Raw genomic sequence first — 56259 nt, 5'->3', positions numbered from 1 at the left:
TCCCATTTGATCCTCAAAATAATCCTGGTGGAGTAGTTATTATCCCCATAGAGGTTAAGTGACTTACTTAGGGTCACACAGCTAGTAAGTGTTTGAGACAGAATTCAAGATCTGATCTCCCTGATTCCAGGTACAACATTCTATGTACTGCACCACTTGGGCACATATTTAATAATTATGACGTGAATCTAGAGCCCTCTAAATCTTGGGGCACTATATTACTCTGAATTGATATTCTGCAGACATTCCCCTCCACCCTCTTGACTTAACACCAAATCCAACTGTCCCTTGCTACTGTCCCTTTCAGTTTTAACACCCCCAGATTAGCCCTCTCCTTCAAGTTGGCTAAACACGATTCCAAAGGAACAATGACGAAGCATTCTACTCCCCTCCTAACTGAGAGGTGATGGACTCAAGGTGCCGAATAAGACATGCATTTTTAGCCATGGCCAATGTGAATATTTGTACTATTTAATTCTGCATATTTGTTTCAGGGGGTTTATTTTTCTTTTTTTTTTTTTCTCATGGGGTTTGGGTGAAAGGTAGGGAATAGAGATACCAAAAAAAGAAAAAGAGAAGAAAGAAAAAAAGTCACTCAAACTTTTTAAAATATACAGAAAAGAATAGAAATCTAGAAGGAAATACAGACATGCGGGACAGCTTTGAAAGCTACAAGTTTGAATTGTTCCAGTTCTCCTGGAAAGCATTTTGGAACTATTCTCCAAAGATTACTCAACTGTGTATTCCCTTTGATGCAGGAATACTCCTGCTAGGCCTATACTCCCAAGAGATCAAAGAAAGAGGAAAGGGGCCCATATGGACAAAACTTTTGTAGGATGCTAGCCACCTCATGGCAGGGAAGTGATGGACCCAGGGTACAGAAGGAGACACATATTTGGATATGGCTAAATGGAAATTTGTTTTGCTTGACAATGCATATTTTTTATGAGTTGCATTTTTTTTCCCTCAAGGAGTAAGGAAAAGAGAGGTGGAAGGGAGAGAAAATAGATTTTTGTTAACTGAACAAAATAAATTTAAATTTAAAAAAGAAAGTTACACGTCTAATTCATTATATGCTTAAAAGGAAAAGCAAACTACATGCGATTTGACATGTGTAGTTTCATTTACAATTCTTTTTCTGTTTTCCTTTGCATATAGGAATGCTCATATTATTCGGTGTTTATCACGTTCAGAATGAAAATAAATAAAAATCTTGAAAGCTGATGTCCCCTTAAGTTTACCTACCTATAGTTCACCACATCACTCTTCCTACTCTTTGACCTCCACTGATTTTCAACATTGCATCCAATAAAAATGTTTCAGTTCCTGCCTGTCTGATTCTGTCTTTCCCTCTCCCAGACTAAAATCTCTTTTTCCACATCTTTTCTTATCTCTCTCTCTCTCTGTCTCTCTCTCTCTTTCTCTCTGTCTCTGTCTGTCTGACTGTCTCTCTGTGTCTCTCTGTGTCTCTCTCTGTTTCTGTCTGCCTGCCTGTCTGTCTCTCTTTATCTCTCTCTCTCTCTCATCTATCAACTGAAACCACATGCTCAAAGAACAAAATAGACTCTGCCCTCTAAATCTCACTTGCACAAATCTGTTCTCCAACTCCAAGGACTAAGATGACCCCAGAACTACAAGTCCCTGCATGCTGTGTTACCTGGGAAGCATCAAGATATCTCCTATGGGCCACTATGTATTCTGGGAAGTATAGTCTAACCATATCATCATGTTTCCACCACTATTAAAGGGATTTTAGGTCTTCCCCAATGGGCAGTTTCCAACTCATCCCACTCTTGCCTCTATCTGCTGACCTTCTGCTCCCTTGAGACCACATGCGTCACAGGCTGACGGGGTGGTGGTGTAGAGGAAGCTTCCTGCTTCTTTGTATCCCCACCTTGATTCACAGGAGGTAAAAGGGGGGAGTGCCAGGAAATTGGGGCTGGGAAGGGAAGGTCGGGTTTCCAATTCAAGGGGCAATATCCTTGAATGATTCTATGGCCCCAGACTGAGTCAAGGACCCTTGAGCTTCCATAATGCTACAGCCCCAGGTTCCTGAAGCCCATAAAATCGTAAGTTTGAGCAAGGCAGTAAAGATAATGATCCCTGATCTCGAGTCCTTACCATCACCCTCATTCTATTTTACTTGCTGCTGACTCTCATGCTCAGACAACATCTTTGACCCTCTGTTTCATCAGGGCTTAAACAAAAAAAGTAAGATACACATGAAGGGACAAATATAGGGTAGTGAACCAAATCTTGGCTCTGGAGTTCAGTCCTCATACTGCTTCTACATGTATGATTTTGGCTATATTACTTAACCATTCTGGGTTTCAGTAAATTCAGGGTGTTAGATTAGACTATCTTCAAGTTTCCTCCTGAATTTTTCAACCCTATGTTCCTAAGCTTATGTCAAAACTTGATTTCCATGTTCAAGGTCAGGAACTTGGCTATCTGATTCCTATTCTGGAACTAAGTCTATCTTTACGTCCCTGGATCCTAGAATTGACCCCCCACTGTGCTCGACACCATCCCCCACCAGCACCACCGCAACACATCACCAGAGTCCTTGTTCCAGTTCCCAAGGCCAGGACACCTGGTCCCACTTATCAGCCACCAAGGCTTACAGGCTCCAAACGGAACCTCAGTGTCCGGGTCCCCCACCCCTCGCAGAGGGTGTGGGGCCTGTGGCTTTTACTGCCTCCCAGCTGAGCTGTTCCTGTCCCATTGTGTATGGGGGCAGGGGGTGGGGCAAGGGCCCAGCTGCCAACCTCCAGTTCCCCCCCAGGCCAGTCCCCTCCCCTCCCTGTTTCCTAAGGAAAAGGCCGGTCCTTAGTTCAGAGCTGCCTAGTCGCCGAGCAGCCAACATGGGCAATTTGAAGAGTGTGGGTCAGGAGCCTGGCCCGCCCTGCGGACTGGGCCTGGGCCTGGGGCTGGGACTGTGCAGCAAACAGAGTGGGACGCCAGGACCAGAGAATGGGGGTCCACCGGTGGCTGACATCAGGTGAGGGCCATGTGCAATATGGTTTTGGGGAGCTGTACGAGGGTTACAAGGGACCACTATTGGGCTGGAGGTGCCAGGAATATGGGAGCTACTCTGGCAGGGACATACTCTGGCTCAAGGACAAGAGAAGCTAATATGCTCATGAATGGGAAGGCCAGGAAGGCTGGAAAACAGGTGAGGGAAAGAGTAAGGGTTTTATAATATCCAAAGGGATGAATACTACAAAAAGAGAGTACCAAGTGCTGAGGAGAGATTAGGAAGTCAGCAGAGAGGCTAGGAAGGAGTCGAGGGATTTCCAAAATCTGTTAAGGAGAGAAGGAGAGAGGTCAGGGAGCTAAGTTAGTACAGACGGTAAATTGATGGGGGTTGGAGCACACTTCTCTTCCACTCTCTCCATCAGCAAGCAAGACCCTGTCCACTTACCCAGCTGTCCTCCTCCCCAGAAAATATACTTGACAATTACTTTCTCTAGTCTCTTCTAAGGTGATTGTTCTAGGGCAGGAAACCCTGATTTGGCCACGGGAGACTTCCAGACCCAATTCTCTAATCTAAGGGTTCTTAACCATTCTTGTAGCATGGACCTCTTTAGCAGTCTGGTAAAACCTGTAGACCCTATCTTAGAATAACGCTTTTAAATAATTGAAGGAAATGTTCAATTTTAACCTAGAGGTTGGTGAAAATACAGATAATTTTTTTTCCCATCCAGGTTCACAGACCCACCTGGAATCTATCCTCAGACCCCAGATTAGTCCTATCTGTATTAGCAGCCCTTAGTTCCATCACTGGAAAATAAATCAGTGATAGTGGGGAGGAGGAGCAAAAATGGGGAGTTGGAGGCAAAGGAGCAATGGGACTGAGACACAGGGGTACAGGTCATCCCTGATCCGAAGGTGCAGCCCAGCACTGCCTGGGCCCCCTCCCTTCCTCCCCCACCGTGGCAGCTCTGGGAGGAAATGATAACGCTCTAGAGGCTTCCCTTCACACGATCTCCAGTCCTAAACGAGCCCTTAGCAGCCCCTGATGAGGAAGGGGTCCAAGCAGGAATCTGGCAAATCTGGGCTGAAGAATCCTAACTGAAGATAGCACAACAAGGAGCTCCATCCAGTCCCCACTGAAGTTTTTGTTCATCCCTGGGCACTGGGACTAGTTCCTAGTGAGAAGTAATAGGATTGTAGGGCCATGCAAACAAAACTCTGCAGAGGATATTGTGGGTGAGGCAGAACTCAGAATTTTCAGCTTCAGATCTGTCCAAGACTTGACCTTAAATTGAGAGGGTCCTAGGCAAAGCTATAATTAGGATTTCTGGTACCTAGGGTAAAATGAGGTCAGAGGGAGGCAGGAAGAGACAGTTCTCCCCATTTGGGATGCAATTAAGCAGAGAAAAGGAGAAGCCTTTTACCCAGAAAGTCCAGCTTGAGTCCCTGGGACACAGCCAAAGATAACTCCAGAGGTGCCAGTTGGGAGTATGACCAGGGGGGAAGGCAGACATTGAGAAAGGGGCAACACGGAACAGGAACCTTGAGGGTAATGGACCAGGGCTCATTGAAACATTCAGACAATTTCAAGCACCTCTTCAGGAGGATTCATGTCCCTTGTCAGCTATCCTCAGTGCCCTGGGACAAAGCTCCAGTTGCCCCACTCTAGTTATAGCTCTAGTCCTAGGGAGAGATCTTTGAGAAAGTTGAGAGAAGTCCACGATACCCATGACTCCATCCTTGACTCCTTAACAGCCCTCCGGTAGCCCGGCCACCCGAGGGACCCAAATTCTCAAGGATAAAGAACTGGGAAGTAGGAAGCATCACGTATGACACCCTGAGTGCCCAAGCACAGCAGGTAAGCTCCTCAGAACTTCCCCCTCTTCCTGCCTTGCTCTTTTCCTCCTGAAAGTAGAAAACCATTTACTAGGAGGCCTTTCATATTTTACAAAGGGGACCATTTAGAAAGTAGCCCCCGGTACCTCCCAACCTTTCTTCCCTCACATAGGACTCAGATTCCCAAACCCAACACTAATCCCAAACACCCCACTCACCACTCCCTGTCAATACCTCAACCCTTCAAACTACATAAGGGAGAGAATGCTGGACTATGAGTCATAAGATGTGAGACTTCTAGATCCAGTTCTGCAAAGTGACTGGCTGGTTCAAATTGCCTGTCAAATAGAGATAATAATTATTGTCCCCACCTAACTCATGTGGGCATGGATAGATGAACAGACAGACAGATGGATAGATGGATGGATAGAGAGAGAGAGACAGACAGACAGACAGACAGATAGATGGATAGATAGATAGATAGATAGATAGATAGATAGATAGATAGATAGATAGATAGATAGATGGTAGACAGACAGGGCATTCATTAAGCATTTACTATGTGCCAGACACAGTGCTAAGGCTGGGGATACAAGTACAGGTAAGCAAAATCATCGTTGTCCTTGAGGAGCTTATATTTTAATGGAAGAAGACAAAAATTGAGACTAAAGTAGGAAAGTGAGGACAGGCATGAAAAGAAGGGGGTGACAAGGCGTGGACATGGCCAGAAAGTGGAATACAGGCACAATTCTGGCCAAGATGAGGTAAAAGTTCAACTATCACAGCCTGGCAGCACAGAATAAGAGTCCAAGGTTCTGGTGGGAAGAGGATGTGGATAATGTCCAGCAGGACATGCAACAAGTTCTGTAGATGGCTGGGAAGAAACAACAAAGAAAATCAATAGATGCAAAAGTACCTAGGAAAAAGATGTGTTTTAGAAACACAAGAGACTGAATAGAGAGCGCTCAAACCTTAACTTTAGCCTCAGCGGTGTTTTAGCCCTAACTTGACTCCTCCCTCTGACTCCAATCCTGACACCAAATGCTCTAACTAATTCCCACAGCCCCATCAAACCTCCCATATCCACCTCAAACTCTTGAACCCAACTCTCCTCCCTGCACAATCCCGCCAGACCCACCACCTTTCTCTTACTTAGTTTCTGACTCATCATGTTCTCACCACCAGGATGGGCCCTGTACCCCAAGACGCTGCCTGGGCTCCCTTGTGTTTCCAAGGCAACTTCAAAGCCGCCCCACAGAGGGGCCCCTGTCCCCTGGCCAGCTACTCATCCAGGCCCGAGATTTCATTAACCAATATTACAGCTCTATCAAAAGGTGAGAACCAGAATCCCCCCCAACCTATCCCCTTTGCGCCCTCTCTTCTGAAACCCCTAGATGCCAAGCTGCTTCAAATTCTATCCACCAGAATGACCTCATTATAAAAAAAATAGCGCAGTGTAATAGAAAGGAAGGAAACAAGTATTTATTAAGTGACTGCTCATTGTGTTAAGTGATTTACAAACACTATCCCATTTTCTCCTTACAACAACCCTGGGAGATAGATCCAATCATTATTCCCATTTTACAGTTGAGGAAACTGAGGCAAACAGAAGTTAAGTGACTTGCCCAGGGTCACACAAGTGGCCAAATTTGAACTCAAGTCTTCCTTACCCCAAGCCCAGTACTCTATCCACCACTGTACCAGCTAGCTGTCTTTCTAGAAAGAGCATGGATTCAGAATCTCAGACCCAGGCTTCAAACTTGTCTTTGTTCTTACCTATTTATGTAATCTTGGACTCCAGCTTCTTCATCTCCAAAATGAGGGAGCTGTTGTCTATGATCTCTGAGGGGCTAGCCTGCTCGAGATCCTATGAAACCAGCCCACTAAGATTCCTCAGGTGGGGGCTTTGATTTCTTCCTGTTCCCACCCCCCACCTCTCAGACCCTTTAGGGACTCTCTTTCTTTAATCCCTCCAATCAGCATGACCTCCCAATCATAAGGCCAGAAATTCCGACCACACATACACACAGCTCCCCTCCAGCACTGTCTCCCCAGCTTCCAACAGTGAAATCAAGCAGCCTTGGGGCCCCTTCCTTCAACCTTTCTCCCCACCACGGTTTTCCCTACCTTCTTTCTACAGGAGTGGCTCCCCAGCCCACGGACAACGGCTTCGGGAAGTGGAGGCCGAGGTGGCAGCCACAGGCACCTACCAACTCCGGGAGAGTGAGCTTGTGTTTGGGGCTAAGCAGGCCTGGAGAAATGCCCCACGATGTGTGGGCAGGATACAGTGGGGGAAGCTGCAGGTGAGGGTATGAAGGATGGAAAGAAATTAACTTCCAAGGAATAAGCCAGGCATCCAGGAAAAAGGGTAAGGGGTGGCAGTGGGGTGGAAAAAGAAGAAACATTCTTTGGCCTGCTGGGAGGTGACTTGTCTTTCTGCCCAATGGGAATTACTGGAGAGGCACAATCAGGCTGTCACCAAGATCTCATCTTTTATGGCCCTCGGCCCACTAGTCAACACTGTCCATTCAGTCCTCTTCTAGTTGCCATTGGTGGAAGGGTTGAGTAGGGAACACTTAACAATTAAGATAAACAGACACCAAGCTCTAACCCCTTACAAGGCAACATCCAGTGCAATCCATTTACCATTTGTGAAGTGCCTGGCTGTGGAAAGCACCAGGAGAAGCACGAGATGAACAACAAGGTGGAGGGAAGGCAGCACCGAATGGAGATCCCCAATTCTGCCATTTACTCACTAGCTATGTAACCCTGAGTAAGCCAATTCCTGGGCCTCAGTCATATTACCTGTAAAATAAGAGAAGGGGGTTAGATGAGGTGATCCTTAAGGTCCCTTCCAGCTGTAACTCTCTGATCCTATAAATAATCTTATAAGCTATTATAACAGAGACTGTGTAGCTAAGGATAATCAAGGAGAGGTCATCTTAATAAAGTTAATCAAGAGAAGGCTTCTGGGAAAAGAACTGCCCTCTTTCTTTCTCACTGTTTACCAAGGTGGGGAGGCTACTCTCAGGAGATGTGATAGCCTTCATACCCAAAGAGAATAAAAATAATAAGAAAACTACTTAGCATTTAGATAGCACCTTAAGTCTTACAAAGTGCTTTGCATATGTTATCTCCATTGATCTTTGCGACCCGGTGAGGTAGGTGGTGAGGTAGGTGCTATGACTATGCTCATTTTACAGATGAGAAAACAGTCTACTTGCCCAGGGAAATGTGCCCTCACATTCAGCTCATGGAGGGAGAACTAAGGACTATTACTCATGAGGTATCAATGTTGAGAGGCAGCTGTGATGTAATGAAGGACACTGGCTTTAAGTCCTGGCTTTTAGTCCTGGCTCTGACATTTACCTGCTGTATATGACCTTGGACAAAAAAATTAAACTCTCTGTTCCTCCATTTCTTCATCTGTAAAATGGGCATAATCTTTATACTACCTATTTCAGAGGGTTGTTATGAAGATAAGTGAGCTAAGAAGAGCTAAAATTTCTGCAGTAATGGAAGATTTACAAAGCACCTTCCTTACAACAAACCTCTGAGATAAATAGTGAAGATATTATTATTACCATTTTACTGATTAGGAGACTGAGGCTAAGTATTAGTGAGCTCCTGGGGCTTCACCATTCACACAGCTATAATGAGGGAGGATTCAGACTGAAAAATAACCTGGGCCTTCTGATTCCAAGTCCATTTCTCTTGCCTCCGACCCCTGAAAACCACGAAACACAAACTATAAATACAGCCCATTATTGTTTTTGTTACGGGTTCCGACACCCTGACTCTATCCCACCACTCCAGGTCTTTGATGCCCGAGATTGCAGCTCTGCTCAAGAGATGTTCACCTGCATCTGCAATCACATCAAGTACGCCACCAACAAAGGCAACCTTCGGTGAGTGGATCCCCCACTCAATACTGAGAACTGCCCTACCACCTACTCACACCCTTCCCATTCCTGGATTTGATATGCTAACTCATTCTATCCCTAATGACCATCAGACGTTCTTCCCTCAACCACAACACTCCACTCTGAGACCCAGTGCAGCCCAAACTGAGACTCCTCCTACACCAGAGCCTCAACTAGCATAAGATCACTGGGGCTTTGCCCCAGGGTGCCTGCATGGCAAGGTAGAGAAGGATATACTTCCTCCTTGTGATACCCATGATCCCTGGGCCTCCCTAAACCACCACAAATTGATATTGCCTCTGAGTTACCACTCCCAGAATCCTCTTGCTATGTACCTCTTCTAGGTACATAGTGTAACAATGTGTGTGGTCAGACTGGCCTGGGGCTAGTACCATACCTCATCCCCCTCCCAATTAAATTTGGCCTGAGGTAAAAGAATTCCAAGTTACAACCCTGTCTCCTCCCATACCATACACCAGGGACCTTCTCCACTTCTTTTGCCCCCTATCATTATCAACCCCAGCCTTTCCTCAAAGCCCTTCAGCAGGTTTGTATAGGAGTATGAGCACAGAGTGTATATGGGAAAGTCTCATGTCACTTTCTTCCCTAGCTCAGCTATCACAGTGTTCCCACAGCGCTCCCTGGGCAAGGGAGATTTCCGTATCTGGAACAGTCAGCTGATCCGCTATGCAGGCTACAGGCAGCAAGATGGCTCTGTCTTAGGGGACCCAGCCAATGTGGAGATCACTGAGGTGGGTGATGGGGTCAAGGACCTGGCCAACATAAAATGGAGAAGGGGGAGGGGTGCCCACCATGGAGATCACTGAGGCAGATGATGAGGTCAGAGACCTGGCCAAAATGAAATGGAGGAGAGGATGCCCACTGTGGAGATCACTGAGGTGAAGGATGTGGGACCGCTAGTATGGAGGTCACTGAGGCAGAAGATGAGGTGCGTGGCCAATATGGGGATCACTACATTAGAGGAGATAGGGAGCCATTGTAGGGATCATTGAAGTGAAAGAAATAGGGTGATCCTTGTATCAGCAAGGTGGGGAATAAGGGATGACATGGAGAACACTAAAATAGGGGAGGCATGGTAGCCATTGTGGGGATCACTGAGGTGAGGGAAAGGGGTACTTGGCCATGAAGGTTACTAAAGTGGGCAGTGTGGGATGATTGATGTTGCAGTCACTGAGGCAGGGTAGGGTCATTCTCTGGAGCCTCTCCCCTCAGCTCTGTATCCAGCATGGCTGGACCCCAGGGGATGGACGCTTTGATGTGCTCCCACTGCTGCTCCAGGCCCCGGATGAGCCACCTGAACTCTTCCCTCTGCCCCCAGAACTTGTGCTCGAGGTGCCACTGCAACATCCTACGTGAGTAGTAGCAGGGGAGGAGAGAGGAATGGCCAGGGGTATAATGGTCTGGAGGACTCCTGGAGCTCTTCTGAGCTCCTACTGAGGAGGTGCTTTGTGCTGGACTAGTCATGGACTGGGAAACAAGGATGTAGAAGACAGGGTCCCTGCTCTCCTGGGATTAATGGTCCAGCAGAGGTGATGAGGCATGTATACAAATAATCATAACACAAAGTAGAGTATGGACATAGAAACAGAAAATAAGCAAAGTGTTCCAGAAACAATCTCAAGAAAGGGGTAAGAAAGCTAGATTTCATTACCCTTGCCTCACCTGGGATTTTGTTCTTCCTTTCTCTGGCACTTCAACCAGGCCTATGCCTTCAATTGGAGGAGTCTGCTGGCCTTTCTATTTCTCTACACTTTCCCTAGCCCTTGCCTGACTGACTCCTTGAGATTCTAAATGCTCCCAAGGGCCCCCTGGCCTTGGCATGGGTGCCCCCTTACCTTCACTTATGTGTACCTGAGACAAACCTTTTGGATAGTCAAAAGGACTTCATCAATGACTAAAGAAAAAGTCACAAACTTACAGGCACACATGTGACAAGCTACCAAGTGTGAGAATCTTGAGACTAAGAAAATAACAAGGACAATACAGTAATATATACCAGCCCCTCCACCAAAGTCCTTCTTGGATGCTTTACCTATCCATCAATCAGCAAGCACTTATCAAGTGTTTACTCTGTGCCAGGCATTGTGCTAAGTGCTGACGATACAAAGAAAGGAAGAAACACTGGCCCTGACCTGCAACAAGATGATATACAAAGAGCAGATGAAAAGCAGTGTGAGAGGGAAAGGCATTAACAGGTGAAGGGATGCACTGGTGCTACTCAAGCTTGGGTGGAGACAGAGCCTTTTGCCTAGATAGCCCAAGGCTTCTGGTGGTCTGAGTAAAGATCATTTCTCTGTCCAAGGGTCCCTCTCAGCTCCTGATTAACTACCAAAGGGTACATAAACTGTGAGCCCCAATGCCATGACTGTCTTTGGTCTAAGAGAGACAGCCAAATGGCTATCCTTTTATTAATAACCTGCTGGCCTTATTAATGCAATCATTAAATTACTCAGAAAAAAACACAGGCGGAGGGATGGAAAAGGCCGCTTGCGGCGGAGGCTGAGGGGAGGGGACAGTATTCTAGCCTTGGCAGACAACCAGTGCAAAGACACAGAGATGGGAGCTGGAGTTCTGTTTGAGGAACTACAGGTAGGCCAGTATATCTGGAATGTAAAGTGTGTGCAAGAGAGCTAAGTGTAAGAAGCCCTGTAAGACAGGAAGGGGCCATATTATAAATAGCTTTAAATGACAAATAAAATAATTTATATTTGATCGCAGAGGTGATAGGCAGCTATTGGAGCTCGCCGAGCAGGGGTGTGAAATGGTCAGACCCAGAAAAAAATCATCTTGGAAGCTGGATGGAAGATGAATTGGAGAGGAGAGAAACATGAGGCAGACAGACCAATTAGGCTATTGCAGTAATCCAGAGGAAAGGTGACAAGGACCTGAACTAGGGTTGTGACTGTGGGAGTGGAGAAAAGATAGATGTGAAAGATGTTGTTATGATAGAAACAGCAATGGGCTGGATATGGGGGTGGGGGGAGTGACTGAGGAATAGAGGATAAAACCAAGATTACAAGCCTGGATGAAGGTAAGGATAGTAGTACCCTCAACAGTAATAGGGAAATTCAATAGAGAGAAAGGTTGGGGGAGGGAAGATAACGTGTTCTGTTGTTGATACGTTGAGTTTGGAGTAGATCCAGATGTCTAAAAGGCACAACCATAGTTCAAGTGAGAGACCAGGCCTAGGTCTGGGCATTATCTGCATAGATACGACCCTTGAACCTATGACGGGTGATAAAGTCACCAAGCAAGACATCAGAGAGGGAGAAAAAAAAAAGACGGCGTAGAACAGAGCCTTAGGGAACACCTAAGATAGAACAGTAGATGAAGAATCAGTAAAGAAGACTAAGGAGAAGTCAGATAGGAAGAGGACCAGAACAGTGTCTCAAAAACCTAGTGAGCAGTGTCCAGGAGGGAATGTTCCAAGGGCTACAGAGAGGTCAAGAAGACCCAGGACTGAGAAAAGCTCATCAGCTTTGGCATGGCACACAAGTGACCTTGGTTTCTCAAAAGCTAAGCCAGTGCAGCATAAATTCAACTGGTCTTAGAAAGTTGGAAAGATTTCCAGCATGGTCCCAGATAGAAAGAGAGGAACTATTTGAAGAGGTTTATCACAGAAAGGATGGCCTGGTAAGGAAGAGACATACCTGGCTACAGTAGCTCATGACAACTTTGTACTACCCAATTGTCCCCTGCATCAGTGGAGAGGGAAACCATCAAAGCATTTACCTAGTACCTTATAAGATGCTTTCCTCACACACACACACAAAGAATCTATGAGGTAGCTAGGACAAATATTATAGGCAGCCAGGTGGCTCAGTGGACCTGGAGGCAGAAAGATCTGAGTTTGAATCCTGCCTTAGACACTTCTTAGCCATGTGCCCCTGGGCAAGTCACAGTTCCTCATCTGTAAAATGAGGACAATGACAGCAATTACCTCCTAGGGTTGTTGTGAGGGTTAAATAATACACGTAAAGCACTTTGGAAAGCTTAAAGCACTATAAAAATGCCAACTATTATTTATTATTATTATTATTATTATTATTATCAGTCCCATTCTACAGATGAAGAAAAGAAGCCCGAAAGAGGTACAGATGTATCAAAGATCCCAAGAGCTAGTAAATGTCAGAGCTAGCACACAGTCTTCTTTCTCCAAGTCTGGTGCTCTCTCTCCCATGATGTGTGGTCCAAGATGCTCCCAATGTAGCAAAAAATGTACAATATGGCATCTTGGCATTAACTAATCTATTCTTTGCCTATCATATGACAGCCATTTCTTATAAGGTCTGGAGATAAAAGGGACTCTAGAAACCATCTAGCCCAACCCCTGTATTTTACAGATGGGGAAACTGAGGCACAGAGCGGTTAAGCGACTTTCCCACAGTCAGATCACAAGAGTATCAAGTGGCAAGGCTGGGAATTCATCCCCATATCTTCATCTCTTCAAGAAGACTCAAAACCAGTGGTTTTGTTACTCTATCGAGTCTTCCCATGGGCTAGTTAGATAAGAACCTTCCCTCTCTGACCTCATATGGAGTGTTGTTCTACCCGTCACTGATACACTTCCATCTTAATCCAACATTTATTAAGCAGCTACTTCGCTGCCAGGCTCCCGTTCTGGGTCCCAAGTATACAAAGACAAATATTTTAAAGTCCCTAACCACAAGGGGGTATGCGGTGATGTCCAGAGGTAAATAAATACAAACTACAAAAGTACACAATAATGTCAGGGCGCAAGAGTGCTAAGGACTTCGGGGGTCACAAAGGCCTGGGGTGAAGCTTCCTACATGAAGTTTGGTCCCCCAGCTGCTAGTGCCCCTTGCCCCCCAAACTTCTTGTATCTGTTTTGTTTATGCCTCTCTCCGTACATGTTGTCTCCTCTGTCTAGACCGTTAATTCCTTGAAGGCAGGTTCTGTACTATTTGTGTCACTGCATCCCTGGTATGTTGTTCAGTTGTGTCCCACTGTCCATGACCACTCGGACCATAGCACACCAATACTGTCCATGGGATTTTCTTGACCTCATATCACGGTGGTTGTCGTTGTTGTTTTTGTTCGGTCGTTTCTGCTGTGTCCACCTCTCTGCGACCCCATTTTGGGGTTTTCTTGGCAAAGACATTGGAGTGGTTTGCCATTTCCTTCTCCAGTTCATTTTACAGATGAGGAAACTGAGGCAAACAGAGTTAAGAGACTTGTGCAGGGTCATACAGATAGCATCTGTAGCCACCAACACTCTGTCCACTGTATCACCTGGCTACATATAGTGGCATATAGTAAGGGCTTAATAAAAGGATGGTTGATAATAGAATTGACAGAAGTTAGGGATACTAAGAGGCAGAAGAGAGGACAGGAGGTCCTTCTGACAGACGTGACAGGGGGTATACAGGACAAAAGGACAGGAGATGGAATGTCACATACAGGGAACAGTAATTAGACCGGTATGTGGGTGATTTCATCAATGAGGATGCTTCCTCCTACAGGGCAGATCACAACCAATCCATGAGTTCTCATCCTCTCCGTTTTGTCTGAGTCCTACAAATCCTCCATAGGAGATCTCCCAAGTGGGCTTCACTCACTTCCACACATTCTGAGTGATGGCCAAGTTTACAATGAAGCCAAACATTACACAAACGACACTAATTCCGTGAAATTCCTACCCACGCGAAGAGAAGGGTTATTTATCATTAGAACAGAGAAGAGATTTTCTGGGTTGTTTTTGCATTTCTTGTAATCCTAGTTCTTAGCATGGAGCCTGGCACACAGGAGGCATTCAATAAATGCTTATTGACTTGGCTTTACTGGGGATCAAGGAAAGTTCTATGGAGGAAATGAGATTGAAGTCTTGACAGTGTGGGGATGGATACCATCCTAGACTGAGCTGCAGCTCAGTCAGAGCTGGAGGTCAGATATGGGGCTACCTGGGGATATGTTGTGGGGTCCCCATGCCTTTCTTTTCCACCCTCGTCCCACACCTGGCAGGCTGGAGTGGTTCGAGTCCTTGGGCCTACGTTGGTATGCACTCCCAGCTGTGTCCAACATGCTTTTGGAGATTGGAGGACTGGAGTTCCCCGCAGTGCCTTTCAGTGGCTGGTACATGAGCAGCGAGATTGGCATGCGCAACCTGTGCGACCCTCACCGATACAACATCCTTGAGGTGAGGGCTTGGCCAAGGGCCAGCCAAAGTCCCTAGGGTACCATTATGATCTAGAAGAGAGAGAAGGCTAGGAAGGAGGGACACAACCCCAGAACTCTATTACACCTATTTGGCCCACCTGTCCAGAAGCAAGGAAGAATGCTGAGAAAACGAAGAAAAATGGGGACTGGATTTTGGAGGGGGAAAAGGGGATCAAAGTAATTTCCCCTTCCTATGCTTCCTTTACAGAGAAAAAGTCAAGCCAACCTCAAACCTACTAATGTCCATATATCTCAGGCTGTCTCTTAGCTAGCTCTCTCTCCAATGAGTGTTGCTGTCTTAGCCAGGAACTCCAAGGGAGGAACTCTCTAGGCTCACTCCTGTTAAGAGGTTAGGGACAGAGGTAGACTGTCTCCCCATCCTGCCCCCTACCAAACCTCCTATGCACCCCTGCTCCCAGGATGTGGCCGTCTGCATGGAACTAGACACCCGGACAACCTCCTCTCTGTGGAAGGACAAGGCAGCTGTGGAGATCAACCTAGCAGTGCTGCACAGCTACCAAGTAGGGAAGCAGAAGAGGATGGGGAAAGAGGGGTTGGAAGTGGGAGGGAACCAATTAAGCGTTCTCAGGGGAGCTGAGGGAGTGTGCCCCACTGAAACCTGGAAATTATAGTCACAGCACTATAATGAGTACTGGAAACCACAGTACAAGGAAATGGGGGTGATAAGAATTGTGGCACAATGTTATAATGCATCCTGGGAAAAGTAATCCAAAAACTCACACAAGGCACCACAGTAGTCTACAGGCCCAGCACGCTGAGTTATAGCTTGCAGGACCTATTGCTTTCTATGTACTATGAGGGCACAACCCATGCTGGTTAGAGTTTGATGGCATTTATTCTAGGCAACACATAATAGTTCATATCTTGGGTTGCATTTATATAGTACTTTAAAGTTTTCGAAGCTCTTTCCATATGTTAATTCATTTGAGCCTCATGATAACCTTCGGGGGAGGTGCTATTATCCACATTTTATAGATGAGGAAATGGAGGCTAAGAGAGGTTAGGTGACTTGCCCAGAGTCACACAGCTAGTAAGTATCTGAAGCAGGATTTGAACTCAGGTCTTCCTATTTTCTTTTTTTGGCTAGGCAATGGGATTAAGTGACTTGCCCAGGGTCACACAGCTAGTAAGTGTTATGTGTCTGAGGCTGGATTTGAACTCAGGTCCTCCTGACTCCAGGGCCAGTGCTCTATCCACTGCACCACCTAGCTGCCCCTAGGTCTTCCTATTTTCAAGTCTAACATTATCTATGGCACCTAAGTATCCTGAGGGACTTGGTACAAGTATACTGAATTATAGGAGCAAAGGCTATATGTAAAATGAGGCTACCCTGGGTGGTTACCCCATTGGTTATGGTAGTACAGAAGGAATAGGACAGAATGGATATTATAGTCTGTGGGGAGCAGATACAGAGGTGGCACCTATTAGCAGCAAAGGCAGGACTTGTGGGGAGCTGCAAGGTGGATGGGAGCCCTCCTACTCCTTTCTTCCTCTGCCTCAATGTGAGTCCTGAGGCCCTCCTTTCTCCCCCAGCTGGCCAAAGTGACCATTGTGGATCACCACGCAGCCACAGCCTCCTTCATGAAGCACCTGGAGAATGAACAACGGGCACGAGGCGGCTGCCCTGCTGACTGGGTCTGGATTGTGCCCCCAATCTCCGGCAGCCTCACCCCAGTCTTTCACCAGGAGATGGTTAACTACTTCCTGTCCCCAGCCTTCCGCTATCAGGTGTCTAGGTCTCCCATCCCAGTACCCATTCATCTGACTGCCCACTCACCTTGGTCACCTGCACTGACCTTTGCTACTTCTGCTCTAGCCTGACCCGTGGAAGGGGACAACAACAAAAGGAACTGGCATCACCAGGAAAAAAACCTTTAAGGAAGTGGCCAAGTATGCAATCTCTAACCTCCTTCCTCAGGCCCACAAATACCCTATGCACACCACTCCCCCCCAGCCAGCCAAGGAGCCTTTCCCACAACCTCCCTACCCACTCCCACGTTCCCCAACTCTGGGACCTTCCTTCCAATGACTCCCATTCCACAGTGGTCCCCTCCAAAGACCCCTCTGCCTCTACGACCTCTCTGTCTAACTCCCCTTCATCATCACCACACCTTCTGAGAACTCTGCTCACTCCTTCTCCAATCCCCACCTTCCATCAGTGCAGTGAAGATTTCAGCTTCCCTGATGGGCACAGTGATGGCAAAGCGGGTGAAGGCAACGATTCTGTATGGCTCAGAAACTGGTCGGGCCCAGAGCTATGCTCAGCAGCTGGGGAGGTTGTTCCGGAAAGCCTTTGACCCTCGGGTACAGAATGGGGAGGCAGGGTTAAGACAAGCAGGGGAGGGAAGCTGAGTAGAGTGGGGAGGGGAATCAAAGGAAATACATAGATGAGCCAGGACACATTGGGGGAATGATGGTTGAAGGAAGCTGGAAGGGGGAGGGGGAGGAGCTGGGAGATAGCATGAGTCCAGAGAGGGGTGAAATCAAACCCAGGGAGGATCAGGACAGTACTGAAGGCCTGGGACACTGGGAAGTCAGAGGGGATAGATTCATATCTAGCTCAGGTCACAGAAGAGAGGGTCAAAATAAGAAGAGGTGGGACAAGGGGAGCAGCTGGGAGGCTGGAGTAGGAAGATAACTCTCCCATAACATGACCCCCCCTCCCCCATCCTCACAGGTCCTCTGCATGGATGAATATGATGTGGTGTCCCTGGAGCACGAGACCCTGGTCCTGGTGGTCACCAGCACATTCGGGAATGGAGACCCTCCAGAAAATGGAGAGGTGAGGACCAAGAAGAAAGAGGGACCCTTAGGAAATGAAGCGGGGTGGGGGACTCAGGATTGGCAAAGTCGTTAGAAAAAGAAGTCTAAAAAAAGGATAGGAATGTCATGGTAGTTTCCTTACACACATACATCATTTGAGCCTATGTCCAACCCACATCTACACACACACACACACACAGGGACCAGTGACTCCCACTGTGAAACTGCCATGACTTTAAAAAAGCTAATGGTTCAGGTCAGAGCCTAGAAAAGCTTTGAAATTCTTTCCCGATACCCTGCCTTTCCGTCTAATAGCTATGCTTTGGGGTAATTAGTGTACCTCATTTGGGGCATACAGACATAGTGATCAGACTTACTTCAGGCACAGATAACCACAGAAATCAAAGACGTGGATATCCCTCATGCTTGTTTAGAAAAGAAAAATACTGTTTATTTAATAGGACATACATTAAATTTATATACTACTTTCTAACATGAAATACAACCTATGGTTTAAGTATTTTTAAAAAAGACTCTTAAGTACCAATTTTGAGTACCTTGTTACGATCTTAGCTGTTATCAGTTCTTTCTCCAGCATTCTTCCATTCGCAGGATGCCCCCCAGTCATTTTCACTGCTTTTGCCTCCTAGATCTCTTTCAGCTTGTACTATGGCTAATGACCAAAGGGCTGGTGTTCCAATGTTAAACACCTCATTAACATATTTTGCCTACTTATTCTAAGCAACAGATAATCTTAATAGACTCAAGTTCTTGTTCTGACACTTAGTAGATGTGTTATCAGCTAAGTCACCACCTCTCAAAGCCTCAGTTTCCTTATTTGTAAAATAAAGATAATAATACTTGTACTACCTGCTTTATGGGGTTATGAGAAAAGTGTTTTGTAAACTGTGAAGAGCTATATAAATGTGACTTGTCACCATCATTATCATTGTTAAGTTCTGGGTACAAGCCATTCTTACTAGCTGTCTAATTCTGTGTCTGATCTCAGCTCTCTCCTTCATTTCTGTCCTGTGAACTTCTTCTCAAAAGTAATACAAGGTCAACTTTTGAAAAGGGCCAGATCTTTATTCCTTCTACATAATCTTAAACAGAACAAAACATGAATATTAAACAGGTAAACTATTTTCTTCACATCCCCACAGAGGTTTGCAGCCGCCCTGATGGAAATGTCTGGTCCCTACAACAGCTCTCCCAGACCAGAGCAGCACAAGTGAGAAACTGGAGGACAGGGTGGGAAACCAGCTGGGGTAGATGGGAGGAAAGGGGGCCTGCATCTCCCTCCCTCCAATGTTAGTTTCCTGTTGTTCGTTCAATGGAATGCTACTTACTGGAAGTGAGCCATCAGCTCTGGAAAACAGACCTAGCTGGGACCAACATGCCCCCAACCCATGTAAAGCCTGATCCATTCCAGTCCCAAGGTGGAAAGACCCTGGGAAGTCAGGTCAATCCAGAAGCCACCTTCAAAGAGAGGAAAGGGGGATGCTCTGGGGCAAGTCCATTGGCCAACATCTTCAGGTCAAGCCCACTGGGGTGCCTGAGCTATAAACCAGGGCTCTGACCCTCAGAGCTGAGCTGAGCACCAAGGGGAAGGGCCTCTCCCATCCCAGGCAGGTGAAGGCTCCCAGGGACTAGCTCTCTGCATGTGTCTCTGAGTTCTGGTTATGTCTGTCACCCTTTTCTGTGTCTGCCACCCTTCTCTGGCTGTGTCTCTGGGATCAGGCTGTGTTATCCATTGTGTGGCTGTCTCCGGGGTGTCAGGGCACTCTGTGATATCCCTCCTTCCCTTGGGCTTCTTTTTTCAGAAGCTACAAGATTCGCTTCAACAGCGTCTCCTGCTCAGACACGCTGGTGTCCTCATGGCGGCGAAAGAGGAAAGAATCCAGCAACACAGACAGTGCAGGAGCTCTAGGAACTCTAAGGTCAGGGGGCTAGGGACCTTGGAGAAGGGAACCATATTGAGGCTTTGAGGACCTTCACATCTATGCACCCATAGTGGGTTGGACCTGGAAGGTCAGAAAGACCTGAAGATTCTCAGAATCAAGGACAGGGAAACTGAGAGAGATGTCCTTCTGAGCCTCCCTCTTTCTCCTTGCAGGTTCTGTGTGTTTGGCCTTGGCTCCCGGGCCTACCCCCACTTCTGTGCTTTTGCCCGGGCAGTAGATACACGGCTGGAAGAGCTAGGAGGAGAGAGGCTACTGCAGCTGGGCCAGGGGGATGAATTATGTGGCCAGGAAGAGGCCTTCCAGGGCTGGGCCCAAGCTGCATTCCAGGTGAACCCCCAACCTCCCACCTGATGCTCATCTCTGACTTCTATCCCAAATCTGAAATCTAACCCCCTGACAACCAATGATTTCTGAGCCAAGGCACCATAAGCCACAGACATCTCTATCCCTGATGCCAATCTCATCACATTCTTCCCATCTTGCCTTGAATTCATCTTTCTTTCTCCACCACACACTCAGCCCATCTTATCTCCTTCATTCAACAAAGCTAACGAATTACTATGACATTCCTGTCCCTGTGTTATGGGAGCCAGAGAAAGAGAAGACAAGACCTCTGAGCTCCAGGAACTTATATTAACATCCACGAGTGAATGGATGAGAAGACAAGAAACAGATGAAGAGCAGAAAACAACCCAAGGCAACTCCAGGCCCTGATGCCAAGCCATGAAATTCATCCTTAGAAGGGCTGGACCCTCAGCTTTCAACTGCTAAATTGCTAGTTTTACAGAGACTTCCTATTCCAAACAGGGATCGGGACCTAGACAAAGGCCCAAGAAATGAAGGCCAGAATCCTAAATTGCAATAAACACAACTTGTCTCTACCACTATCCTTCTCTCTTCTCCTCCCTTTAGGAGCTCCCTCTCTGAGCCAATGGAGTCCTTCTCACTGGCCTCCTCCTCTCTCTTTCTCTGCCCAACAAGGCCTCCTGTGAGACCTTCTGTGTGGGCGACGATGCCAAGGCTGCTGCTCGGGACATATTCAGCCCCAAGAGAAGTTGGAAACGCCAAAGATACCGTCTGAGTGCCCAGCCTGAGGGGCTCCAGCTGCTGCCAGGTAATGTCCTGAGCTCCACTAATCCTTCCAGAGGTCTCCTAATCTACCTTGGAGCTCTGAGGGCCCCTCATATCTTACTGCCATGCTTCCCCAATATCCCACGTTCTCTGGCCCCTGAGTCAGGCCGCATCTCTCTGCCCTCCAGGCCTTATACATGTACACAGGCGGAAGATGTTTCCAGCCACTGTTCTCTCAGTGGAAAACCTGCAGAGCAGCAAGTCAACGTAAGGGCAACCTGACCCCATCCCACCTACCCCCTCACCTGGCTGACTGGTACCTTACTCCTTTAACCATGAGGAGTTCCTCCTTTCTTTTCTAACCCTCTAGATTCCCTCCTATGCTCCTCCAGGAGTCCTCAAAGCACTCTACTCAAAACCATCCCTCTCCCTGCTGTATCCCTTCCTAAGACAACTACCCCCATCAAGCTCTCCTCCCTCCCCCCATCAGCCGGGCCACAATCCTGGTGCGTCTGGCCACAGGAGGGCAGGAGGGCCTGCAGTATCAGCCCGGGGACCACATTGGGATCTGCCCCCCCAACCGGCCTGGCCTAGTGGAAGCCCTCTTGAGCCGTGTAGAGGATCCACCCCTTCCCAGTGAGCCCATCGCTGTGGAGCAGCTGGAAAAGGGGAGCCCAGGTAAGGTACCCTCACTCAACATTCCACATTAGAGACAAAACATGTAGCAAAGGCCCCCACCTCCTTCGTCCAGCACCCTCTGGTTGCTCTTGCTGCTACCCTTCTCTCCGACCAACATGAATGGGCCACTCCCTTAGTCACATATAAGCAGGTGGACACCTTTGAAAGGGCATCTTTCCTAGGAAACTAAAGGAATGCTGAAGCATAAAAGGGAAGTTACAGAGCCCAAGCTGGAGGGGGGAGTGTACATGGGGAGGAGTGGGGGAGATGGCCCAGGTGCCTCGCACATGGTACAAACTTAGTTAATGTCTGGATAATTGTATTGAATGAACACCAAATCAAGCAAATGTGATCTGACCTCAGGTGTTCTGAACAGTATAGCTTCTGGAATTAGAATGGGTTTCTTTCCCAAAATCTGTCTTGAAGGACGCCTCTCACTCCAAAAAAAAAAAAAAGTAAGCCAAGTTTAGTAAGTAGTCTCTTGAGTAGCTTTCCCTTCCTGGAGCCTTCTGCCAAAGGGTCTCATGGTATAGTCACAATTGCCACGAATTGCCACTCACAATGGGGGAAAACAAGGTCAGGGAAGAAAAATAAGGAAAATAAGAAAAACACTGCCTGTGGGCACTACTAGTGTGTGAGCATTTCACTGAAGATGCCACATCTATCACACCCACCAGTGCTCTCTCCTGTTCCTGGTAAAGGATGTAGGGGTCGGGTCAACTGACCAAGGCCCTGTGGTATACTGGAAACAGATCTGGATTTGGAGTCAGGATAGACAAGTTCAAATACCATCTTCATTGCTTATGTGCTGTGCCACAATGGAAAAATCACCGAACCTTCAGGCCTTGATTTTCTCATCTATAAAATGGGAACAATAATACCTACTTTAGAGGGTTAGTGCGAGAATCAAATAAGATAAGGTATATAAAGGACTTTGTAAACTTTGGTTGCTACAGAAATATCAGAGTAGTCCCAGAAGACTTCTTCCAGCTGGGTTCCCTGTCCTTTACTGCATATCTAGCTCCTTTTTTGCCTAGAGTTACTGAGAGGTTTAGCAATTTGCTCAGGGACACAGGCAGGACTTCTTGATTCAAGAGCCAGCTTTCTATCCATTACTCTATGCTGATTCTTGTGCCTAAATTTACATCTTAATTCAGAAAACTCAGGCTCCTGGTCTGTGGTTAGTCCTTCATCCCCAGTCATTTTGTGAAGGGAAGATCCCTTATCCCTAAAGACACTCCAGTTCCCATAGAGAAGGCAAGCTAGGTAACATCTGCAGGTTCCCGAGCCCACACCTCTCTTACGGGCTTGTACGCTCTCCTCAGGCAGCCCACCCCCAGGCTGGGTCCGGGACCCCCGGCTGCCCTCGTGCACATTACAACAGGCTCTCACCTTCTTCCTGGACATCACCTCCCCACCAGGGCCTCAGCTCCTGCGCCTGCTCAGCACCCTGGCAGAGGAGCCCAGCGAGCAGCAAGAGCTGGAGGCTCTTAGCAAGGTAAGAGATGGGAAGACCAGTCATAGAGGAAGGAAGGAAGAGGGACGTGTCAGCCCGCCAGGACTAAGGGGTGCCCAAGGCGTAGGGTTCCCCAGTGTCTCTCTCCACCCCCATCCCAGGATGCTCGGCGCTATGAGGAATGGAAATGGTTCCGTTGCCCCACCCTCCTGGAGGTGCTGGAGCAGTTCCCATCGGTGGCGCTGCCAGCACCTCTGCTCCTCACCCAGCTGCCTTTGCTCCAGCCGCGGTACTACTCAGTCAGCTCTGCACCCAGCGCCCACCCTGGGGAGATCCACCTTACAGTGGCTGTGCTGGCATACCGGACACAGGGTGAGGCCTAGGAGGGGAAAGGGCAGGGAGGAGATATAAGCAGGCCCCAGAAACGAAAGCTGGGAGTCTCTTCCTGTCTCTTTTACCAATACTATCTTCTCCTTCCCCCCCAGATGGGCTAGGCCCCCTGCACTATGGGGTGTGCTCCTCGTGGTTAAGTCAGCTCAAGTCTGGAGATGTGGTACCCTGCTTCATCAGAGGGTGAGATTCACAGGAGAGGACTTTAGGTATTACCCAGTCCAGCTCCCTCATTTCACAGAAGAAGCTGAGGACAAGAAATTGACTTGCCCAAGATCCTGTGCAGCAGAAATGTGATTTGAGCTTGGGTCTTCTGATTCAAAATCCAGAGTTCTTTCTGTGTACTATGCAGAGTGGGTCACCATAGAAGGAAGGGGAAGAGGGAAGGGACACTGAAGGGAAGCACTGAAGATTATAAGCTGAAGGTGAGGAGGTACTTACTATTTGAGCCAGTCCAAGACAAGGTCCCAGAGGGCAGCTAACTGGCGCAGTGGTTAGAGCTCTGGCCTTGGAGTCAGGAGGACCCGAGTTCAAATCCAGCCTGACACTTGATACTTACTAGCTGTGTGACCCTGGGCAAGTCACTGAACCCCAACTGCCTCACCAAAAAAAAAAAAAAGGCAAGACAAGGACCCAGATAGCCTGATTCCCTTTCCAATATCCGGTCCCTACTTACAACCCCAAAATGCAGCTCCCAGGAAGCAAATTTCTACATACAGCCTAAAGCCAGGACAGCAAAACATATTGCATCCTGAAAATTGCCATCTCCATACCCACCTCCCCCACCCCCACTGCCCACTCAAGTCTGGATCAGATAACTGCTTTTCATAATAGTTCCAGCTAGTATACCAAGATTAAGAACCCAGGCCTCTCTTATTTTTCCTGGCAATGAGGAATGCTGCCCCATTTTCCAGCTTCCAGAAATGCATGTTTGAAAGTGAGACCTAGGACAGCTCCCAGGATGACCAAAGCAGGGCCAGGTTATCAGGGGCACAAGACTGATCTGTGAAGTACGCCAATGAACAAACTTGTGTAATCTTGAAACAAATCCAAATAGAATGGATTTCACTGAACCTCAAAGGTTATCACATACCACACTTAAAAAAAAAAAAAGACAAAACCAAACCACCCAAGAAACCAGTGTGAATCAGATCTGAACCTTGGAGCTAAAACCCTGACCTGGAACGAAACCAAAATGTTGAAATATTCTCCAAACCAAGTCAGATGATTTATTATTTCACAGATCCATTGAACCTTAATGGATGGGGGACCTTAGACATCATGTTGTCCAATTCCCTCATTTTACAGATGAGAAAAAAAAAAGTCCCAGAGAAGTGAAATGCCAAAGGTTACACAGCTAGGTAATGACAAGATAAAGGCCCAGGTTTTCCAACTTCCTCATTCAGCATACCTCCCATTATACCGACTGATGTTTGTCCCCCTAAGCAGAACAAAGCCCAGGGAAGGAGACCATTGTTCCTGAAGCCAGCCTTAAGACCTGAATTAGTAATATTCATGGCAGTTAGTATTAGTAGTACTGGCTTCCAGTCTGATCCATATAGGACTCCCTTGTTTCCTAGCTCACCAGCCTCACCAGTCAGCCCTTCTGTTAGCAGGCAGGAGTCCATGGACAGCTGGTGAAGCAGAAGCTTGACTTTGTGTCTTTCACTCAGGGCTCCATCTTTCCGCCTTCCATCTGACCCTAATGTACCCTGTATTCTTGTGGGACCTGGCACAGGCATTGCACCATTCCGTGGATTCTGGCAGGAGCGGTTACATGACATTGAGAACAAAGGTGAGGCCTAAGAAAATGGGAGAAGGTAGGGCTGGGAGCCAGGATGGAGCTGCAGACTTTAGACAAGAAAGAGCCTGGGTGAGAACAGTGAGACAGCAATGGGCAGAAGCCTGGAAAAAGCAACATCTGTAGTGGGGGTTATGGACAGAGCTAGACCCCTTCCTAGCAATATGTTGCTTCCAGGAATGCATCCTGCCCCTATGACCTTGGTCTTCGGGTGCCGCTGTTCCCAGCTTGATCACCTCTACCGAGAAGAGGTGCAGGATGCCCAGTATCGAGGAGTCTTTGGCAGAGTCCTTACAGCCTTTTCCAGAGAACCTGACAGCCCCAAGGTTTGGAAGGGGCCAGGAGGGAGGGAGGTGGTGGTGCAGGAAAAAAAAGAAAAGGAACAGAAAGGAGAAAGAAGAAAGGAAGGGAAGAGGGAAGTGGAGAGAAGAGGTGAAGGAACCAGAGAAAGAAAAAAGAGATGAGAGAGAGGAAGGGTGGAAAAGGAAAGGAATGAAAAGAGAGGAAAAAAGGGGAGAGAAAGAGGATTAAAGGGAAACAATAAGGGGAAGGAAAGGGGGAGAAAAGGAGGGAAAAGGAAAAGAGCAAGAAAGAGGGGAAAGATGTGGGGAAAGTGGGAAAAGGGATAGAGGAAGGACAAAAAAGAGGGGATAAAAGGAGGAAAGGTGGCTATAACTGAAGAAAAGGGGGAAATGGTAGAGATAATGAGAATGAAGAAAAAAGGAAGAGTAAGGGAGAAGGAAAGGAGAGAGTGAAGTGAGGCGGAAAGCAGAGTGGAAGCAAGGGGTAGAGGAAGAAGAGAAGGAAGAAAAGGGGTAAACGGGCAGGGAGAAGGGAGAAAGTGGCATCGGAGTAAAGACAAGAGAGAGGAGGGAAGGAGGAGAAGGGGGTGGAAGCAGGGCTCCATCCGCGTCCTTGGGGCTCCTGCCCCCCTCCCCCAGACCTATGTGCAGGACATACTGCGGACAGAGCTGGCCTCCGAGGTGCACCGCGTGCTGTGCCTCGAGGGCGGCCACATGTTCGTCTGCGGTGACGTCACCATGGCTACCAGCGTCCTGCAGACGGTGCAACGAATCCTGGCCACGGAGGGCGGAATGGAGCTGAGCGAGGCCGGGGACGTCATCGGGGTGCTGCGGGTAAAGCGAGGCGGAGGCGGGGCCGGGCCGAGGGCTGGGGCGGGCATGCTCAGGGGACGCGCGCTCGCGGGCGCGGGCACGGCCCACCCGGCCTGGCCCCGAGGTTGAGCGCGCGGCCTCCCGCAGGACCAGCAGCGCTACCACGAGGACATCTTCGGGCTGACGCTGCGCACGCAGGAGGTGACGAACCGCATTCGCACGCAGAGCTTCTCCCTGCAGGAGCGGCAGGCGCGGGGCGCCGTTCCCTGGGCCCTTAGCGAGCCCACCCCGGAGACCCCTGAGTCCTGAGGGCCTGCCCGCTCCCATTAAAGTCTCTAGTTTTGATAGCTCTGCCTCGGCCTTACCCCCGAACCCCGGGCCGGTGGGGAGCCTGGCCTGGAAGCGCCAACTCAGCTGGGGGGGTGGGGAGGGTGCAGCGCGTGTCGCCCCCTTTCTACGGCAAGACTCCTGGGCAAGTAGACCCAGGCCCCAGCCCGTCCACTGACCCTCCCCCTTTTTCACTGAACCTGGGGTGCCTGTTCTGGATCAGGCGGGGACTGGCCCAGATGGGTTTAAGCCCCCTTCCAGCTTAGGCGTCCTTGACACCTTGTGAAACAAAATCTTCAGGTTCTCTTCCTCCGGGGATATTTTAAGCTCTGTCTCCCATGAATGGTGGGCATCGCCTAGCAGGTGTGGAGCTAGGCAGGGAGCCTTCCGGTCCCTACAAAACCCAGGGACAGTTGTTGCTGCTCCCGTGCACCCTGACCCAGCCTTCTCCACTACGACGAGGCTGTCGGCCAGTGCTGGGGCTGTCACTAGGCGCCATGGGCCTCCTTCGGGCTGGGGACACAGAGCCACAGAGACAACAGAAACCTTTGGTGCTTTATTACAGGGCCAGCTCCCTGCCCTCACTCTCAGCCTCCAAGAGCAGGCTGAAGCCAACACACCCTTTCCCACCTACCCCCAGCACTGAGTCCCATCAATCTAGGAGGAAACAGATAGGAGAGGTGGAGCTTTAAGGCCTCCTTAGCTTGATTTTCCCTTCCCTTTGGCTAGTGCCTGATTACTGTCAGACCATCATGACCCTGCCCTGTGATCCACCCTTCAAAGAGAGTCTGGTAATGAAAATGGGGCTTCTCCTGGCTCACTGCCAGAGTCAGGTGTCATCTGCCTGGTGCTAGATGAGGTATCTCCTGCTCCCCCTTCCTTTCATCTTGTGTCAGGGGATTCCCCCACTTTCTCACCATGTGCCCACCCGCCCATACCCTCATTCAGTTTTCTGGGGCTAGCTCCAAACTTCCCACCACCCCAAAGGGCCTGCCAACTTCCACCAAGGTTTGACCTGTGGTATATGAGCTATGACGGCTTGCATAAGAGCAAGCAGGTGAAGACTAATTGTCTTCTCAGCCTCATTCACCTAACTGAAATAGAGAACCTGGGAAAGGAAAGGATGACATGTGGCAGGGTATCCAGGTGCCCCAAAGCCAAAGAAAACCTCCCTTGCCCTACCCCCCCCATTTATCCTCCTACCCTGGTCCTCATAACCCCTACCATACCACCCTCTTTCCATTAACTATTCATTTCCCTTGTCTTGTCTTTCCCAGGCAATACTGACCACATTGGTTGACTTCTCAGCCACTGCTGGGACTAAGCTCAGGCTCCTTCTGAACCTTGCCCTCCTCTTGCCAACCCCCAAGGGGTAGATTACTGGCTCCTGTGGGCCCCCATTGTTGTCTGGGGCTAGAGCTGGAGCTAGAGGTACCTGGGAAAAGAAGGCATCAGTCCTATAGAATTCAGATAGACCTAAAGCTGCAAGGGACTTCAAAAGCTACCCAGTGTTCATTTTACAGACAGGGAAACTGAGGCCCATAGAGGTGAAGTGATTTGCCCAAGATCACACAAGTAAAAAGCAACAGACAGAATTAGCACGCAGACTCTTTCCATTGTATCATGATGCTTCCTCCTTTCCAAGAATCTTTCCCAGTTGCTAGGTTCTTACCATCACTGTGCCAGATCAGGGTCTCATCTTCAGGGGTGAGTGGCCTCTGGGGGCTGGGCCAGATTCTCGGGAGTGGAGTGGCTGAAGTTTCCCCCCACTGCTCTTGCTGCTGCTGCTGGTGGAGCTGAGTGGTGGAGGGAGGGCATGAGTAACACCACTAGTTGGCTTCTTTCCTTGACCCCACCCTTCAGGCACAGAAGCTCTCAGTTTCTACAGGGAGACTGAAGGGTGGAGGGGCAGCTCTGGTTCCCCCACCACACCAGACACACATTTCCTCAGGCAGTTCTGCCCCCTCAACCTGTATACATGTTACCACCACACACACCACTCTCAGCCCCTTCTCTGTTACCTTGTTCCCAGCTCACCTCATGCAGGTAAATGGCATGAAGACTCATCTCAGCAGAGGCAAGCTCTGAAAGCAGGGCAGGGTTCCGGACCCCAGGACCCCCTGGAGACACACAACTAAAACAGGCAGCCCAGCAGGTCAGAGAGATATACTCTGCCACCTCCAAACAGCATCCTTCGCCCAATGGGCTTTGACCTCCCCACAGTGACATCTTGGTCTCATCCTTCCCAGAGGGCAGATCCTCCACACCACACCCCCCCTCCATCTTCCCCAGGCTCCTCCCAAGAGATCAGGATTTCCCTTAGGTATCTCAGATTTGTGCCTCTCCCTTCAGTCCACCCTGATTCCCCCAACACATGCCACACTTTGTAACCACCCCCACCTCTGATCGTGGCCAGCCTGGGATGTGGAACCTGAAATGGAGGCCAGAAGGCTAGCAGTTGCAGCAGCTGGGCAGGGAGCAACTGGACTCAATTCCCGGGATGGCAGAAAGGGAAGTAACAGCAGGCTGGCCAGGAGTGTTTCAGGCTACAGGCAAGAGGAAAGTGGCAGAGTACTTGGGGGAGGCTGGGGTGATAAGGTCAGTGAATCTCCACATGAGAAGACAGACTGACAAGGGTTCCACCAGTTGGGTTGAGTCAAGGTTATAGGCCACATATAGGTAAAACGGTAGGTAGTCATTGGCTATGAAGATCGAGAGGGGCAGTTTGGGATGAGGAAGATTGGGGGGGGTTGGGAGGCACTCACTGAAGATGTGGTGGAGTCATTAAGAAAGCTGGGACCTTGACCAGGTGTGGGGGGGGACCGGACTGGAGTGGCAGCCCAGAGAGCAGCATCCTGTTGTACCCGGCCCCGAAGTTGCTCCAAGAATCGGGAGCTGTGCCCAGGTGGACGCCAGCGAGGGTGGGCCAGCGAGAAACGCATCAAGGAGAGCTCTGTCTTCCCATCTTCTGCACGCTGGGATACTGAGGCTTCTGTCTGTCCTGCTGAGAGCCACTTCAGGAAAACCATAACCCATTACATGTACAGGATACTGAATACTGTTCTTTGTCACACCTGTGACTTCACCGGGGCAAGGTAGCTACCTCCCCCAGTGTCCACAGGTCATTGCTCTACAATTCACAGCCAAGCAGAGCTAGGTACCTAGGGCACTTAGAGGGTGAAGAACTTGCCCAGGGTCATGTGTATGTCAGAGGCAGTAGGACTAGGTCCTCCTGACTGGAAGGCCAACTCTTCAGCCACAGTATTGCGCTGCCAATCTACTGGGTGCTTTTCAAAGCATTTTCATAATCATCAATCGATCTGAGAATCTTGTGAAGTAGGCTGGGCAAAGATTACTATACTACACAGCTACATAGCACATAGAGGATAATACACGAGACCTGGAGTCAGGACCTGAGTTTAAATCTAGCCTCTGACACTGGCTATGGGACCCTGGGCAAATCATTTAACCAGTCTGCCTCAGTTTTCTTGTCTGTAAAATAGGGACAATAATAGCATCTACCTCCAAGTGTTGGGTAGCAATTATAATCACCACTATTATTATACAAATGAAGAAATTGGTCCTAGAAAAGGTCAAGCAATTTGCCCAAGGTCATACAATTAAGACAGAACCCAGGACACACACACACCCTTGGAACTGGTTCTGCTCCTACCCTGAAATATCTACAGATACCATAATTGACTGTATTCTGCTCCCCATCTCATGGATACTATCTTGGCCAGGGCCCCTATCTCCTAAGTCTAGCAGAAAGAAGTCAGGAAAAAGGGTTAGAGAGGGGATCTAACCTGGGGATGGCCATGACGCTTCACATCCATGAGAGCAAAGGAACAGACATCCCCAACCCCAGCCACATCCACAGTGAAGTGCCGAAAAAAGTCAATGAACTCCAGGGCACGAGGGCGAAACCAAAAGAGGAGAGCAAGTGGAGTGAGGACTGGAGAGAGGAGCTCCTCTAGGAGGGAGACCTAGGAAAAATAAAATGGGGAAAGAGGCTAGGAAAAATGTTCCCACTAGAAGGGATATCTGGGGAGAAAATGGGTTAAATTCTAAGACACTACTGCAAAACAGAACATACTGACCCCAAATTATTTCCCAGTCAGAGGGCCCCCCCTGAGAAGCCTGGGATGTAATGTGTCCTCAGAACTCTTTATAGACAGTTAGGTCCCACAGCTGCTTCCCAGAGAGGCCTTCAACTCCACAATTCCCCCCTTGGCCAGGCCCCTGAGGGTTGCCCAAGCCCCAGCCCCAGCTGCCTTCACTCACAGCCTTGTACTGCAAGAGCTGCGACATCTTGTGGTAAGTGTTGGTTTCTGAGATTGGTCCTGGCTCTTCAGGGAGGTAATGCATGTGAGCAAGAGCTGCCTGCAGCAGGGATTTGGGAGAGCGGCCCAAGAGCTCCTCCTCAGGGATGAAGCACCTAGATAGAAGAGAGGAGAGGAATGGGGCAAAAGGGGCTGATGGCAAAAACAGTTTGGGAGTCAAGAGAGCTGTTTTCTGGTTCTGGTAGTCCCTAACTAGCTGTCTTGAAAGTATCTTACTTTTCTCTGCCTTAATTCCCTTCTCCTATAAAATTAGGGGATTGGTCTACATAGTTTTCTAAGTCCTTGCCAGCTTGAAATTCTATGAATCTGAAAGTTAAGCAGTGTGGCATGATGGATAGAGATCTGGCCTTCAAGATAAGAGATTTTGTTCTGTTCTTACCACTGTCAAAGACTACCTCTGTGGCCATGAGCAAGTAAGTCATTTCCTCTATCTAGGTCTTAGTTTCCCTACCTTTAAAATAGGGAATTTGGATCAGATGCTATCCAAAGTCCCTTCCAAGCTCTAAAATTGCATGACTCTTAAAACTTGAGAGAATGGAATGAATGGATGGACAGGTTTCCCTGGAGTAATCCTCTAAAATGATGGGGTAAAGAAAACTTCTGCACTGGCACCAAAGTGTCTCCCCAAGTAAGGAAGGAGGTACCCCATCTGCTGACCTGGCCACAGTCAGTGCCACACCCAGCCCTGTCACGGTAGTCAGCACATGTCCCACAGCCAGCACATCCTCATCATACACAGTGAGCACCAACAGGACAGCTAGCAAGGCACCAGCAAAGAAACCAGTATGGCGGGCCAACAGCGCCAACAGTGGGGCTGGAGGTGCGGCAACCTGCAAATAGCGGGCAGCAGGGCGGTAGGCTCGGGCCAACCGGGCACGAAGCTCATGGGGCAGTTCGTTAAAATGGCGTAGCTGCAGGCGAGCCAGGCGGGACCAGCGTCTCATCCCCAATGCCCCGGGCTCCCGGCGTAGCAGTTCTGCATAGCTGAAGAAGGCATGTAACCCCTGCCAAGCCAGCACCAATGGACAAAGAGCCAGATTGGCCAGTGCCAGCAGCAGTAAAGTCCGGCGAAGGCGAGTAGCAAGAGCCCGCCGCTGACAGTTCCGCTTGTAGGTATTGGGCAATGCCCAGCTCCCACGAAAGAGTGAAATTGGGCCACGGAAGAAGAGCAGATCAAGATTGAGAGCCAGTCCCTGGCTAAGGAAAGTTGCACTGCCTCCCCATGGCAGAGGGCAACGAGCTGGCAACAGGCCCTTGTTGGCCAGGGCCACCAGGTAGTTGGGGTAGCGCAGGATGCGGTGGTGAACATCTAACTCGGTCAGAGGCCGTGGCAGTACACAGAGACCACCACCACGTTGCAGAGCCAGGAGACGAGACTGTATCTCAGCCCAGGGCACCTTGCTAACGTCCTCCTGAGGGAAGAGGGGAAAAAGGAGTGAGCCCTAGAAAGACCATCCCCTAAAAGAGACTTTCCTCCTCTTGATGACCACTACACTGACATCCAAATATGGACCACCTCCCCCATCTGGGAGATCTTTTAAACTAATGCTCTCTCCCCACCACAAACTTCATCATTCTGTCTTCAAACTTGGTCTCACACCATCCTTCTCTCATCACTCAGGCTCACAGCTTCAGTTACCTTGGAATTCTCTTTTTCTATCTTTCCCTAACCTTTCTTTCCATTCTGTCACCAAACCTGCCATTTCTTCCTTCCTTCCCACTCTTCCAAACTCTGACAGCCCTTATTGTCTATGCAATTCATTTGACTATAAATCATGTCAGGTCTTATGACATCTTGTACTTTTATTTGTTTTGTTTTGGGTTTTTTTTTTTTTGGCCAACTTCTCATGCCTGTTATGTTCTGGCCTCCTAGCTAGTCTGTGAGCTCTGAGAGTACAATCCATGCTTCACACAATGTGAAGCACCTATAGTGCCTAGCTCAGCCAAAGGTAGCTTTGTGATTACAGGTCAACGTAGAGAAGAGGCCTCAGAATCAAGTTCTAGATTCAAGTGCTGTCCTTCCTAACACATACTGGCTGTGTGACCCTAGGCAGTTCAGTTAACCTCTTAATGTCCCAGGTAACTGTTACCGACTCTGAATTCCCTACACCAAAAAAATAAAAATAAAAACCACCCAGAGTACCTAGCATAAGGGCTTAAAAACAAAAGGCACTGGTACTTAAGAAATAGTTTGCTGATTTACTGAAAAAAAAGTTCCTTCCCACACTAATCCAGACCTTCATCATGTGGCATTTCAATAGCCATCAAAATTGGCTTTTTGCTTCCAGTCTCTTGTCCCTCAAATACCATCTAGCAAAGGGGTCCCCAGAGTAATCTTCCTAAATCACCACTTCCGTTTTGAAACCTGCATTTGAAACCTCATTCCCTGGATAGGAAATCATTCATCCAATAAATATTTAAGTGCCTACTATGTGCCCAACCAAGTACTTAGGGCTGTGAGAAAGACAAAAAAAGCACCATCTAAAAGCTGACTGTCTAGGGGAGTGAGTGGTAGTTAAGACCTGTGATTGCGTCAGTGTGAGGAACTCCCAGGGTGGAAACTCGTCCCATCAAGGAAGATGGCTACTCTTCTGTAACTTCAAGTCACTGAGAGTTCCCTGGGGACTCAGAGAGCTTAAGTGTCTTGCCCATAATGACACAAACAGTGCATGTCCAAAGCCGGCCTTGAACCCAGGCCTTTCCAACACCAAGGCTAGTCTTCTATCCATTAAGCCTCACTGCCTCTTAATATCTTATTACTGTTTAGTAGGAAGAGCCATACCAAAGACACCAATAACATGGCAATATTGAGACTGCTGATTCTAGGATTTGTCAGACCTTAGGCAAGCCACTCTTCTTCCTGGACCTTAGATTCCCCCACCTGTAGAGTGAGAAGCTGGGTCCAGATCCAACATTCTGAGTCTATGAATCCAGATGTGAATATGACTGGCCCCAGAGGGCAGAAATAGAATGGAACAGAACTTGGAAAATGGTAACCTCCCTTCTACTATCTAAATCCTATCCAACTATTACTCCCTTTCTCAAACTATTCCATTCTGCTTATTCTGCTCCTTACTTGTACAAAGCTCCAGTACCACATTGATTCTGATTATAAGCCCCCTCGCATTATCTAGTTGTTTTGTGACACAGATACTAATCTTGTCACCTCACTTAGATTGTAAGCCCTTCAAGGGCAGGCACCATATCCTACCCTTTCAATGTCTCCCACATAGCCAAGCACACAGTAGAGATCAAGGAAGATTTGATAACTCGACAATAACCCTAGTACCAACATTGAGGTGCCAGACCTCCCTGATCCCCATGGAAAACTACTTATCTCAGCTTCTGCTTTGATCCATTATCTCACTCCCTTCTTTCCCTCTCCTCTCTGTCCCCAACATGTGCAATTTCCCCAGCACCCCTATCTTTCTTCTAATCCAACTCACTGGGGGAATGTACAGGGCTTCTCTGTAAAATGTTCTAATATCCCAGTAGTTCAGAAGGTTGCAGAGGGATCGAAGAAGCCGGAATAGCCAAAACCCTGAGGCCAGGAGCAACAGGAAGATCAGGAACGAGCTGGAACGTACCCTATATTAAACAGACAGATTGGTGGACTGCATGAGGGTGTGATTACCAAAAGGGATTAGAGTTGGGGTACACAGCAGAACGAGTGAGCCCACAATCAAAGGAAATGGGGGAGGGATGAAAGAAAGAACAGATTAGACAAATGGGCATAGAAATAAGTGATATAGGAAGGATGGCCTGGCTCTGGAGACTGAGACAGAGGGACAGAGTAGGTGGGATTCCCCTGGGTCCCTTTCCTCTCACCAGTCTGACTGTCTCTGTTCAGCCTTATTCCCCTAGCCCTCTGCTCATCCTTGCCTGGGCCTCGGCTATAGCTGGAATAGAGGATGAGGAGGGGTGACAGTTTAATCTTGGGAGACGCCATTGACTCAATCCCTGAACCATCCGGGCTCCCAAGCCCCACTACCTCTACCCCTTCTCTGCTTTCACTCACCGCTGTGCACACTGGGCAGCAGGCAGGATAGCATCGGACAGGGTCACCTTGTTGTGAAAGATCCTAGGGGTCTGGTGGAAGCCAGGGGCACCGGGCTGTGTATGATTAACAGGTCGGTTGGCAAAGAGAACATCATAATCAACGCAGCGCAGCAGGAAGGTAGTGAAGGTAACGATGAAAACGAACTGTCTGTGGGTGGAGTGGGATAAGGATGAAGGCAGAAGCAGAAGTATCCAAGGATGGTAGGGGCTGGGAGCAGACCGAGAGAATCAGGCCAGCTCCTAGGCCCCTGGTGATCCCAGGGAAACAACCCCAGCCCTGCCAAGGCTTCCTGAAAGGTGGGAAATGAGAGAAGGAAGGAAAGTTGGAGATCAAAGAAGAGAAGGGTGGGGGCTACAGGGGAATTGAGAAGAAAGACTGCTGTTTGCTGGGAGGGGATAAATATAAAGGACTTACCCCAACTGGAAGACATCCTCCAGAAACATACAGGCAAAGCCATTCCGCTGGTGGTAATTGTAGAGGTACCAGACTCATTAAGGAATAAGGCTGAGATTTATCAAAAACCTCTCCCAAGCCCCACCTAACAAACCCCCTCCCCTCAAGTACCCTCAACAAGACCACTCATCCCTGAAGTCCAGCCCCAGCCAGTTCTCATTCACCCATTCCTTTCCAAGGAATGTCCTGGTCCACAGCCCTCAGCCCCCCTCAGCCTACCTCTCCCCACTACCACCTCCCCTCAACTGCGGGCACACAAGATATCATGGTGAAGAAGCTGTCCAAGTTCTGGATGTGATGCCAGGAGCCTGAATGGAGAAGAGGTACAGATGACGATTACTCTCGTATTTTTTACAAGGTGCTTTCCTCACAGCCACCCTGTGGGGTACATATTATTACCCCCACAAGGCAGCAGAGGAGACTAACATTGTAAGGTGAAGTTACTTATCTAGAAACACCCAGCTAGTAAATATGAGAGATGGAACTCCAAATGCTAAAGTCTAAGCCACCATTCCAGGTGGCCTCCATTCTCCTAGCCTGTTACCTCCAACTCCTTTGTCTCAATGCCTCTGCCCTTTGGACTTTCTAAACTTGGAGATTCTCCACCATTTATGCCCCTCCCTCTCTGAGCTATAGCTTCTCCCACCCCATACTAGAACTTGTTCAACTTTGCTTCCTCTATCCCCACTTACCTCTGAGTCCCTCAGGCACATGGAGCAGGGGTTCCTGGTCCTCCCCTGGCAGGGGTGAGTCTTGGTTGTTGTCACAGTCCCTATCAGGGTCACAGTCTTCCAGCCGTTCATAATCCTGTTCTGGGATCAGGGGGCCCATCCGTAGCCCAGGAGAGTTTTGAAGGGACCACTGTGAAGGAAGGGGAGTCACCGAGGCCAGGCATGGGGTAGAGTAGGATCTTAGGCCAGATGAAGCAGAGGAAGGGGTCCCAGAAGTCTGCCCATGAGGGAAAGAGGTTTCTGGAGCTGAGAGATCACTGATGTGGGGCTGAGTTATGCCTGAAGTCCTGGCTGGGCTAAGGGGCCGTGGGATGGAAGCAAGATATGGGGAAGGGGAGCTTCTTGTGTAGGGAGCTGGAGACACAGAAAAGACAGGTATCCTACCCCTTCCAGGCCCCAGACATCGAGAAGAAGGGAGCAAAGGGGATAACAGTGTAGCTCCTGGCCCTAGCTCCCCCCATCTGTCTTGCTGCCCCTTCGTCGCCCCCCATCCCATTCGTCTCACCATCAGGGCTGGTTCCTTCAACAGAAATACTGCTGTTGTTTTCTGGGGATCAACACTTGTGGTTCTCTCCAGATGACAACAACACTGTGACTCAGCCATAAGCAAGCCTCAGGCGTCCTGACTCCCAATCACCTGTCTGACCATTCACTGCCCCTCCCAAGACTCCTAGAGGAACCTCAAGGTCACACCCCCAAGCCTCAGTTAATTCTTTTCTCTCCCACTAGCTGGATAGTGTTCAAACATACCCTCCTCCCCACCTACAACTCTCTCCATGCATTGCCTCACAGCATTCTACCTTTGCCTCTTCCCCATATCTGACTCAGTAGTGTTGAAACAGTTCTTCAGGACTTCCAAGAAGCAAACCCAAGTGAACTGGAGAGGAAAAGAGACATTAGACTTCCTGAGTTTGGAATGAACAACATCTGAGATTCCCCTGAGGGTAAGAAATGATAGAACTGGATGACTGGGCTGAGCTGAGCTGAGATCTTCATGCTGGCCTTTGGCTCACTCATTCATGAGAGGGGAACCTAGGAGGCCAGCCTGTCGAGTCTCATTCCTAAAGACCTGAGTCATCAGGAAAGACAGGTGGCACATAGGCATTCTGCCTCCCATTTTAGACCCATTCCTGAGGTGCTGACTCAGGTACATGCTTAGGAACTGACATGAAGCCTAGTGCTCTGGGGGATGGTAGTGATGAGGAACAGGCCCAAGCTGAGACCTTTGCCCCTTATCCCAAAAAGAATTTGAGTCCCATTTGTCTACAGACTCTCCTCAACTTTCCCACTTGGTCCAGGAAGTCTCTAGCATCCCACCTGAGGCTATAATCCTATCAACTGGTTTATAATCCTATCAATTGGCCTTTCACTCTCAACTATGCCCAATCTCCCAATTCTCTGTTCCCTGAACCTAGGCCCTCCATTGTCTATTACCTTTTGATGGCCCCCAGCCACTTCCCACCCTTGATCCCATTCTCCCCCTCCCAGATACTTCCATCAAGATCCTCCCTAGACCCCTTCTCCAGTCACCCCAAACTACTTGGCCACTCCTAGATCCCTCCCACAGTCTTTCTGTACATAGGATTCATGTTGTCTCCACTAAGGGGCTGAGATTCTTAAAGTCTATCCAATGCTCAGGTTCTTTTTTTTTGGGGGGGGGGACACACTAGGCAATGGGGTTAAGTGACTTGCCCAGGATCACACAGCTAGTAAGTGTCCGAGGCAGGATTTGAACTCTGGTCCTCCTGACTCCAGGGCGGTGCTCTATCCACTGTGCCACCCAGCTGCCCCCTGCTCAGATTCTTATAATCTAGCCAGTGCTCAGATTCCTTAAGAGTCTGGCTAATATGGCAGATCTTTAGTAAACCTTTTGTTTGGCTGAAAGAAGGCTGGGGTCGAATTAATTCGGGCAGGACCCCCGAGTCATGATTTTGGGGTTCCAGTGCCCCTAAACCTCTAGATCTCAACAGTAGGCCAAGACAGGATCTCTGGTTCCTGGAGGATCACATCGGACAAATAGTTGTCTACTCACACAATATGGATTTCAATGCAGCAGACTTGGGGACTGGGATAGGAAAGGATAATAGAATTTAGAGTTTAAAATGGCCTTAAAGATTCTCTAGTCCAAACCTGCCTTTTACAGGTGAGGAGACTGTGGCCCAAGGTCACACAAAATTCTAACCTATGTTTTCTGAGTATGAATCCAACAGATCTACACTTAAGTGGTCAGTTCTGCCTCATTTCCTTTTCTGCCCACTCTATCTATACGGAATGAAAATATGAAGCTTTGTAATTGAGTGCCTTCTATCATTAGACCCTGGGAGTTCCTCGGCAATTCTCGGTGCCTCCTGAACCTGTAACACAGGCTTGCTCTTACGGGAAAAGACCACAGCTCCCATGCTTCTGGGGACCAAAGTTCACCTACATACTAAAACATTCCTCACTAGCTCTGATACTCAACTACTTCCCCAGTCACCTTAGGAAAGCCTCCCCCAACTCATGAGCTCCCTAGTTATCCTAACTAGACCAGGGCATTGACACAGCCCCGCCCCGCCACGCCCTGGCTACCAGTAGCATGCCACTGCCTAACCCTTAGTCCCTGGTCATCCCTTCGCCCTGCCCCATCCTCCGCCTGGCCCCGCCCCCTGGGGAAGCTTTTCCAATCATCGTCCCAGAGGGGGAAGGGCCCCAACTGATTTTCCAGTCACAGCTCTGGACAGGTACCGTCGGAGAGATTTTCTCCAATCACAACTCGGGAGGTTAGAGGTCACGTTCTTTTCACCAATCCTAGCTGAGGCTCGTGAGAATCGTCGGGAAGGGGGCTGAATCAACATGGCGCCTTCAGCGGGACAAGGGTGAAACCGCCACTGCCGGCTGCTTCCATCCTCCCGCTCCAACATGTTGGTCCACTTATTTCGGATCGGGACTCGGGGCTGCCCTCTCCGGGGAGCGCTGCTGCTGCCGCTCCGGCCCCGGACGTTTACGGCCGTCAGGTAAAAAGGGGCGTCCAGCTTGGAGTGGGCCAGCGGCTCGCCGGTTCCGCGAGGGTTCCCTCTGGGAAATGTAGTTTCCGGTTCCGCGCAGGCTGCTGGGAGATGTAGGCTCCCTCCGCTCTGGGTGTAACGTCATCTGCGCGGGAAGCGTGCTTAATGATTTATAGAGACGGCTCAGATGCAGACGGGTCTCTACACCGCCGTTTTGGAGCCCAGGACTGAGGGAGGCTTGGGGCAGGGCTGCCCGGGCAGAGATCGCTCTTGGGGAGGAGCCTGAGAGCTCCAGGTGGTCAGAGAGCGAGCCACAGCCCGGGGACAGAGCTGCCTCTGTCCCCTCCTTGCAAGGATCTGTCCTGGGTCCCAGATTAATGTTCTCATCGGGTAAAGAACTAATGAACCACACGTCTAAAGTGATTCTGACAAATGAGCAGAATATCCCCTTGAAGCAGCGTGCTGTGCAGGATGATGAAGATAATAATCCCTGCCACCTGTGTAGAGTTCTACACTTTTCAAAGAGATTCCTTCACATGCTTTTTAATATGGTCCTCACAATGGCCTTATGAGGGACGTAGAGGCAGATGCTGAGGAAGCAGGGCATCCGGATGCAAAAGTAACATCGTAGAAAATCTGGCCTTTGCTAATTTAGGAATCAACAGCCAGAGAAGCCTGGCCGGCAACAGGATGCCTAGGCCGTGGTGTGGCATTGTTCCAAAAGCCAACTTGATATCAGATTGGACAAGCATGAGCACGATGCTTGAGTGCCAGAAAGTAATCCTTCTGCTCTCCTTGGCCCAAGTCTGGGCCTCCAGACCATCTAACAAGGGATATAAGAGAAGCTGGAGAGGAGCCATAGTAAAATATTAATGGGATCGAAAATTGGCCTAGTGAGGAAAGAGCAAAAGAGTCGGGAGTATCTAAACTGGGATAGGAAAGACAGGCTCTGTAACAGTATGCAAATCTATGTAAGAGTTATACATTAGTGGATGGTGTCAGTTTGTTCATCAGCTGTCAAAAGTAGAATGCAAATAGTTGAGCTTTACTGTCAACAAGAGATTTAGGTTATGTATAAGAAGGAACTCCAATGACAAGGTAGAGTATAAGGGATGAAAACAGCCAGAGGGGTTTAGAGAGTGAGGTGAAATCATCTTTTCTCATGTTAGAGAATAGGAATGGGCTGTACTAGGTCAGAGACAAGTCTGCCTGTAGACTGGCAAGGAAGAACTGAGCCCAGTGTCTCTAGGTTTCTGTGAAAGAGAAACTCGGGCTATGTGAGATGTCTGTGACAATACTCAGTTTTCCTCTGGTTGATGATGATAACACCCCACGTATAATAATAGTGTTTTATGCTTTTTCAAGGTACTTTCATATCCATTATCTCATTTGAACCTCCCAAAAAGTTAATTGGGCTGGCCTTATTGTTATTATTATTATTATTATTATTATTATTATCCCTGTTTGACCAGTGAGGAAGTGGAGGCACAAAGGTTAGTGGCTTATCTAGGATCACACATTAAGTGGAGTGACAAAGCTGGAACAAGAAACCAAATCTTTAGTCTTTAGTCCAATGCCCTTTCCCAACACCGTGAAGCTTTCTAAATCCAGATTTTTTTTCTTTTTTCTTCTTCCACAAAATAGAAAGGAAATGTGTCTTTTCCTTTTCCTCTGTGCCCCATCTTTTCAGTGCCCACAGGGAATGGGAGGAAAGCATTGGACAGTAAGTCAAATTCTGCCACTAACTCTGGATGTGTGACTTGTGCATCCCAATCAACCTCCTGGTTCTTTAGTTTCCTCATTTAAGATGCTGGGGTTGGACTATATGACCCAGATGGCTTTGAGCTCTAAGATCTTGGTTCTAAAATTGTGAGGGGCCTGAAGGCTGAAGGCTACAGGGGAGCATAGTTATCCATGTGCTCAATCAGAGCAGTGGATTTGAGAAAGAGAACATAAAAGAACATTATTGACTCTATTGCAGTTCTTGAGGGGTATATGTGTGTGTGTGTTTTGTCATCAGCTGGGGTTATCTCTCATGCTACTTGATGGAAGGAACCATATCTTCTGTTTCTTTTCTTTTGTCCTTCACTGGGGACACAGCAGGGACTAAATCTGCACTCCTGGTAAATTGATTGATTTCAGACCACTCTTTTTCCGCAGGCATTGGAATGACCACACCGGCTCATGCATTCTCCGGGCTGTGGCCCGGCTCCGGCTGTGCCTACCCAGAAGCCCCCCAGCTACTCATCAAGGATCTTCCCTCTGGGTTGGGGGCCTACTCTTGGGTCCTATGATATTGAGCAAGGGCTGCCGCCTCTACCTTGTGGGGCAGTGTGAAGTGGAGGAGCTGTCCCTTGTGGAACCTAGGCCCCCATCAGAGGAGCCCACCTTCAACTGGGCCCTTTTCTGGCGCTTTCTGCGTCCCCACCTGCTGGCCCTGGGCGCAGCCATTGTGGTGAGATCTCTCCCTCACATTCCTCCATCTTCACCAGAGTCAGGGACAGGGTCATAGGAAGGGGTGAATGGGAGGTGGCCCAGAGAGGAGTCATAAGTCCATAACATTCCACCACTGTTAACTACATAAGAGACCCAGAGAGAATGGTAGGAATGAGCCCATTTTGAAGGTTTAGAGAAAGAGTAGGGAGTCTGGACTTCAGCCAGTTGGGAGAAAGAGTGCTAGAAACCTTCTTGGGTCTTTCAAGAAGAGGGCCCAGTGTGTGAGTCCCACAGAAATAGTGGGAGCAAGGGCTATGCATGGAGCAGGAGGAAGTGTTAGTGACCAGAGAGGAGAGGGATGCCCAGAATCCACCCAGCGAGGCCACAGGAGCAGCCAGGGAAACACAGATTCTCCTCTGCTAAACTATCTCCTCCTTTTCCCCCATCCCAACCCCAGCTAGCACTGGGGTCAGCCATGGTAAATGTGTATATCCCCCTGCTCCTGGGCCAGCTTGTGGAGATTGTGAGGAAGTACACCCAGGATCATTTTGGGAACTTCATGAGTGAGTCCCGAAGCCTTGGTTTTCATCTGCTCACCTTCTACACTCTCCAGGTATTGTGATAGGGAGTTGGTGTGGGAGAGTTTGAGGGACACTTCATAATTGCCTTAAATAGGAATTCAGGCCCTGGTATTTTCTGTGGCTGGGACTGGGAAGGAATCTAGTACTATGCTTAGATAACAACAAGTTAGGGGAGCCTCAGTGGATCTCTGTGGATTTCTTTTATTCTTCTCCTTAGGGGCTGCTGACCTTTGGGTACCTGGTACTGTTGTCCAGGGTTGGGGAACGCATGGCCAAAGATATTCGGCAAGAACTGTTTGGCTGCCTGCTTCGGTAATGCCAGGTGGGAGGAAGGGTGACTGTGGGCTGGGGTGGAAGAGCAGGCCTGGAGAGAGGAATTGTGCTTCCCTAAACATACCCAGAGGGAGGAAAGAGAGATAATCAAGGGTTACAACTAATGACCCTTAAGGATGTCAAGGGAAAATCAGTGCTGAGATAAAAGCTATGATTCTGATGCTCCCATATCCACTTTGCAGTAAATAGACCTCCAGAGATCCCTGTCAAATGGAGTCTTAGGGCTGAAGCCTTTTCTTCCTTTCCCAGGCTCTGAGGCTCACATTTCTGGCCCAAGGAGGCAGTTCCTCCAGGGTGTAGACAGAAGAGGTACCATGACCTGTAAAAATGAATATACTAGCATCCCAGAGACCTGGGCTTTAATTCTGCCTCTGACATGTGTTGTTAGCTCCACAGTCTTGATGAAATCGTTTAAGCTTTCCCTTTGCTCAAGTTGCCTCATTTCTAAAATGAAAACCTTCCTTCTCTGAGGTGGAGAGACCAAGATAGGAGACCTCTTGAAGTCCCTCTCTACTCTAGGATCTATGCATCTATTCCCCTTCCAACACTGGCCTTGTCTCCCTGGTACCAGTGTCCCTCATCAGTCTTTTAACTGGGAGCCTGGGTGGCTACAGCCATTCCTAACTGATCATGGAGCCCAGGCCTGCCAGGGTACTTTGCATTGGGACATTCGTGTGGGACCTTATCCTCTAGGTGACCCCTAGGTGACACCCTCCTTCCTTCAGACAGGACATCGCCTTCTTTGACAGCAAAAAGACAGGGCAGCTGGTGACTCGACTAACAGCTGATGTGCAGGAATTCAAATCGTCCTTCAAACTTATCATCTCCCAGGTCAGGGGGCTTCTGATTGCCCTCTTTGAGGGAGACCCTAGACAGACCTGGGAACGAGCCTAAGGCCATAGCTGGAAAAAGGAGGGGTTACCTGGGGGGGAGCAAAGGAAGGGGAGGGCTTTGGGGGAAGAAGACAGTCCAGAAATAGGGACTGAATGATGCGAATGCTTTCCTCCTCACGGCTTCTGAAATCCCACCCTCAGGAAACCTACCAGGTGGAGCAGATGCAGAGCAGTGGCTTCCCTGGTCCCTGCTTATCTGCACCAAGGACTTCTCAAGCTGATTCTCTTTGCCCTCTCCATTATACAGATCTAGCATGTCAAGGATGCTCCTCTGATCCATATCCCTCTTGGGCTTCTTAGATTGTGAGCTCCTCGAGGACAGCTACCAGCTGGTCTGTGGCAAGGACCCACCCATGTCCTCGTATAGTGGCTAGCACCTAGTAGAGACACGTGGAGATATGTGCTCTGAATCAAGTAGAATGTTGATTTGGCTGAACCTCTATTCATAAACCGTACACTTTGAATTATTTTCCCATTTATGGGGCTAGATTTGCATGAGTTTATCCATGTTCCTTTTGTATCCATCAACAAGTTCTTCTGCCTGATGGCAGATGTTTGCAGGAAGCTGGTAGAGTTTAGAGGTGTAGCTGATGGCTATGGAATGGAAAAGTTAACTGACCATCCCAGGAAATTGAACCTGTGACCTTGGTCTCAGTAGCAGTGTTCTAATTGGCACAGCTAGCCCTTAATAAATGCTCCTGGCTGGTGGTATTGATTGCAGGTGTTTCCTCTCCTTTCTTTCCTTCCAGGGCCTGCGAAGCTGTACCCAGATGGCAGGCTGCGTGGTGTCCCTGACTGTGTTGTCCCCACGCCTCACAGTTCTGCTGTTGCTGGTCACGCCTGTGCTGGTGGGAGCCGGCACTCTGCTGGGCTCCCTCCTCCGCAGGCTCTCTCGAAAAGCACAGGAGCAGGTACCAGTGCCACTACCCAATCTCTCTTAACCCTGACTCCCATTCCTCCCCATGCTTTACCTTCGATCATTCTTCCCACAGTCCCCTCCCCACTAATCCAGTTTTGGATGTTAAACAAACCTCTGTTTCCCAATTCCTGGGCTCCTTACAGATCTCTAAGGCAACAGGTGTAGCAGATGAGGCCCTGGGGAATGTGCGGACTGTGAGAGCCTTTGCCATGGAGCCACAGGAAGAAGCGTGAGTCCTGGAGAGGCAAGGGGACAGGGCGAGTGTGGAGGGCCTCCCTGCTTGGGGGTGGGACATAGGCCCAGTCCCCTCTCCCCATTTCTGTATCCTGGCTTTTCTCTCAATGCCTGGCATTTGGCCTCTATCCTAGGCATTATGAAATAGAGCTGGAGGAGTCGCGCCAGTTGGCAGAGAAATTGGGCAAAGGCATCGCCATCTTCCAGGGGCTCTCCAACATTGCACTCAACTGTGAGTGACACTGTTAAGGATGGAAACGGGGCATGTGGGGTGGTCCAGGAACTGTCAGAAGCCTCACTGCATTGATGCGGGAAGACCACAAGAGGGGATCTGGGGATAATCTATTTACTCATAGAATCAAAGAATTTCAGACAAATAAGGGAACCAAGGCCCAGTCGAGAAGAGTGATTTGCCCAAGATCAGTGGCAGAGCCCAGACCTCCCCACTTTGTTAGATAACTTCCTGTCTGTTCCAACACCGTGACTTCTCATCCAATATTCCCCTTGCAGGCATGGTTCTGGGCACACTGTTCATTGGGGGCTCCCTGGTGGCGGGACAAGAGCTGTCTGGTGGGGACCTCATGTCTTTCCTGGTGGCATCACAGACTGTGCAGAGGTGAGTGAGGGTCAGCTGGGGAGCTAGGTGTGTGGGCCCACCCCACCATCCCAATCCCATCACGAGCTGAGCTTTGCCTTGTGAAAATGGATGCACAGAGCCTCATTTGTTTTATCAGGTGCACAGATGCACATGCCTTCATTGCATGCAATTTGCCTTTTAGACCCAGCTAAGTCTTCTTGTTGCTTACAGCGTAAGTGTCACGTACCCCATTTCAGCGGGGCAGCCCAAGTTTATTCTAGAGGAGCTCATACACAGCTCTCATCCAGGCAGAATCATAAAACTCAAGTCTGTCCAGTCTAGCCCCTCATCCAGGGCCAGAAACAACCTCTGTAAATTCCTCCAGGGCTGAAAAGATCCCTGCCTTCTAGAGGACTCTATTTCATTATTGGACAGTCCTGGTCATTAGAAAGTTCTTCCTTCTAATCGATCTCAAGACTAACTCCTTCCAATGTCCACCCAGTGATCCCACAGCTTTGTCCCCTAAATAACACAGAACAAGATCATTCTATTTTCTATGCTACCATCCTTCAACCATAGAAAGCCACACCTTATGTCTCCTTCAGGTTGTCTTTTCTCCAGGAAACATAATCAGTTCGCTTGTCTTTTGTGTGACTCAGTTTCTAGACTTGTCCTGGTCATTCCTTTCTGGGCAAACTCCACTTTGTCAGTGTCTCTCCCTTAAAGTGGAATGTACCAAAAACTTAGGCACTCCAAAGACTTGTTTTCTCCTCTTAGAAACATCTCCTCAACTCAACCTGTGCATATTTCCCTTATTCACAACAGCCCCATGCCCCATCTCCACTCTTTCACATACATACACACCCACTCCCCTCTATCCACCTCTATACCCCCCCACACACACACACATCCCCTGGCTTTTCCTCACACTTTGTGCTTCTTCCAAGGCTCAGAACAGTGAAGAAGCGTTGGATGAATGAAGTAAACTAACTCATGTTTCCAGAGCTGGGCCCCTATTCTCTCCAGCAACCCTGGAAACCAGTGACTTCTGGTCTTCTCCCTTAGTTTCTTGCCACCTGCCCTGTTGCTGATTTGCATGGGGCTGTACTTGATGTCTTGAACAGAACTGTAGTGTAACTCTTCAGTCAGGCTTCTCTTCCAGCCATCATTTAAACACTCCAGACAGGTCAAAAGAGGGTCCCAGGAAGCAGGGGCATAGAGAGCTGAGGGGCTGAGAGTTGGGTGGCAGAGGAGGAATACCCTCTCTCCAACCACATGCAAGACGCATGGATCTCATCGTGAGGAGACTGCTACGGGGGAAGGGGACCGAGCCAGGATGAGACTATAGAAGGGGTGATAGAGGCCCAATAAAGGGGAAGCAGAACTGGGGTCTTGGCTGGAGGAGCGGCACTAAGGAGTTTTCTCTGACTCCACCTTCTAACAGGATGCACTGAGGCTTTGTATGTGGGCTAAATACTTGTTGAGTGAATGAGGCTGTGGGACTGGCAGCTGGAAGCTTACTCCCCCTGCTGGGCAGCTATGGGAAATTTCCTTGCCTACCTCTTATCAATTACATATTAGAGAAGCAAGGTCAACTCACTGAGATTCTAAGGAGACATGAGCACCGGACCTTTGCCAGGTCCCTAATAGCTTACCAGTTTAGTCTGGAGGATGGTCTTCTTCTTCCCTAGTTTTCCCCCCTCCCCAACCCCAAATACTCATTTATTCAAGAAGCTATTCTTTTCCCATGGTCAGCTGAAATATGGGCAAATTGTGTACCTATCCCCCTCCCTGAACCATTTTTCAGCCTTCCCCTCCCATGGGGGAATCACCTGTCTGGCTGCCCTTAATGAAGTCAGGCTTTCTCTTTGAAATTTGGACTTGCCATTCTCCATGAAGGGAATGCACGTATTCCTGTCCAGATGACTGCTGATTTATGACTAATTGTTTACCACCTCCCACCCACATAGCCAAAAGTCAGCCTCCTACTCCAGCTCTTTAACATCTCCACCCATCTACTGGGTCAGTTTCACCACTTCCTCCCCATTTCCCCCAATATACAGCTTCCAGCCTTACAGGGACAGCCTCTGTGCCCTAACTTTTCAGTGCCCATGGGATATGGAAAGAGGCATGGCATAGTAGATAAATCACAGGACAAAGTAAAATGATGGAGTCCAGAAACTATCTTGTGGGCATCCTAGCCCCTAATCCTCCTCCCTAGTACTTTTTTTTTTTGGCTTTTTGGTGAGGCAATTGGGGTTAAGTGAATTGTCCAGAGTCACACAGCTAGTAAGGGTCAAGTGTCTAAGTCCAGATTTGAACTCAGTTCCTCCTGACTTCAAGACCGGAACTCTTTCCGCTGCTACACCTAGCTGCCCCCTCACTAGTACTTTTTCCACAGTTCTTTTCTTGTCAGTTTTTAACCCCTCCTCTCTGCAATCCAGATGACAGCAGAACATCTCTGATCAGTGTTTACCCTCTTTACTGTGTGCCTTATCTCTTTATGGGACAGCTAGGTGGTGCAGGGGAGAGAGCACAGGGCCTAGAGTCAGAGGAACCTGACTTCACATGTGTCCCCAGATGCTTACTAGCTGTGAGACCCTGGGCAGGTCATTTGACCTCCATTTGCTTGAGTTTCCTCATCTGTAAAATGAGGATAAGAATAGCACCTACTTCCTAGGGTGGTTGTGAAATTCAGATGAGATAATAAAGGTAAAGCAATTAGCACAGTGCCTGGCACATAGTAAGTGCTATATAAATACTAGTTATTGTTGTTGTTATGATTTATGGCCCTGCTTCACTTAGCCATTCTCTGTTTCTCTTTCTCTCCCTGCAGGTCCATGGCCAACCTCTCTCTTCTGTTCGGTCAGGTGAGTTGAAGTGGGGTCGTGGAGGTCTTCAGGTATGAGATTATCATTGGGTGCTGGGAAGGTTGGATCATTTCCATAAAGCCTTGGCATTTTGGTGGGGGGGGGGCTGACTGTGGTCTGGCTGGGCAAAGGGAAAATTAAGGAAGTTAGGCAATTAAGGATGTTAGCCAAAGAAACTGGGGCTAGACTTCCCCGCCCCCAGGGGCTTTAGCATCTCAGAGGCACGGAGGTGATATGAGTTCTTTGCCTCTTTTTTTCTGCCAAGACTTCACTTCCCATGCATGCTCCTGCACATTCTCTTCCATGAAATCACAGGGCTCCTTTTCACCATCAGTGGTCCAAATCCTGGGCTTGTACCGAGGCTTATCCTTTGTGTTCCCTCTCCCTAGCTGTACTTAACCCTGTAGCCCCCACCACAGGAATCCTCCTCCCTGTCACTTCCAGGTGTAGTACACATTATAAGTTCTGAGTTTGCTGTCCCCTAACTACCTGTTTTCTGCCCATCCCCACCTCCTAATCTCTTCCTATAGGTGGTTCGAGGGCTTAGCGCTGGTGCCCGGGTCTTTGAGTATATGTCTCTGACCCCAGACATTCCACTGGTTGGGGGCTGCCACATTCCACAGACTGAGCTCCAAGGCGCTGTCAGTTTTCAGAATGTCTCCTTCAGGTCAGCATATGGGACAGTTGTGGCCAGGGATAGGGAAATGGTCAACAAGTGAGGCCTTTTGCATGTAGAGCTTCTCTTTTAGCAGCCCTCTTGATTGGGGAGTGAGGGGTTCTGTTCTTCACCATCGTTTTTTTGTAGGAGAGATTATTTTCTGCATCCCTTTAACCTCCTTGAAAAGAGAGAGGTACTGGTAAAAGAGGTAAATCTTGTTTCCGTCTCCTGGCCTCTGCTCCCTAAAACTGATGGGGGTTGTCAAGATAGTGCTAGAACTCCTGCCTATCTTACATTTTTTCCCTACGTGCCCTTCTTCTAGCTATCCCTGTCGGCCAGGTTTCACAGTGCTCAAGAACTTCAGCCTGACATTGCCTCCTGGAAAGATAGTGGCCCTGGTAGGACAGTCCGGGGGAGGTGAGTAGATCTTTGCTCCTGAACCATCCTGAAACTTCTCTGGGAGGGCAGGATGCCGTGTCCCATCTCCCAGTCCTCCTGAGACACTGGGCCCTAGCTCCCCATCCAGGACTACCTCTTCTTCTCAAAGGCTCTGTTTATATCCACATCATCCCAAGAAGAGTCTCCTGAAGTCCTAATCTCTTTCCTGGATACCTCTGTCTCCCCCAGGAAAGTCTACAGTGGCTTCCCTGCTTGAACGGTTCTACGACCCCACCGAAGGAACAGTGTACTTGGATGGGCAGGACCTTCGAAGCCTAGACCCCTCTTGGCTCCGGGGTCAAGTCATTGGCTTCATAAGCCAGGTGAAAGAGAGGATAAACCAGTAGGGCTGGGTATAAGGAACCTGGGAGGGTAGAAGCAAGAAGTCATCAGCTGTATCCCCAGCATCATAGCCAGCCACTTCCAGAAGTGGGAAGTCTTGGCTCAACTAGTCTCTTCCTTCTGCAACTTTTTTGCCCCTGTGTCACACTCTTCCTCCCTATTGCTTAGGGTAGGTGATGTTCTTTGGTTTTCCCTGTTACCAAAATGTTCTCAGGAAAATTTCAGATTCAGTCATTTACACCTTAAAGTGAATGAAAGGCCCTTTGTTCTCTCTCTGAAGGCTGTAGGTATGTTCAGTCTTCTCTCTGCTTGTGGAATCCCATTCGGTCTATGAGAACAAGTATTTTGGAGGACAGGAAGGCTTTCTGGGCCCCTTGAAATTATACCACAAAATAGCCAGTTCTGGGCAGGAGGTTTGGAAAAATCCTGTGTCCTTGTTGCCATGAATTGTATTTCACTCTAGTCCTGCCCCTGACATATACTGCTGTGTGACTCTGGGCAAATCTCTTAACCTCTCAATGCTCTAGACCAATGGTGTCAAACTCAAATAGAAACAGGGGCCACTAAAGCATATGTAAGGATCCCTGCAGGCCACATGTTGACTTAGAAAACCCCATATCAATATTATATTTGTTTTGTTGTATTTTTATTTTGTTGAATATTTTCTAATTGTATTTTCATCTGGTTTGGGCAGGTGGGGGGGGGCCAGTGGGTGGGCCAGATGTTTGACACTTATCATCTAGGCAATTCTCTAAGGTGCTAAGTTGCAGAGCAGATGCTGACCTGCATTGGTAGAGGGAGTTTCTGCACCTGGGAGTTGCCTACATAAGTAAAATCAGTGTTCCAGGCTCTTTTTCCATATTTACTGTTGACCCACCCCTCAAGACCTTAGCCATGCATGGTCCCAAGTACTCCCTCCTCCTTATGTCCACAGGGCACTGGTTTGGGCTTAAGGTGCTAGAATCAGGGCGTGGATTACTCTCATGCTGGTATCTTGTACGTGATTCTGTGATGAAGAGCTGCCTGCTAGCCCATGAGTAAGAGTCCACAGAGAGTCCGGTGCATGATCTGCACCCCACGTTAGCAGGAAGCAGGCAGAAAGGATCACTCACTTGAAGTTTGAGAGGCTGGGTGGTCCCACTCAGTCCCCATTCTCACATTTCATCCTGGCCTCTCTGAGAGTCCCCACATCCTCACCATGCCCATGTCGGAGGTCATCCCTCTACCCTACCATTTTCCAAAGACCTTTCTTTTCTACTTGCAGACCTTTATGATTCTGACTGACTCTAACCATCCTCTTTCTCCCCCAGATTGCTATCTCAGGGTTCCTATGCCTCATCTTAGCAAAATATGTTCCCTTTACTGGCTGTGAGAAACCCAACAATTGGGGCAAGGATGGGTGAGCCTGGCGGAGAGAGGGGTAGTGGTGAACTCCTCACTGATCCTTCCTCACCCCTAGGAGCCTGTCCTCTTTGGCACAACCATTATGGAAAACATCCGCCTGGGGAAGCTGGATGCCTCTGACGAAGAAGTCTATGCAGCTGCCCAAGCAGCTAATGCCCATAACTTCATTTGCAGTTTCCCCGAAGGCTATGACACCATTGTGGGTAAGTGGGCCCTTACCCTCCACTCACCTCCCACCCCCACCCCCCATGCTTGGACACAGCAGCCCACCTGTCTCAGGATTACAATGCCATGGCAGCTAAGGCCATGAAAAAGGCTCCAAAACCATATCAAGAGAGCTGAAGGACCAAGGGAAGAGGTGAATATCTGAGGAGGAAAATCGTAATTCTACCATATAGACAACCTGTGAGTTGCTCTAATAAAAAATGATCTAGGGGGCCAAGTGAATCCCAAGCTATGCAGGGTTGTCATTAAAGAAGCCAGGCCGTGGGACTGCATTTACCAAGGGGGGGCGGGGCAGGGCAAACCTTGGATAAGCTGAGTGGTCAAATCCTGTCAGGAGTTCTTTGATCAGATCTGAGTTCCTCGACTTCAAAGGAACTTCAAGAAAGTTCAAAGAACTTGTGCAAAGGTATGTCAGATTAGAACTAAAAAAAACAATGGTTCAAAGGAATGAGGTTATTGAGCCTGAAGTCAGGAAGACTGAGGGATTAAAGGTAGTTTGGGAACACAACTGTAATCACCAGATGAATTTAAATAGGACTTTCATCCCACCTGAAGACAAGGCAAAAGAGCTGAAACAGCATTGGGAAGGGATTGAGAAAGGACTTTTGGGAAGGGTGTCCTGTAAAGTGAGAGCAACAAGTGACCGACCTGGGGATGTGGAAAACTTGGGACGTCTGCCTCCACTTCCGTCTTTGTTGGTCTGTTTACCTAGAGAGGAGAGGCAGCCTTGCTTACCAAGGAAGGAAATAGAAATTTCAGGAGCGTACTTCCTCCTGCCAGTGTAACGTCCCAAGAGCTTTGTGATCCCAAATCAGCTCCCACTTCTTTCTCAGTTCTGAAGTTTTTTCTCCTCCCGCCCCCCCACCCCACCCCCCACATAATAAGCTGGCACTCACATGTTTATTGAATTAAATAGCCACACTTAATGGCACTCAGCACAGAAGTTGGATTTTAAAAATCCAGTCAATTTATTGCCGAAGATCAGTTATAATGGCCACCTAGTCATCCAGGCAAACATCTGCATTTATCCATTTGCTGAATCTTGTCCATTGAAAGCTCTGAGGGTATGGTCCATGCTCTAGATGCTTGGCCAGGAGCAGTGGGGTGGGGGGATCCTCATTCTGAGGCCTCAGTGACTTGGTTGGGTGCTCCCCCAGTCAGGGGCATAGATCTACTCCCTTCATCCTACTTTCTGCAGCACCACAGTAGATGTGTCATCATGTGCATCCCAAAGGTTGGGGCTTGACTCAAGCCAATACACCCTGGCCCATGCTTAATATGAAGATTTCTTTGTGCTGCTGGGCTCAAGCTTATTGCTTTCCGTTTTGCCCCAGGATGTTCCAGTTCATCCTAGACTCATGGTTTCCCAAGGGAGGGTTATCAGCACTGCAGCAGGTTTATACAGTGGGTAGGACACCCTGCAGGCAAGCTGAAGTTTGAACCTCATTGCTGAAGCTTGCCACCTGGGTTGACCACTAGGCCCAATGCCTGTAGTATTAGGATTGTTACAAGGCTCAAATGAACAAACCTTTGTAAGATACTTTACAAACTTAACCTGCTACATAAATGCCACCTGTTGTTGTTTTTTGGGGGTTTTTTTGGGGGGTTTTTTTTTGGTGGATAGAGAGCTGGCTTTGGAGCCAGAAAGACCTAGGTTCCAGTCTCACCTCACATGCATTGGCTGTTTGACCCCAGGCAAATTCCTTATCTTCTCAGTGCTCTAGTCAACTGTAAGGGTAAAAGTTACAGAGAAGGTGCTGACCTGCATCGGCAGAACAAGTTCTTCACTGGGAGCTCCTTATGCCAATGAAATTACAGATCCTTCTTATGCCTAGCTCTACTATTATTTTCACATCTTTAAAATTTTTTTTTATTGAAAACTTTTGTTTTTACATTAGAGCCATTTCTGGATGCTTTTCCCACTATTCCATTCCTCCACACTCACACATACTCATACAACACACACACACACACACACACACACACACACTCACTCACTCACTCAACATGCCCTCCCTCCCTTGTAACAAAGATCAGACAAAACCAACCAGCAACCCAGTGTCGGAGCCTGATAGGGTAACAAGTACCAGGAGGAGTGAGATCCAGTTCCTTTTCTTCTGCAGGGCTAAGACTGGTCATTCAAAGTCCTCGCCTTTCAGCTTCATTGCAGAATACTTTCCATTTGTGTTACTGCAGTCATTGTATATATTGTCTTTCTGGTTAGCTTACTGCTTCTGCAGCAGTTCGTACAGGCCTTCCTACGCTTCTCTAAATTCCTCATATTTCTCTTTTCTCACTGCTTAATAACATTCTGTTCTATTCCAATACCTGGATTTGTGGAGCCATTCTGTAGTTGATAGGGAACCTTTCCTCCCAAAAGTGCTGCTGCGGGGTAGTTTGGTGCCTTTTTGGAGCATATGTCTAGTAATGGAATGTCTAGGTTCAGTGTCTTCTTGCAGCCATTGTAAAACTCTTCCTGCCGTCAGCACTAGCATATCCATGGGCATTCATGTACACCCACATACAGGTGTATGTGTATACACACCTCTTCATATTATGTTACATCATAGAGGAAGCTACACATGGTTTTTGCTTATGTCTTTGGAGACCAATCAGAGGGCAGAACATTTCAAAACTGAATAAAAACTGAAACACGAGCTGGTCTGGGACCAAAAAAGTTCTCTGAAATTAGACCATCAATCAGAAGGCTTATGATAACACAACAGAGTACTCAACCTTGGGCTAGTTGCTGTTGGAGGTAGTAACAGAGAAGGAGTCAGATTGGGAAGAGAGAGCAAAGGCATCCTGGAGAGATGACGGAGCCCTCTTAGGGATACAGTCAGAAGCAACAGCTGTTGATGCTTTGAATCTTCCTTCTCTCCATGTCCCATGTGCCCCCTCCTACCCCACAGGTGAGCGAGGTGCAACCCTCTCAGGAGGCCAGAAGCAACGTTTGGCCATTGCCCGGGCCCTCATCAAACAGCCAAAAGTGCTGATCCTGGATGAGGCCACAAGTGCACTGGATGGGGAGTCCGAGCGAGTCGTGCAGGAGGCCCTGGACCGAGCCAGTGCTGGCCGCACAGTGCTAGTCATTGCCCACCGCCTCAGCACAGTCCGGACTGCCCACCAGATTGTTGTGATGGCCCAAGGCTGCATCAAGGAGGTGAGCCCGAGGGAAGGACAGAATCCTAGGGAAGGCCTGGAAAGGCTCAAGCTTAGCCCCAACCTAGCTGAACCAAAGATAGGGAGTCAGAGCTCTGACTCCTGAAGTTGGCAATGGGGAGAGGAGGGGGGAAACACCAGATAGCAACATGATGTAGAGCTGGGCCTTGAGGTTGGCATTATGGTGTAGGACAGTGGGAGGAGCACTCCAACGGGAGTTGGGAGCCCAGGTCTTTAGTCTTAGCTCCATTCCTGACTAGCTGAAAGACCTTTTATAAGTCATTTTAAACCTCCCTGGTCCTCAAACAGAGATTATAAGAGCCAGCATATCCTACAAGGTGGCTGTAAGACTGACAAGATACTAGATGAGGAGGAAGTTCTTAATATCTATAAGTGCAAGGTGTTAAGGCAGGCAGATGAGAATGGGCACTGACTCTCAATATCTATAGAGGCAGAGGTCATAGGATCTAGAGCTGGCAAGAAATTATCTGAGTCTGCTCCCCAGATTTTATGGATGAGGAAACTGAGGCCTAGAGATAGGAAGTAATTTATCCTAGGGTTTGGAACCTTGGGCCTCTGACCCCAAACCCATCATACCAAGACCACCTGGAGTCCAAAATTATTAAGTCAGGACACAGAATCAAAGCCTTGGGGCCAGGAGTGGAACAGTGACTATTTATCCTCATCCAGAAGCTGACCAGAGGCTGCCCTGAGACCATCCTTTCCCTTCCTGCCATTGAGATTAACAGAATTTAAAGGACTTTGAAGGAATTTCCAGTCTGGGCCAAAGCCACATGGTGCCTGGAGCTGTGAAGGCTCTTCTGGTGCCTTGGGCTGCAGAGGGATTCGAGGAGGACAGTGCTGTGTGCTCAGGGTCCTGAACAAATTTTCGCATCACCCCTGGCTTTTCCTTTAGAATTGGAGCCTTGCAGGATTGATATAAGGGCTTGGTGTTCCTTCAGTTGCTCCTTTGGTTCTGCCTTCCCAGCCACCCCCAAGCAGAGAGCCCACTGTATTGCCCCTAAGCATCAACTGACTTTGAAGGTGATGAGGCTTGGAACTGCTGAGAACTAAGTCCTTTATCGGTTCTAGTCTACTTCCCAGAGCCCCAGGACTGGAGGGCAGAGGAATCTTGTATACACCTCCTTGTTCCTGCTTCTTTCAGGTTGGAACCCACATGGAGCTCATGAGGAAAGGTGGGCTGTACTCGGAGCTCATCAGGAGTCAGACCTTATTGTCTCCAGTAGCACCTTCCCCAGGATCCAACCCAGACGCTTCATCCCAGTGCGCTGAGACTCAGAAAAGAGGCCACAATGTCCGCCGCCCCAGGCCCTGAAAATTGGCCTTGTGGGGTGCAGCCAGCCCAGGGGCCTGAACACCTCCAAGGTCCCCGAGCTCAGAGCAGAGTTCAAAGTGGTGACTGAGCCCCAGAAAGTGCATGATAGGAAAAGGGAACTGGCAGCAGGATGCTACTGTTACAGCTGTACTCGAAATAAACCCTGGGCTGGAGCCAGCTGGAGGCATGGAAGGGAGCTAGGGCCCAGCTTCCTTCTTCTCAGCCAGGCATCCTCCCTTTCCTCCCATCATGGGATGAGAAGAGGTCATTGTGGCCCCCATTATCTTGGCCCTTCTGCCCTACCTTCCTTTTTACTACCTTTTGTCCGCCCTTTTTACTACCTCCTGCCTACTTCCTTCTGTTTCCCTTTCCTCTATTCCCAGCTATTTTGGTGAGTTTCTTGCTGGTCCTCTAAACTCATGCCCATGCCTCAGGTCTTGGGGAGTTTCTGGAAATAGTAGGAATGTATTGAGTTATGTTTGCTCCCCTTCCTCCCATCTTTATTCCAGGGCCTAGCTTGATGGACCCATGTTGGAGAAGAGGGAGCTAGCCCTATAATTTTCCCTTAATCCCTGGTCACCACCTTACATGCCCTTCACTCAAAGAACACTTGGTGGGTTGGAGGGCAGTCCTTTTATACCAGCCCAGGACTTCCTCCATTTTCCCATCCTGATCCTCCTAGAGACCATCCCTGAAGAGTCCTCAGAAAGCCCCCGAAGGTCCGCCCATATTCTGGCTATTTGAAACCAGCATAAGGGGAA

The 56259-nt window shown here is 48.7% G+C and overlaps 3 protein-coding genes across 12 annotated transcripts; 2 read left to right on the top strand and 1 right to left on the bottom strand.

Moving 5' to 3' along the window:
- The first annotated feature begins 2817 nt into the window (after nt 1-2817).
- NOS3 (nitric oxide synthase 3) lies at nt 2818-26539 on the top strand. Of its 4 annotated transcripts, XM_020977827.2 has the most exons (26): nt 2821-3001; nt 4732-4834; nt 5998-6146; nt 6953-7115; nt 8629-8720; nt 9346-9487; nt 9969-10108; nt 14739-14913; nt 15353-15454; nt 16488-16682; nt 16771-16844; nt 17114-17258; nt 17632-17736; nt 18881-18948; nt 19541-19657; nt 19834-20008; nt 20663-20795; nt 20941-21019; nt 21243-21430; nt 22756-22928; nt 23048-23258; nt 23372-23459; nt 24950-25071; nt 25255-25403; nt 26019-26213; nt 26340-26539. In XM_020977827.2, the coding sequence occupies exons 1-26, from the start codon at nt 2865-2867 to the stop codon at nt 26499-26501; spliced, it is 3582 nt and encodes a 1193-aa protein (XP_020833486.1). In that variant the 5' UTR covers nt 2821-2864; the 3' UTR covers nt 26502-26539. The 4 variants fall into 4 exon arrangements, with proteins under 4 accessions (XP_020833490.1, XP_020833488.1, XP_020833486.1 ...); XM_020977828.2 differs by lacking the exon at nt 2821-3001 and having other exon boundaries at nt 4745-4834; nt 9351-9487; XM_020977829.2 differs by lacking the exons at nt 23048-23258; nt 23372-23459; nt 24950-25071; ... (1 more) ...; nt 26019-26213; nt 26340-26539 and having other exon boundaries at nt 2819-3001; nt 21275-21430; nt 22756-22844.
- Nucleotides 24483-38919, bottom strand: ATG9B (autophagy related 9B). 6 transcript variants are annotated; one of them, XM_020977833.2, is made up of 15 exons: nt 38831-38919; nt 36068-36983; nt 35640-35683; nt 35337-35401; nt 34881-35069; nt 34309-34450; nt 31520-32274; nt 30804-30957; nt 30326-30505; nt 29285-29533; nt 28920-29065; nt 28557-28653; nt 28192-28315; nt 27808-27954; nt 24483-27032 (listed from the first exon to the last, which is right to left on the bottom strand). In XM_020977833.2, the coding sequence occupies exons 2-14, from the start codon at nt 36708-36710 to the stop codon at nt 27824-27826; spliced, it is 2919 nt and encodes a 972-aa protein (XP_020833492.2). In that variant the 5' UTR covers nt 36711-36983; nt 38831-38919; the 3' UTR covers nt 24483-27032; nt 27808-27823. The 6 variants fall into 6 exon arrangements, with proteins under 6 accessions (XP_020833492.2, XP_078008902.1, XP_078008910.1 ...); XM_078152776.1 differs by lacking the exon at nt 24483-27032 and adding an exon at nt 27055-27627; XM_078152784.1 differs by lacking the exon at nt 24483-27032 and having other exon boundaries at nt 27055-27954; nt 36068-36236; nt 36612-36983.
- Nucleotides 38920-39004: 85 nt separating this feature from the next.
- Nucleotides 39005-55748, top strand: ABCB8 (ATP binding cassette subfamily B member 8). 2 transcript variants are annotated; one of them, XM_020977841.2, is made up of 16 exons: nt 39005-39099; nt 41251-41545; nt 41984-42139; nt 42325-42419; nt 43166-43271; nt 44083-44244; nt 44396-44481; nt 44621-44718; nt 44997-45102; nt 47900-47933; nt 48464-48600; nt 48914-49008; nt 49219-49352; nt 50831-50978; nt 53913-54163; nt 55328-55748. In XM_020977841.2, exons 1-16 carry the CDS (start codon nt 39005-39007, stop codon nt 55496-55498), a joined length of 2169 nt encoding a protein of 722 aa, XP_020833500.1. In that variant the 3' UTR covers nt 55499-55748. The 2 variants fall into 2 exon arrangements, with proteins under 2 accessions (XP_020833500.1, XP_078008925.1); XM_078152799.1 differs by lacking the exon at nt 41984-42139.
- Nucleotides 55749-56259: the final 511 nt, after the last annotated feature.

This window comes from Phascolarctos cinereus, unplaced genomic scaffold (assembly GCF_003287225.1).
Source record: "Phascolarctos cinereus isolate Bilbo 61053 unplaced genomic scaffold, phaCin_HiC Scaffold_1;HRSCAF=81, whole genome shotgun sequence".
In the NCBI taxonomy this organism is placed as follows: Eukaryota; Metazoa; Chordata; class Mammalia; order Diprotodontia; family Phascolarctidae; genus Phascolarctos; species Phascolarctos cinereus.
This window is presented reverse-complemented; position numbering and strand designations above follow the sequence as displayed.

Excerpts from the sequence above, each read along its gene's own strand:
- ABCB8 (XM_020977841.2), top strand. The coding sequence starts at position 39,005 with ATGTTGGTCCACTTATTTCGGATCGGGACTCGGGGCTGCCCTCTCCGG. Across the intron at positions 48,601-48,913 it reads TTTCAGAATGTCTCCTTCAG|CTATCCCTGTCGGCCAGGTT; the intron begins GTCAGCATATGG and ends CCCTTCTTCTAG. Across the intron at positions 50,979-53,912 it reads AGGCTATGACACCATTGTGG|GTGAGCGAGGTGCAACCCTC; the intron begins GTAAGTGGGCCC and ends CCTACCCCACAG.
- ATG9B (XM_020977833.2), bottom strand. The coding sequence starts at position 36,710 with ATGGCTGAGTCACAGTGTTGTTGTCATCTGGAGAGAACCACAAGTGTT. Across the intron at positions 30,958-31,519 it reads GTGGCACTGACTGTGGCCAG|GTGCTTCATCCCTGAGGAGG; the intron begins GTCAGCAGATGG and ends TCTTCTATCTAG. Across the intron at positions 28,316-28,556 it reads ATGCCATTTACCTGCATGAG|CTCCACCAGCAGCAGCAGCA; the intron begins GTGAGCTGGGAA and ends TCCACCACTCAG.
- NOS3 (XM_020977827.2), top strand. The coding sequence starts at position 2,865 with ATGGGCAATTTGAAGAGTGTGGGTCAGGAGCCTGGCCCGCCCTGCGGA. Across the intron at positions 9,488-9,968 it reads CCAATGTGGAGATCACTGAG|CTCTGTATCCAGCATGGCTG; the intron begins GTGGGTGATGGG and ends CTCTCCCCTCAG. Across the intron at positions 15,455-16,487 it reads CAGTGCTGCACAGCTACCAA|CTGGCCAAAGTGACCATTGT; the intron begins GTAGGGAAGCAG and ends TTTCTCCCCCAG.